The following is a 72,089-nucleotide window of genomic DNA, read 5'->3' as shown; positions in this document are numbered from 1 at the left end:
TTCAAAGTGTGTGTGTGTCATTTGAATATCCATCGTTATTCTAGCATTTACTTACTGATGATCAGGGCTAAAATGGGGAAGAGATGTGGCCTATACTCAAAACAACACCCTAAAGCCTTGCACACTTGTATAAATTTCTGCATATTTGTGTGATGCTTGTATATGCATATGTATTTGCATATGCTGATATGCAAATATCAGAAAGGAGGCTGTGAGCCAATTGGCTTGATCATCATGATAAACCTATCCACAGTTATAGGTATACATGTTTATGGGCCTCTCCCAGATTACTTGCAAAAGTTGCTAACAACCACATGGATTCACAAAAAACTGAAAATATCATTTGCATTCAACTTTCATCAATTGTAGCCACCTATATATAGTAGATACAGGTAGACAATTTAATCCAGAGTCCCGTCATTTAGATGAGGGGTTTCCAAACTTGGCAAGTTTTAAGACTTGTGCACACTTCAACTCCCAGAATTCCTCAGGTAGCCATGCTGGGAGTTGAAGTTCACAAATCTTAAAATTGCCAAGTTTGGAGATCCTTGATTTATAGTAACAATAGCAATAGCACTTAGACATATATACCACTTCATAAGGCTTTACAGCCCTCATTAAGCGGTTTACAGAATCAGCATATCCCCCCCCCAACAATCTAGGTCCTTATTTTACCCACCATAGAAGGATGGAATGCTGAGTCAACCTTGAGCCGGGTGAGATTTGAACTGCCAAATTTCAGGCAGCCGGCAGGCAGCAGAAGTAGCCTGCACTACTGCATTCTAACCACTGCACCACCATGACTCTTTGCTCTAGTAGCAAAGGTACAGGAGTAAGTAGCAGAGTAGCAGCCGTTGCACAGGGCAAAGAAAATGTAATGGCACACAGCCCCTAATAATTTCATACATCATAAGAAACAATTGAGTTTCTGACAACTCAGAAGAGGGATGCCAACATCTCTTTCCATTTACCCCACAACACGGGTGGGTTCTACTTACCTTTATCACCGTTTCGCAACAGGATCATGCGTGTGCATGCGCAGAAGCTTCTGCGCATGCACAGATCGCTGATGATGACATCTGGGGTGGTGGGCGGGGCCTCCCGCCTGTTTTACTACCGGTTCTTGCGAACCGGTCCAAATCGGGGGCAACGTACCACTGCCCCACAACTATATAGTTTTTGCAATTGTTGTTACAGGTACATAAACTTCTGAATGAACTCAAAAGAGAAATGTTCTATCCATTACCTCTTGCTTTTTTAGCTTTTTTAGCTTTCTATATTTAAGGCATCCATCTAAGCCATCCCAAATGCCTTGAAGACTCCTATACACCGTGAACTAGCCTGAGCAGCAGGGTTTGACTGCTGGGGGTTTGCAGGGGTTTTGGAGAACCTCTATCTAAGATTCTGTGCAGTTTGGAGAACCCCCAAATCCCTGGCTGGCCCCTCTCGCCCCACCCTGCCCCTCCCAGGAGTCCCCACGCAGCCCGTTTTGGATGCAGGTAAGTGCAGGGTGCACGTGGAGGCTCAGGGAGGGCAAAAATCAGACCTACTAGAAGTTTGGGAAGGCTGGAAATGGGCCCATTTTTGGCCTCCAGAGGGCCTCCAGAGCCTGGGGAGGCCGTTTTCACCATCCCGGAGGCTTGAGGAAAGCCTCCAGAGCCCAAGGAGGGCAAACACACACACACACACACACACACACACACACACACTGTCGCCATGATGCAGGAGGCCGACTAGGCTACGCCTACCCAGCAACTGGGCAGAGAACCCCTTGCTAAAATTTTTGAAGCCCACCCCTGCTGAGCAGTATCAGGGTATCAAACAAAGTCTGTCTTCAATTTCATTTTCATTTTAAGCAATGAGAATTTGGTCCCCACTTTTAGCAAGGCAAAAAAAGCCTTACGACATGAAGCCTTCCTGCAGATTTCAAAGATCAATTTCAATCAAAGAGCAGAAAGTGGGAAAACGGTTTGCAGCTCAAAGAATAGAGGCACATCCTGATAAGTTTATGCCCAGAAGGGGAATGCAGTTGCTTTTCTTCTGCTTTCACACACTTGGGTAATAAGCATGCCAGTATCAAGGTGGGGTGGGAGAAGCCATGCCATCTACCTCTCCTTCCAAAGATTCACATTTCTCCCTAGCTCTCTCCATTGATCAAAGCTTAATAATGGCTTTGTTCCTACTGTAGAGAAGCTGTTAAGTGAGCAATTTCCTTCTTCGTCCAGAAAATTCAGACTCTGCGTTCTCTATCTCTAGCCAACGACAACAGCCAATGAAAGATTCATAATAGACTGTTAAAGCCAGGAGTGCAAACCACTGTAATCAGTTAGCTTAGCTTGACTGGTAATATTCCATATTCTGTAAAATTATAGTTAAGCATTCATGCTCTGTGCCAGTAATATTCCTGAACAAGCATCCAATTAATTGCTCCAGAGATGAACGGACCTGGTATGTACAAGCTATGAGGAACATAATTCAAATAAATACTTTTTTTTACATGTGGTTCCAAAACAACTAAGAATTGGCTAGAAAAACCTAGAATTTCTCAAGAGAGACCTCCAATTTGAATCGATCATCACTCTTTCCTTGCTCACTGGAAAGATAAAAGAGAGGGAAGAGGATTGCTGGAAGCATAATAAAATCTAATGAGGTTTGATGGAGTAAACTCTTAGTGGGATTCTCATATGAGAATCCTCCCACGTTACCATTTTTTCTAATGACAATCACAAGCAATTGGTAAGAAAAAAAAACTATGTCTCATAGGAATCTGCTCATCCTCTGGATGGCAGAAAAGAGGCATCCCATGTGTCTCTGACTTCAGCTGCCTTGAGTCTATTAGATGAGCAACAGAAGCAGCTGCATACATTCACTTTCACATTGTTTTACACACTTTTGAAGCTAGGTGCCAAGATACTGATCCAATTGATGGTATTCTCCAGCCACTTTTGATCTGTCCAATACATACATGCTGAGAACACTTACTAGTGGCTTCCATTATCATAACGTGAGAAATCCTAGAGAAGTTGTACCTACACTTTGGAATAGGATTCACACACACACACACACACACACACACACACACACACCTAAATTTAGTAATTCCTTACACTTCTGTCTTTCTGCAATCTGTTAAAAATTGAGCCTTTGAGGGATAAATTGACATTTGGTAGTTGTAGAGTTCTGCTTGCAAAGTGGTTTGTGTTATGTTGTTGTCCCCATATATTTCCAATTGGAGATATTTTATTGCATTGTGGGTTTATTGTAAACCACCAAGACTCTCTTACTTTTTTTTTTTATTTGATTTATATGCCGCCCTTCTCTGGAGACTCAGGGCAGCTTACAATGCGTTAAGCAATAGCCTTCATACTTTTGTATATTTATACAAAGTCAGCTTATTGCCCCCACAAACTGAGTCCTCAATTTACCCACCTTAGAAAGAATGGAAGGCTGAGTCGACTTTGAGCCTGGGGAGAATTGAACTTTCAGTAATTGCAGGCAGCTGGATGTTAAATGCTGCCTTTAGGAGGCATTAGCCTCCTACGCCACTCAGGCTCCTAAGGAGAAATCCTGGATTTCTCCTTATGGGGAGAAATCCAACAAATAAATAAATAAGAGTTCAAACCTTTTTTCTTCTATTCCTAGAATAGCTCTCTTCTTTCAGTTTTAGAACCCCATTAATCCTTCCCTGCAAGAAGCCACAGGATGGATCAGAGCTTGATGGGAGAGACAGTCTTGTAAAAATCCAGTTCCAAAGTCAAAGTGACAATTTGAAGTATAGCTGGAAACAAACCAGGAATCAGTGCAATGACCATATATAGCAGTGGCATATCATTTTCCAATATAAATTTCATATGCTTTCTTGAACAAGAAGACGAAACAACAGCAAAAAAGCAGTTTCACTTTTTACGACCAGTAATTGTCTGTCTTCATCATACCAAGAAATTTTCTAAAAAGGTAAGTAACATGCCTGAGGTTCGCAAATATAATGCAGTTGAAAAAAAATGTTCATCACAGTGAATTCACAGTGCTTATTGGCTGTCATTCTACAGTGTTGTTATTGAATTTCTATTCCATCTTGTTGTTGTTGTTAGTTGCGAAGTCGTGTCTGACCCATCGTGACCCCATGGACAATGTTCCTCCAGGCCTTCCTGTCTTCTACCATCCTCTGGAGTCCATTTAAGCTCATGTCTATTGCTTCAGCGACTCCATCCAGCCACCCCATTCTCTGTCGTCCCATTCTTCTTTTGCCCTCAATCTTTCCCAGCATTAGGCTCTTCTCCAGTGAGTCCTTCCTTCTCATTAAGTAGCCAAAGTATTTGAGTTTCATCTTCAGATCTGGCCTTCTAAAGAGCAGTCAGGGTTGATGTCCTCTAGGACTGACCAGTTTGATCACCTTGCAGTCCAAGGGACTCGCAGGAGGACTTAGATTCCATCTTAGATTTATCCAAATTTGTCTCTTCACACCAACCAATATCCCCAATGAGAGACCTTTTTACTAGGGTAAGTGAAATGATGATATCCATCACTCACATCTAATACAGATTTAGTGAGACAACTCGTCTCCTTCTAGAATTTAGATGAATTCCTTCTGCTGACCTTTTCAGTCTTGTCACAAGAGGAGGACTGAGGACTAGTCCCTAATCTCACCATCCAGACTTTTACTATCCACCTTCTTTTCATCCATAAATGACAGTGATGATAGCCAAATGATGTCTCTCAAAGTCGCTCTCAACTGGGTTGCAATCACGTTAGCTCATCACTTGAAAAGACTGTGACCACAAACATGTTTTACTTGGTTAGCATTAACCTTAAATTTTATATTTGAAGTTTCATGTATTATTTGAAATTAGGCTATTTAGCTTATGGTAAGTAACAAGAATTACAACCTTGCTTATAAGGGGAGAAGTTCCTTTTCTTATGACCAGAACACTTAAAACAAGTTGAGTTTTGTTCTATATGGAATCCAGAAAACACAAGTCATGTTCAACTTTGTTCCAACAAATAGTCAACTTTAAATGCTTGGAGAGAACAAACAAGCGGGTTGTTTGTTCTGATCTCAAAACAAAAATATTTTTTCCATTTTATGTAGACTCTTAAATAGCTACTTCACTGAAATATTTTTGGAACTTTCTTAACATTTGCTGAAGCAAATCCGAGAGTGTAATTTTTGCGTATATCCTTGGACCTGCTCTAAATATGCATCAGAGTCTCTCACTCTTGCATAAAATTATTTCTGCGCTCATGAGGTTAACTGAATAGTATGCAAGCAAATCTCTTGGAAATATAATTGCCGTGCTACATCAAACATCAGTCTGCACTTTCTCTCTCATTAATTTCCACATCATTTTTGTCTTGCTATTCACTTCATCATCTAATGTGATTCCCCTAACACTACAAACTATGTTCCAGTCCAGCTAAGGCTTTCAGACTTTAAATGGAAGACGATTGAAGCAAATCAAACATATTATTGCAATTAAGAATCTCTTGGGATATTTCTCATGTTTTCTTGCTCTCTCAATGTTCAATGTGCTTAGCTGGAAAAATGAAGCTTATCTTGTAGAGGGGAAAGGTCTAGAATCAAAACTGGTTCACACATTATTTTTTGATGTTCCTTTTTTTTTGTACATGTAGCTTACATATAAAACCTATATTTAATATGCCAGCCCTACCACTAGACAGTGAGGCAGCTGTATTAGACTGCCTATTTGAGCTGTTATGAAAGAAGAGTGAAATATGATTTATTATAGCTATATTTTAGAAAGAGGAAATGGTGTCATATCTGCATTAAGGCCAAATTATGTGGCCTGCTTTAGTTACTATGTTTTGCTTTGGATGTCTTGGTTCATTCCTGTGTACGTCAGGATCTTGGGTCACAGAATTCATGGAAGTTACCTAATGGAACATGGAAAACAAAATGTTTTAAGTTCCCAAGTACCTCTTCATCCATTAGGTTTATGTCACCCAGAAGCAAATGATTTTAGCATTAAGAACTCGAACATTTCACAGTTTAAATCAGGAAAATATTTTTCTGCACTCTACTTGAAACATTATCTGGTAGGTCTCTGCTCTTAAAAACTGCCAACTAATTGTCACAATGTCCTCTTCCACCAAGGAATGAAATCCATAATAATGTAATATTATACTATTAGTTGTGGAGGGGTGTGTATATTTTGCTGTTCTATTTAAAAGCATTATAGAATTTCTCCCTCTTTTTCTATCTTTTTTCAGGTGCTTAAGAAATAATATTAGGGTAGGGGACAGGAGAGAAGGTGAGAAGGAGGAAAAGAAGAGAGGAGTGGGGGAAAGGAAGGGGAAGTAGGATGAGGTAGGAGAGGAGGAAGGAGAAAGTAGGAGAGGAGAGGAGGGAGAGAAGGGAAAGAAAGGAGGAGAAGAAGGTTTGTTGGGAAATGAGGGAAGAAAGGGTAGAAGAGCAACTCCGAATGTAATTAAAATGCCTTATTTTAATGCTTTAAGGAAAACATGTATATGTATGATTAATTATGTATAAGGAAATGTACATTTTATATTATGTGTATAAGAAATAAAAATGAAAAAACTTTTCCAAAAAAAAGAAAAGAAAAGAAATAATATTACATAAATTATATAAATGAAGATTTTCAAAGAGTTGGACGTTTATCTGATTCTTTAGCAACAGGCCTACATAAAACGTAGTGAAGAAAAAACAACAACCTGCGTTTTCTTTTCTTAAATTGACCATTTATCTAAAATCAGCTATGCTGTCCCCTTTTACCTACCAAGTTCCTATCAGAGTTGAACTTTATTCCAATCAGAGGTGGGATTCAGCCGGTTCGAACCAATTCGGGTGAACTGGTAGTTGTGACCAGGCCCACCCACCCGGGCGCAATCCTGTCCTATATTGCTGTATTTTTGAAATCACATGCATGCGCAGATGGCACGTGCAAGCAAATTGCCGTGTTTTGTGACACCACATGCATGTGTGGATGGCACGCACAAATGAATTGCCATGTTTTGTGATGCTGCACATGTGCGCGGATGCTCACATTTCTGGTGCTGGGAGAAATGGTAGCTACAGTATATGAATTCCACCTCTGATTCCAATGGCTATTCCTCTGGGAATATCCAAGGATAAATTACACTTATTTAAAGGAGGGAAACAATAGATGTCTTTTAGACAAGCCTATATACATAAACTGTAAATAAAGTACAAAATCTACAGCAGTAAAACTGATCAAAAGGCACATCAAGGCACTGTTGCAATTTAGGCCAAGACCAAATAATCTCTGATTATTTTCAGAAAACATTTTCATTCCCAGAAGGCAGAGATTGTATTCTATTCTCCACATTGTCAGGAAGTGCATGCTCTACTTCAGCAGGTTGGCTATTTGCTTCCTGTCCATTTTTCCCAATATGGCCATTCTGTTGTAGCCTAAAACACAGCTGCAAAGTTTAGGTCAGCTTCACCTCCGCCATTTCTGGGGAAGCATGGGGAGGAGCTTGCTAGCAACAAGGCAGAGGGGGAGAGAATAATTGGGAGAGCAGGTTTCCCTGTGTGTCCTTAACTTCAAGACATCCTCCACCCAGTCCAGCCAAAGGGGGATCCAACCAGGATGGCATTATTCAGGGCACAAGACAATATGGCCACTTTGGGAAAGAAAGGCACAGGCTGAAGGTGAGAGGCTTTAGGCTCTTGTAGCAGACCTTCCTGGCAAGGGAATGCACCTCTAGATGCAAAGGGTGTGGCACATATGTTTATGCAGATTCTCAATCATCTAGGTCATGGGTGTCAAACTCACGGTGCCACGGTGCCGTCATGTGATGTATCGTGACATTTTTCCCCTTCGCAGAACTGGGGTGGGCGTGGCCTGCGTGTGACACATCCGGCATGCAGGGCCCCAGTTTGACACCCCTTATCTAGGCCATGTTTGTCCCAAGGGTGCTTTTCCAAAAGGCAACTGGATTTTCTTGTTTTTCCTTGAAAACATTTCACTTCTCATCCAAGAAGCTCCTTCACTTCTTCAGAACCTTCTTGCATGAGAAGCAAAACATTTTCAAGGGGGAAAAAAACAAGAAAGCTCAGTTGCCTTTTGGAAAAGCACCTTTTAGGACATGTGACAGATATGTACTCCTGATGTCACCTGAAGCTTGAACTCTGGAGAGCTCCCCATCAAGGCTGTTGCTCAACCAGCACTCAGGACCTGCCCTCAGAAGCTGTCTTCAATCAGCATCAGCATTCCATACATTCTTACATCTCCTGCCCAGTCTGGCCATCTTCCACCAGAGACAGTGTTAAGAGTGATGAGTCTTAGCTCAAGTTTGACTTGAAGGCCCCAAATTGTCAGGCTTCTCAATTAATTTTAACTGGAAAACACCAAATGCCAATTCCTTTTTTCCCCCCTTATTCTTGTAGGGCAGAATGTATTTATTTAATCCATTTTAGCCTGCTTTCCATTAAAATCTGAAGCTGAACTAAATTTGCACTAATTGCAGCTTCTTATAAGAGGGTGGCCTGTGCCAAATTGAAGACAAAACATTTTTCCCCTTTGAGAACTGCCAATATACTGTATATTTTTTTTATTTCTTGCCAGAATTGGAAATAATTTTCAGGCATTGCTGCATCTTCTGAGGAGACAGATTCTGCCAAGTTTCAGATGATTAAATTCAAAGATTTTATGTTGTTATTCCACAACAATCAAACTAAATATTGGTGTTCTCATGAAATGAGAAATGCTGCCCTATTAGTTCTCTGCCACAGGGAAAGGGCAAAAAAATAGTTCTGTTTTATAATAAAATGTGTTTTTATTTCATAAATGTTATGCTTAGTTGCATAATCTAACGCTCTTCAGTTTCAACTCACTAAAGCAGGGGTGTCAAGCTTGATTTCATTGAGGGCTGCATCAGGGTTGTGTTTGAACTCAGTGGACTGGGATGGGCATGGACAGGGGGCATGGCTACCACAGGAGTGGGTTCTACTTACCTTTACTAACGGTTTGCAGCGGGGCCGCGCATGCGCTCTTCTGCGCATGCACAGAAGCATTTTGGTGATGTTGGGGTCGGTGGGCGGAGCCTCCCGCCGGTTTTACTACTGGTTCTATAGAACCGGTGCGAACCGGGGGCAACCCACCACTGGGCCACCATGACATCACTCATGTTGGGGGCGGCCTGTGGTAGCCTGAGTGCTTTACCAGCAAAAACGGGCTCCTGGGTCCCGTTTTCAGCCCCGACAGTCTCCTGCAGCCTCTGCCAGCGAAAACGAAGCTTGGGGGGCTTTGTGCCCCCCCCCACAGCTCTGTTTTTGCTGACAGAGGGCTGCAGGAGGCCATCACAGCTAAAAACAAAGCCTGAAAGGCAGCACGCAGCCCTCCTGAGCTCCATTTTCACTGACAGAGGCACCATGGGCCGGTCCTTTGCTGTATCCAGGGAGGTCCCGTGGGCCAGATCTAAGCACCCCGCAGGCTGGATTCAGACCACGGGCCTTGAGTTTGTTACCCCTGTACTAGAGGCTTTTGGATCAATGGAATGAAAAGATATCAGTGTTTCAGCCTTTGGGTTAATGAACTAGTGACAAGCTGAGTTAAGACCCTGGTCTAAATATGTGAAGGTAATCAGACACCAGATCAACTTCCCTCAAGTATAATGTCATTAAAGCCAAGTAGCAACATTCTTTTTGAAAATTGTTGTGCCACAGTCTACCAAGTATAGAAGAAGAGGAAGAAACAGAGGCAGAGTCAAGAGAGGAACAAGCCTAGAAAACTATGTTCCCACAAGTGGTCCAACTCCAGCCCCCTTGAATTCTGTTGACTCTTATCTAATTTAATGGTTGGCTAATTTAGTACTGACTATTACTTGTCTAGATTCTTGTGTATAGACTTAAGCAATAAATCTTCTTAACTGGGACTTAATATATAGTCCTAATTCTCTGCATCTGACATCAAGAGGTTTTTAATTCTGTATTTCACTTAGATTGACTATAACTACCACAGAAAGCCTAGAAATTTTATCTGGAAGCATTCATAAGCTCTGACATTACTGTGTTTAATAAGCCACAATCGGCTGGATTCAGATATCATACTAAACCGTCCATTATCATACCATAATTTTAAAACACAGTATATTGACCCAAACCAAACATACCATGTAATTGATTTAGCATGATGTCTTCCCATTTAATAGGTAGTATAAGATCAGGCCTCAGGTCAAGGTGAGTTCTTTCATAGATTATATTAAGATGATTTTCTTGGCAATAGTGTAATTCCTATCACCATGTTTCAGAGGTTTGTTTTTTTTTTCAGCTTCCCAGTCTAGTCTATATTTCAGAGATTTCCTAATGTTATCATATCCAGGTTTTTTTTTAAAAGAAATTGGTTGATTGAGTGCTTCCACTTGTTTATATAAGTTTATGAGGAGTAGCTACTGATAATTAGCCCCACAGTTAGGCCATTAGCATTATTCTCACATGATGGGGAATTAGGTGAATAATATATTGTTGACATATCTAAGGCCATTTCATAAGATCATGGTTAGGATATCATTTAAATTAGGTATTTAAAGAGACATTAAATGGATAATCCCAGTGCCATAAACCAAATAAAATTTTATTATAACCCCATTGCTTCTTCCTCATTAGTAGCCTCATAGCAAGAAACCGAAAAAAATATCTTTGTTTCCTGGTAAGGAGAAAAGTGCCTAGACTTCAACTTCAATCGTTCCCACACTCTTCTTTTATAATACAGGTAGTCATCGACTTACAACTGTTCACTTAGTGACCATTTGAAGTTACAACAGCACTGAAAAAAGTGACTTATGACCATTTTTTTACACTTATGACTGTTGCAGCATCCCCTTGGTCACATGATTTACATTCAGATGCTTGACCACTGACTCACATTTATGACGGGTGTAGTGTCCTGGGGTCATATAATCACCTTTTACAACCTTCTGACAGGCAACATCAGTGGGGAAAACCAGATTTACTTAACAACCATGTTACTAACTTAACAACTGAAGTGATTCACTTAACAAATGTGGCCAAAAAAAGTCATAAAATGGGGCAAAGGCCATTTAACAAATTGCTCACTTAGCAACATAAATATTGGGGTCAATTGTGGTCATACGTCGAGGACTACCTGTACAAAAGAAATTAAGGATAGGACATTCGTGCTAGATTCCCAGCCTGAAATAAAACCCTGATTTGGAACAATAACGCCAACTTCAACAGAGCAGAGCTGTGAATATTTGGCAACAGGCTTCGGTGTTACTCTTTGGCCTTCATTAATATCCTTCCTGATCATTAAGGCAGGATGGCCAGGCAATCACCGCATCTTATCAACGCAAAGGTTGCGCCTCACCTTAGAAGAAAAGCAGATGTCCCTCGCTTACAAACCCTGTTTGACAAAAGCCTTCACCCAGCCCACGTACCAACAACCAAAGAGGGGGCTCCTTTGAACAAAGAACCCAAATCGCCTCCGAAGCTGCAAAGCTCGTGAAATCCATCTTAAAATCGGGCAGGCAGGACTGAACCATTTTCTTCAAAAGAGGACGATCTGCTCTTTTGTGGGTCCCGTGGGGGGGGGGTGGTGTAAAGAGAGGGACGGAGGGAATCATGTAATTCACTAATGCCCAAAGCACCATCGCCTCCTCCCTCCTTTACAATAAGCCCGCTCGGAAAAGAAAACCAATCTATTCCCCCCCCGCCTCCCTTACCCCGTTCTTGGGGGGCGCGGCGTTATGGATAAACAGCCTTGGGCTACAATTTGCAGAGCGCTTCTTGCTCAGCCGAGGATGCTGCGGCTTTAAGAGAAGCCAGCAAGGCTGATTGGACCTAAAGGAGAGGAGGAGGGAGGGGGGGAGAAGGGGAGGAGTGAGCGGCGACCGCGGGGGAGAGAAAAATGGGCATCTTTTCTGGGCTTCTCCGGAGGGATGGATGCGATTTAGAAGAAAGAGGCGCCCGCTGGAGCTAGGCGGGGGCTCGTCCCTGGGACCGGCAAGCCAGCTTGGCCAAAGCGAGGGTGAGTAACACGCGCTGTGACATTAAAGAACTTCGCTCGCGTCCGTCCTGCTCGTGTAAACTGCCTTTCTGCTTCTCCCCTTGCACTTTGTTTCTTTTTTTTTTTTTTTCCTCTTCAACTCTGGTACGATCTTGAGAAATCTAAGAAAACCTACATTTCGCAACTCTTCCGCAACTTCTTTCGGAAATAAGTCTTCGAGCTTGCGAGTTGATCCTCTCTCCCCTCTCCCTCTCCCCCTCCCTCCCTCTCCCCATATCCCTCTTCCCCTCTCCCCCCTCTCATTCTCTCCCCCTCTCTGCCTCCCTCCCTCTCCCCCTTTTCCCCTCCCTCCCTCTCCCCAAATCCCTCTTTCTCTCCCCCTCTCTGCCTCCCTCCCTCTCCCCCTTTTCTCCTCCCTCCCTCTCCCCATATCCCTCTTCCCCTCCCCCTCTCTTTCTCTCCCTCTCTGCCTCCCTCCCTCTCCCCCTTTTCCCCTCCCTCCCTCTCCCCATATCCCTCTTCCCCTCCCCCTCTCTTTCTCTCCCTCTCTGCCTCTCTGCCTCCCTCCCTCTCCCCCTTTTCCCCTCCCTCCCTCTCCCCATATCCCTCTTCCCCTTCCCCTCTCTTTCTCTCCCCCCTCTTTATCTCCCTCCCTCCCTCTCCCCTCCTCTCTCTCCTTCCCCCTCTCTCTTTTCACGCGCATTCCTGCGCTTACTCTCCCGTAAGCGTGATGCCTTCGGCAGTATTCTCGAGGCAACCCATTTCGGCCACCGGTGCTGGGCAATGCCGATCTTTCGAGCTGCACTTTTTCGAGAAAAGGCATTTGTTTTGAGAGAGAGAGAGAGAGAGAGAGGGAGAGAGAGGGAGAGAGGGAGAGAGGGAGAGGGAGAGAGAGGGAGAGAGAGACCCCTATGCAATAGTGCCTCAGAGGACAAAGCCTCGGAGGGGAGCGCGCTGGCTGTAAAGGTGCAAAAAATAATAATAATAATAATCAGCCTTTCGAAACGGCGCTTTGTGGCATAAAAACAAATTCGAATTCAAGAACGGTCATTTTAATCCATGGTGGTTCGTATGACGACTAGGTTTGGAACTTGGACAGGAGACTGAAAATCTGAACCTGCTCAGGTGTGAAGGGAGAAGAATAGACTTATATGCCTAACAAGTGGCATGCCTAACAAGTGGCAAGCTGATGAGAGTAAGCTGGTCAAATCCTTACAAATTTAGTCAAATGAGGGGATTAGGATTTATGCAGGTAAAGAGTTGGTGGTAAAAGGTCAAGCCATTCGATTTCTTGCTGTAAATTTAAGGGAAAAGTTAATGCTGATAACAGACAATTGAAAAGTCAGATATTTCTATGATTATTCTATGAAATATCTATAGAATAGATATTTCTATTCTATTCTACTTCTATGGTTAATGATATATAAAAGAAGCAAAACTGATCCTCTGAAGATCCTCTGACATAGTGGAGCCCTAATCCTTACGCCACGGTTATCTGTTATTCCTGGAGTTACCGACATGATTCTTGTGCATTTGTGGACCAGTTGTGAACCTAGCATAGCCAGCCTAGCTGAACATTTTAAGAAATGAAAGCAAATCTTCTCGTCTCAGGATGAACTTTGCTTCTCCAGAGGTTGCCTGCAACTTGGCTCTTGAACATGATCATGTGATACCTTTGCCACATAGCTAGCTTGCAACACTGGGGGGGGGGGTGTTGCTTTACATGTGACAACTTTCCAGCACCAAGACAACTTTCATTTCACAAGGGAGAACGTCGTGTTCTGTCAAATCTGTGTGCTTTCGTCACCTGTGGGGCTGTTGGATCCAGAGTGGGCAAGTTGTCATCAGGCTGTTAAATGCATTTCAGCCTGTTTGTGATAGTGCAGCACAGTGTGAAGGGTGCTGCGCCTGGAAAGTGTGGTTAAAAAAATAAAAATAAAAAAAGCATGCAATTGCCATACACCATGTAATGAATTATGCAGGGATTTACACCCTCCAAATTCTCAGCAGATGTGTTCAACTTGCAAACTGTCACTGAATCCGTGTTGACATAATACTAAAAGAACGCTGGAAATGTTCTTTCTTCCTTGGCTCTTGGTGGTGCACAGTGTTGGGAACGACGAAAAGGAGATGAATTCTGTGTTTGTATTATGAAGAGATAAGATTCAGTATATTTTTCACGCTTCTTCATTAACTCATGCTGAGTACATCTTATTATGAATCTTAGTAAGCAAACTCGTAGGGAGTTGGAAGAAGGAAAGTTATTGATGCTATTGTTGTGTGTTTTGCGTTACATGCTTCCACCATGTAAAATATTGAATGTTATTCCAAGGGACAGGAAATAGATGGTGGAGTATACAAGTCACATACGGTAAAATGGCTTGCTTCATTCTAGTGTTTTTTCCCGAACGCCATCACTCTGCTAAACAAATAATTCTCTCAACACTGTCAAACTATTTACTAAGTCTGCATTACTATCAGTCTTCTCATCATTCCTATCACCCATCTCCTCCCACTTATGACTGTATGACTGTAACCTTATTGCTGGTATCCTTAAGATTTATATTGACTGTTTCCTAATATGATTTGATTGCTTATTTGTTCTCCATGACTATCATTAAGTGTTGTACCTTATGATTCTTGACAAATGTATCTTTTCTTTTATGTACACCAAGAGCATATGCACCAAGACAAATTCCTTGTGTGTCCAATCACACTTGGCCAATAAAGAACTATTCTATTCTATTCTATTCTATTCTATTCTAGTCTAGTCTAGTCTAGTCTAGTCTAGTCTAGTCTAGTCTAGTCTAGTCTAGTCTAGTGTAGCTGCTTCTGCAAACCCAGGCATTGTGATCTATAAACCAGGTTTGCATCTTACTATGTTTCAGACTAGCAAACTGGTTTTATTAATAACAATGATCAAAAAGCCATGGTTTAATAAAATGTGCAGATCTAGTCCTTGTGGGGCTCCAGGAGTATAAATTACTGCCATTATAACAATAACAGATTAAGTGTGTATTAAAGAATACAAGAGGAGAGGGTCCTAAATGAAACTTTGGATTCCCAAGACCTCTTAAATAGACTCAGAGAGAATGACTTCCGAAATACCATAGTAAGACTGCATATAAGCCCTTTTCTATGCAAATATTCTGTCATTGATTTAATGATTCTGTAATTTAATGATTCTGTAATTTATTTATAATTCTATAGTTATTCCTTCCTATTCATTATTTATATGTAAATGGGCAGAATTTTGGTTATGTTCTATAGTAGACCAGTTCTTAAACAGAGGAGATCAGTTCCCAAGGGGTAATTTGAGCATATCCTAGGGCTAATGGACTAATGTTTAATTGCTTGTCTGTGAGTTGAGGATCCAGTTTGGGACTGCTATGCTTGAATAAAACAACATTCTGGGTTTTGAGGCTCAGGGTCCTGATGATATTATTTGAGACTGAGGACAGGAGTAATTGAGTCAAACAGTTTAAGATAAGAACCACTGTTCTAAATTAAGCTTTGACTTTCCTGAATGGCACATTCAAATCATAATTCCTGTTCTATCCATTACTTTGTTGAGATACAAGAAATTCGAACCTGGTGCCTTTGTCAAAGAAATTCATGTTTCATTCAGACATTATTATTGTTATCTTTGGGGACATCTGACCCAGGAAGAGTCTGCCCCTCTATTCCACAGAAGCCAAGGTGGGCTGAGAATCTCTCCCCTGGGAGAGCTTAAGGGGGACCAAATCAAAATTCAAAGTTCAGAAAGCATGTTCTTTTAAAGGTATGGCGGGGGGGGTGGGGGCTGGGAATGCAATTTAGCAGCCAATCCATGAAAAAGAATTTACTTAGCTGAGAAGTCATGTGGTTGGTGTTAACTTTGTTGATTTTAATGTTTAACTGTTTATTGTGGTATGTGATTTTTACCATATTGTGAACAATCTAGAGTCATTCACTGGAGGTAGCATACATGTTCTGGTATGTATAAATAAACATTTATGCCTAAATCCAATCCAGCGTGAAAACCAGTATGTTTTAGGTAGCAATTGAGGTGGGAGACTGAGATCAGGGACACTCAGATTCAAGTCTGTACTCAATCACAAAGTCCATTGGATAATTTGGGCCAGTTATTTTCTCCAAACTTCCGTTTCAAACATCATTAGTAGTTCAATCATAAATAGCCAAAATAGTCAAGGCATGGCTAAATTGATAAGGCTGAATCTGAATTCCCTCCCATTCAAAAATAAGGGATTTTTTTCTGAGCTCCAGTTGCATTCTGTTACTGTATAAACCCTGTTTTAATTATGATTTGCTACATATTATTAGCTGGATTCACTCATAATGCTTAGGGTGTAAACTATGGTTTTCCAAATTGCAGCGGCTGGGATCATGCTAAGCCAAAACCAAAGAAACCTACACTAGGACTTACCAAGATGTTTCATTATCAAGTATGCAATATATTAGAAATTACTTAGAAGTACATCTCAATTTCATACCAGTATTATGGGTATTTCCTTAGAGAAGGAATATTTTGTCTTTTTTTTTTTTTTTGCTTTATTTCTTCTTAGCGGTAGGAGGGAGTTCTTTTTCACCTTATCTCCTCCCTTGGTTCTTCCCACCAAAAATAGAAGTCAGGTAGCCTAAGCGATTCAGCCTCTTTCCAAATAGAGATCCCTATTTTAGATCTCTATTTTAACTATGATCACTCCCTAAGTCTAAAATGATAAATCGATCTCTGTGGTCAAAGTTTCAGTGATTATTAGTACTTGAGCTTTGGGCTTTTGGAGAAGTCTTAGGTGGATATTGAAATCTTCTAAAGTAAGTGAGTCATATTTTTAGGAAGTCTCACCCATCTGAGTCTTAGTAAAATAGAGCTTTAATTCGGTGTAATGGGACTCTGCATTAATGTTCCAAATAAACAAGCTGTGTCCTAGACAGTACAAACAACAACTATCAGGTCCTGACCCTGAAATTGTACTTGTCTGAACTTCCTTGAAATCAATAAGCTGTTTGCAGGGTGCAAAGAACCCACGTGGGCATAATTGGGACTTCGGTTGAATGCTATTTAGAGGAACTGGCAAGAGGGGAGAATGAGAATGTGTGTGTAGCAGCTTCGTTTCGTTCACTGTCTTGATGCTCACTTTCAAAATCAAATCGGAAAGCAATGCTCTGTGTCCATTAAATTGTGTCTTGCACAACTGTGCCTCCTGCCTGGGGTCAGCAGGGTCAAATATTCCATAATACTGGTAAGTAGGAACAGTTTGCATTAAGGGTAGGCCAAAAAAGAAAAAAAAGTCAACCTTACTGAACAATGAGGCTGTGAACATTACACTGGACACTGTAAGGTGTCCATTATAAAGTCGCTAGAGGCCAGGACTCTGGAGAATAAAATTTGGAATGCAAATCAGGTTTGGAAGAAGCATACTTTATTTTGCAATTCTGAGTTGCATATTGCCTTGTCACCCCAGTATTAATTTGGGGGGGGGGGTGAGCCACCTATGCTTTGTCTGGCTATTTTGATACATTGTCTTAGATCAAGGAATGGATGCATCACGACAATTATAATGCGCACAAATCAAATCATGCTGCAGTGGAGAAATGAGCCAGACTTTTGGTCCATCTCTGCTTGTGCAGTCTGTTGTGATTAAAAATATTTGTCCCAAATCTTAGGTTAACAGTTCAATAATATAAGACTCTCTTCAATAAGTAGATTTAGGATCACCTGCATGTAACCCTCTTTCATCAAAGTAATGTATGCATATTGATGCTGCAAGCCTTTCACACATAACACGTGACATTACAACACATGTAGAACATAAGTTAGTTTTGCATCAACTAACCCCCATCTCCTCTGGTACACCACTGCATGCAACACATTCTCTTTTCCTGAGAAATCAGCACTGGAAATTTGGATTCCTCCCCAGGGGGAAAATGAGCAATATAAATAGGATAAGAGGATTCCAAAGCTGTGTGAATAATGCTGAAACCATGGAATTCTTCTACTTAATCATATTTTTTTACACAATGATTTATGGAGAAAGACTACTTCATCAAAGCTGATCCTCCTCACCCCCTCAAATATCTGGCAACTAAATAGTTTGCCAACTGTTCTTAAACCTTAATCTCTCCAATATGAGTAGGAGATTATGAAATTCCAAGATCTGAAGGCTTTCCAAACAGTAAATTCTTTAGATGTTTCCTTGTTTCTCAGCCTTCTGAACATTGGGTCTTTTATTTATATGTATTAATTCTAATAAAGTAGATGAAGTTGTTACATTCCCATGTATAAAGAAGAGATTACTTAGGGATGGTTTGAGTAAGGGATGGGTCAAAGACCAACTCGGATGAGAATGTTCAGACAGGAAGGGCTGGTAAAGCTTAAAGTCCCATGTGTGCATGTTTGAAGACTGAATGTTGACATGAACACCTGTGTGACCTGCATGTTAATCAGCTCCTTCGGATGCAGGTATAAGGTTTGATAAATGCAACGAGCAGAGTCTCCAGAGTGGGCATTCAGTATGCAGCCCTCACAATACTAAGTCAGTATTCTCCTAGTATCCCATATGATTGGCTGCCATGCTGGCTAGGACAGCTGGCAACTGAGGTTTCCGCAACATTTGAAGTATCGCACATTGTGTGCACTTCTTCCAGAATAAACCTTGTCTCATATTTGAGAATCCAAAGGAGCTACTCTGATTCCATAATCAACACTTTGTATTTTCTAACTGGTCATGATTTTATTCTGTATATTTTGTTAATACTTAAAACAGGAATCACATACAGGAAAAGTAACCTACTATATCAACAGTGGCTCTAATGATTCTCTACACATTATTCTCTCTCTCTCTCTCTCTCTCTCTCTCTCTCTCTCTCTCTCTCTCTCTCTCTCTCTCTCTCTCTCTCTCTCTCTCTTTCTCAGAGAGAGAGAGAATGATGACATTTAAGATTCTTCCCAACAAATAAAAACTGCATAAAGTTCTTTTTCTTGATTTATTTGTAACAAGATAGAACTACACAATTGCCCCTTTTCTCCCAATCTGCTCATGCACACCAAAAGAAGCTTCCTTCTAAAACTCTCAACCTAACAATGTTAACAATGCAAGGGTGGGGCTGCGAGAGAGGCACAACATAGACATTAGAAAATCAAAGCTGATGAGTTCCGTCTGCCCAAGCAGTTGGACGCTTGCCCCGTCACACGTAGACTTGCACTTTTATTTGGCAGTGAACCTTTGTGATGTAAGTGGATAGCATGATATGATGAATAATCATCTGAGCTGGCACGGTGCCTTGTGGATTTCCCTGCAGAAGATATGGCAAGAAGAGGGGGGAATGCTGTGGAACACAAATTGTTGAAAGTTTCTTTAGACCTTTCTAACATTCTCTGGGATATAAGCCACAAACGTGGGTGCTCGGATCACCCAATCTGTTTTTGAAGCTCAATCCAGAACTAGGGAAATAAACTGATTTGGTATTGATTATTCTTGGGCAGTGGGATCCCACTTCATGGTCAGATTTATTTTGAGGTTTGGAATAAAATAAAGAATAAGTCTATCACATTTCAGCATTCTTTATTTTTGTTTTATTTTCCATCAGAATAGGAAGAGATTTACAGTCAAACTAGAGCAAGGGTGTCAAACTCAAGGCCCAGGGGCCAGATCTGGTCCACGGGGTGCTTAGATCTGGCCCATGGGGCTGCAGAAACAGCAAAAGACTGGCCCACAGTGCTTCTGCCAGTGAAAGTGGAGTTCGGGAGGGCTGCGGGTGGCCCTCCCAAACTCCATCCTTGCTGGCAGAGGGTTGCAGGAGGCCATCACAGCTGAAAACAGAACTGGGAGCCTGTTTTCGCTGGCCAAGCACTCAGGTCACCCCAGGCGCCCCCAACACGAGTGACATCGAGCTGGCCATGGCCACCCTGGCCACACACAGCCCCCGCCACCCCCCGAGGTCAAACACAACCCTGATGCAGCCCTCAGTGAAATAGAGTTTGACACCCCTGAACTAGAGCATTTATTGGTGAGGCTGCAATAAAAGTCACTTTCTATATTCTGGCATAAATTTAAATTTAATGGGTGAGCTGCCACAAAACCACCATCATCAAATCCAGTAAAACCTCTGACCACATTTGAAAATCTCCAATGATAATCAGTCCACTGTCCTTGGCCAACTACATCTTGTCTTGTCTTTCTTTTAGTTGGGATATTTTTTTCTGCTATTCAATCTTAATTTCTCTCTCCCCCATATCTCCCCCCTTTTTATTTCAACCCATGGGTCTTCATTTCACCTTTGGCTTCTGCAAAGAGCAGATCATTCTATTCAGTTGTATAGATCATTTATAAATATATTGAATAGTATTGGGCCAAGGATGAAGCTCTTGGGAGCCCTCCGGGTCAGAGCAGAACCATTTCCTAGCATTCTTTGAGACATCTGGGCTACAGAACCCTCCAACCCACCTTTATCTTGTCTGCATAATTTTTATGAGGTGCTTTATCAAATACCTTACTAAGATTAAGATATGCTTCATCCAGTAGCATTCCCTTGCTCTACCGAATTAGTTACTTTGGTGTAAAAGAAGAGGTAAAAGTCTGACAAGTCCAGGCTGCTTCTTGATAATAGTAGCAATCCTTCTAACTATTTAAAGACAGTCCATTCCATTACTTTGCCCAGTTTTCTTTTCTCCTTTTCATATATTAGGGCCATGTTTGCTTTCGTCCAGTCTTCTAGCGTGTCATCTATTCTTCAGGAGTTTTGGGCAATTACAGTCAGAGGATCTGAGATCACTTCTGCCAGCTCTTAACACTTGCAGTAGTGGTGAATATCTGTAGCTCGAGTGTAGGATGAGGGTGAAGGTTCATTCTCCGAGTTTGTGGGTTGGTTTCCGAACGTTTCATTACCAGGCTAGGTAACACCTTCAGCAGAATTTAGGGGACGTCAGGGTTCTTCTGATTATAAGGGCTTCAAGTGTGAGTGTGTCAAGTATGGGTCTTGTGATGGGTCTTGTGATGGACCTGAAGCCCTAGAAGAAATTGACACTGACACCCCATAAACTCCGCTGAAGATGGGTTCTTTTTCAACTCTAAGCTATCAGACATATTAGGAAGGGCCTTCTTCTGAGAGAAGAGAGACACAGATCCTAAGCAATTCCATCTTCTCCCTATTCCCCATTATTATTTCCCCAAGCAACAGATCAACAGCATCTTTGATTTTCATTTTGAACATAACTCTCTACTCCTTCCCCATTCCTTGATCATCTTAATTTCATTCTGGTCTTTTATATTACCCCTGTGCTGCCCACCTTTCATCTGAATTCTTAAAAATTGCCTTCCTGAAGTCCAGGATACAGACTGATTTCCCTTTAAGCATCTTCTTCCTCTAGTCACCTTGTCCATCTACCAGTTCCAGAGTAGCTGATCACCTTGACCTTTCATCTACCTTCTGAAAAATGAAATTGCAAACAAGAGAGATGAGTAATCTATTAAGAGTCCTAGCTGAGGTAGTTTTCCAGGAGATATCAGGGTCAGTTGATGTCTCACTTTGTTGCTATTATCTGCTGTTTGAGAACTTAGTGATTTGATTTAGAAAGGCATTGTCTGCATCTTCTTAATGGGGGAGTGGCTTACGGTAAACTCCTACAATAATATCACTTTTGTTTCTAGCCTCTTTTAATTTTACTCTAATGCTTGCAACATAACTGTGGTATTTAGAGAAATTGTTTCAGAGGCACATAGCTTCTTTACATACAAAGCCACATTAGATCCTTTAAATATTATATCCTTCATTCTCATCCCATCAGGTTTATGTGATGCAAAGGCACAATCATGTTTGGCCTCCTCCTGTTTATTATCCATATTCTGGGCACAAACAATTGTACAAACAATTAGCCCTAAGGATGTCACAATTAATCTCCATGCTACATACACTGGACATTTCCATGTCCCCTTTCCTGCCTTAAAAGTTCCTTGACTGTCCTACCATGTTTCTAATGGCCAGGGCTTTTCTATCTGAGTCTAGGTCTCTTTTTATCTCTTCTTTCTGAGTTAGGTTAAAGCTCCCTTGATTAGATTTTTTAAAAAATCCTGCCAAACCTATTTTTCTAGCAGTGTTGTTTGTGCCTGGTTAAGCAGGAATGGAGAACGATCAGTCCATTTTATGTGCCTGATAATCTTTTCATTACAGCCTGGATACATGCATTAGGAAGAGAGCACACATCTACCTTATCTGTTCTTTCTGTCAGTGAGCTTCTCACCATTGCCTTTCTTATTTTGCATCTCAGAGGAGAACTTTGTTTTTGTGGGTCCTTGCAGAATTTGAGAATCTTTTCCATTGCTTTGGAAAGGTTGAGTTGATGTATTTTTGGGATGGTCTGAGCTTGCTTTCCTTGTTAGTTTTCCAAAACCTGACATCAGTTGGTCAATTTCAAGGATATAGACTTCATCTTGACTTGTGTGTTTTCTTGCCACTTAGCTCTCACCTCTCCCTTCCAAGTCTTTTCCCTACAGAATCTTCCTTTCACCACCTCTGTTCCTGTACAGCATCTTACATGCTATTCTTGCTTTAGGTTGGCCTTAATTGTGTGCCCTCTGTAACTTACTTTCACTTCTTCACTTTCTGTGATGAGTCCAAAAAAAAGAAAGATTGAGTGACTCCCACTCCTTTCCTCTCACAAAGCCACATTCTTATGCTTCCAGTATAATTAGTATACTTAGATACATGCCTATCTTTTTTTTTTCCCTCAAAAGTGCTGTCAGAAATTGACTTGCGAGCTGAGGGATATGAACAGTTCCATCTGTTCTCTGATCATCGGATTGGTCAGGTGCTACATAACCATCTTCTTTTCAGACCGTGCATTTAAGACCATTTGCTCAGTAAGTAAGAAAATGAATACATGCAGGGGAAAAAAACAGAGGCCGGTACAATCAGTTAAACAAAGTTCTCCCCAAATTCTGCAGATTATCTCCACAATTCACCAGCTCCCTCTCAAAGCTCTCCTGTCCCTATTGGCTTTCCTAGTCACATATTCTCAGCTGCCTGTCCTATTCTAAAACCAAAATGGTTTGATTCAAGTAGAGGAGGGGCGTCAAACTCAAGGCCCGGGTGACAGATCCAACCCATGGGGTGCTTAGATCTGGCCCATGGGGCTGCCCTGGAAACAGCGAATGACTGGCCCACAGTGCCTCTGCCAGCATAAACAGAGCATGTGGCCCTCCTGAGCTCATTTTTTGCTGGCCGAGGGTTGCAGGAGGCCGTTGCAGCCAAAAATGGAGCTCAGGGGCCCATTTTCTCTGGCAGAGCGCTGGGGCCACCACAGGCACCCTCGACACAAGTGACCTTGACCTGGCCACGCCCACCCCAGCCCCCTGAGGTAAAACACAACCCTGATGTGGCCCTCAATGAAATTGAGTGACACCCCTGAAGTAAAGTATAGGATAATTTAGGACATGAAGTCCACAAACATGAGGGAAGCTTCATGTGGCCAAGTGTACGCTACCAAACTGAATTTACTGGAGTCACTTCCCTGGAAAAGCATCTCCAAAAGTACCATGGCATGTACACAAACATAGAGATTTAGCACAGCTGGTCCTTGACTTAACAACAGTTCAGTTAGTGACCGTTCAAAATTACAACGGCACTGAAAAAAAGTTATTTTGGGCTTATTTTCAGCTTCCAACAGTTGCAGCATCCCCAAGGACACATGTTCAAAGTTTGAATGCTTGGCAACTGGCATGTATTTATGATGGTTGCAGTGTCCAGGGATCATCTGATCCCCTTTTGCGGCCTTCTGACAAGCAAACTCAATGGGGAAGCCAGATTCACTTAACAACCGTGTCACTAACTTGACAACTGCACTGATTCACTTAGCAGCTGTGGCAAGAAAGGTCATAAAATGGGGCAAAACTCACTTAACAAATGTCTCACTTAGCAACAGAAACGTTGGGCTCAAATGTGGTTGTAAGTCGAGGACTGCCTGTACTTAAAGCTACTTGAAAAAAAGTGTAACTTTTTTTAGGGTAAATGCTCGTGAACAGTGAACAGTTCTTATGTGAGACACAACTACTAGCAAACCATGAATGTAGAAGGGTGTTTATAGCTCCCTTCTTTGCCAATTGGTGCAATCCATTGCATTTTGTACTTTATTTTGACAAATTAATTTGAGCTTGGTGTAGGGGCTGGAGGTGGGAGAGACAGAAGTGTTTTTCCAATCTGCCTTATAACAACAAATGAGCAAGCCCAGCAGGAAAGCAAATCTGATGATGAATTCAGGTTCCAAGGCTGAAAGAGGAGTATATTATTAGCAAGAGCAATAACTTAAAAGGTTAAGGAAACACCCCTCAAAGTACTTCTTTAAAGATCAAAGAGTGCTCAGCATGGTGGTGGCCAACGTGAGGGATTGTATTCCAGTTTGAAATAGAAGTGGTGTCAACTCATGAGATGGGAGAAAAGCAGAGATGGAATGTTTGGGCCATGGCTTTGCTGCTGGGCTTCTTTCAGTGAGTGGCTCTACCTGTTCAAACTGTTTGAGGCTCATGGGAGATGGAGGTGGATAGGCACAGCACTCTTCTCTAGAATGATCAGTGGTGGGATTCAGCCGGTTCTGTCCGGATCGCGCGAACCAGTAGCGGCGACTGCGGGAGGCTCCGCCCACCCACCCGGACATAATGCACGACTACTGCGCATGCACAGAGGTGGCACACACGAGCGAAGAGAGCATGTGCGTGCGCTCACATTTGTGAACTGGTAGGGAAGGTAAGTGAATTTTATTTATATATATAAAAAGTGTTTTTCTGTCGAAGCACCTGGTCTATCCCAATATGGTGTTGGAAGAAACATCCTTTTAGGTTCTGCTCCAAGTGGGGAAAAAGACACTGGAAACATGGAGACTGCTTGGAAAGATGGTTTAATGGTGGACAGGATCACATGGTTTGAGTTCCTGAACAGAAAAGGGCAGATACAGTAAATCCTCGGGTTTTTATGCTCTCTCTGGCTCTGCATTTCTTGGGGCCCCAAAAGAGTATCCTGATTGGTTGTCAGACTCCCAGGGGGTTGGGGTCTTAGCTAGCCTTGCTGTCTGATGGTCACATGTGCTTCCCAGGTCACATGTGGTGAGTTTCTGCTGCTATTGTGTAGAGGGCTAATCCTATCTTTGTTGGATCTTTGGCAATTCCTACTATGGCTCTGCCTGAAGGAGGCAGATCTTTGTTATGTAGAATAGACTGGCCCAGGCCTTAATGGCCCATTGACAAAGGGTGGGGGGCAGGAAGGTGGGAGCTGCTTTGTCTGTAAAATATGCTTCTCCATTTCTCATCCAGGAAATATAATATTCTGCTTTTTTCATATTTCCTAAAATATTTCACTCTTCCAGGAAAGGGTGGGTGCTAACTTCCTACAATGGGAGGGAGCATATTGCTTCCCTTTTCGCCTTTCAGCTCCAATCCAGGAGCCCTCAAGCAGTTGCATTCACGACAAACCATTTTATACCAAATTTATATTTGCTGATAAAGAAATAAAGGGAGACTAGTATAGTTCAATTTCAAGCTATTTAGCTCTCATCAGCTAGCCATACCCTTACTCGGATTCGAACTTGGTCTGCCTGCATACCAAGGCAGTTGTTTCTTTATCAGCAAATATCCTTTTATTTCTTTATCAGCAAATATGAATTTGGTATAAAATGGTTTGTTGTGAATGCGACTGCTTGAGGGTTCCTGGATTGGAGCTGAAAGGTGAAAAGGGAAGCAGTATGCTCCCTCCCATATTGGGGTAGACCAGGTGCTTCGACAGAAAAACTCTCCCCTAGCTCAAGATGATAAAGGGAGGAGAACTTGTGGCTCAGAGGTTAATACAAATTGCCTAATATGCAGGCAGCCCAAGTTCAAATCCGAGTAAGGATATGGCTGGTGTGGCATCCTCTGAGAGTAGGAGGAGATGGGAGGTAAATAACCTGAAGTAAAAAAAAAAAAGACTAAGCACCCTTCCCGTAGTTTTCCTGTAGCAAATTGCCAACCTCAGCCAAAGTTCATGGTGTATGCATATACAGTGTAATTTCTTTTTCAATCTGATATCTGTTACACATGTAATACTGGATGTATTCTGGAGCTGAGGAAAGCTCCCAGATGGAAATGATCTCTTATCCATAAAATAGGTGGACCTGAACATCATCTCCCACAAGGCTCAACTTTCCTATCATAATAGTGACTCAGGAATGGCACAGTAAAAAATCAACTTTATTTATAGGATTTATCCTTCCTTTTTTGCCCTAAATTATATCCCGGAACACCTTAGCAGGGTCTTTAAAATAGAAGAAATAAAATGTCTAATGGTGCCTTTTAAAAAATGGTGTTTTGCAGGCACAGAGGGAAAGCTAAACCATTAGGAGGAGGTGAAGTACCCAAATTTCACCAAACTCAATCCAGGAAATTTCAGATCACATGGTCTTTTGATGGCAACAACCAGATACTTCAGTTGTTTCTGCAACGTTCCCTAGAAATCAGTTTACAGCTCACAAGAGTACTTATTTATTTATAGCAATTTATATGACTGCTCAACTCACAACTGTGAGAATGCCATATCAAATAGAGCCTGAGATCACTTCAGATTCCTGGACAACAATAAGGTATTGTTGAAGCCAAAGCAGTCCACATACCATCTTGCTCACCACATAAAACACTCTCCCTTGGCACCTGATTGTGTGGGATCATTCTGATTGGACCATGGCTTTGTCAATCCCTAAATCCACTACTTCCCCCATACACACACATGCCCACGCCCGAAACAATCTGTACAGTGAGCATTTGTTGGTTTTGGTTTGGTTAAATAACATACACCTGACTATGGGAGAAATCGTCCCAAACAAATATTGCTCTATCTGATTGTACAAAATGCTATGTTCAGTGTAAATCTTGGTAACATATTACAGGAAGTTCTCAAATAACATTTCAACTGCAAAGGGACACAACTATATTTTTTTCTTAGAGCGAAGATTGGCTGTATGTTTTATACAGCACTTTTAATCATCTGAAATATTTAGATTTTTTTCCCCTTATGTTTTGACATCATGTATGAGGACAGTGATAAGTGGCTATTAATCTGAATAGTTCATTATTAATTATGACAAAGTACAGATTATAGATGTTGGGGAAAACCAGGAAAATAAAAGAGAGGAGAATTATAAATGAAAGTCCAGTTGTCAGTTTATATATCTAATGATTATCTCATTCATTTTGTGCTTTTTAAAACTAGATGAAAATGTTGGCCAAACATGAAATTAGTTTATTTTTATTTTGGCAAACAAAGTATGTTGATTCTGCCTGCACTTAATGATTTACAGTCAACACCAACAGGAAAGTTATTCCTTGCAGTATAAGCATAACCCTAACTTGGAACAGTGAAATGTTTTATTTTATTTAAAGTTAACATCCGAGGGTGGTATTTTAGATCTCACATGAACTACTTTCCTTGTTAGGAGCTGAAGCTGGCTTGTTGATGTCTTTAGTATGTGGTGGGCTGATAGTTTATTGGAGCTAGCTATTATATGGAAATTGTCAAAATCTTACAAAGCTTTAATATCCCACACAATGTGTGGGTTTAATTATTCACCAAGGTGATAGCCTTGATAGAGTTTTTGTCTGTTTTTCTTAAGTCAAGGAAGAAATAAAATCCCATGATGAATAAGCGCATTGTGGATTTAGATTTTCATGACTTGTTGGGCGACATCATTAGACGGGCATTGTGTCCTTTTCTACTAAGTATCAGAAGCTCCCTTCTGTAATGACCCTTCCCCTCTGTGATTACTTTTGGATTGTTCAGAGTGCTTTCCTGGCAGAGTAATGGGTGTTTGTGGATGGTTGCAATTAAAACTCAGGAATATACTTTTTTTTTTAATAGGCAGAGGTTTACAGCAATGTGGATAGGGAATAAAAAGGACTGAATTGCAAAAAGTAGCATTGCTCTTTCTTCTGATGAATCAGATCCACATAAATAAGTCAGTCACTTATGCCCAGGTTGCCTAACGGCTTGACTATTGCAATATGCTCTAAATGGGGCTGCCCTTGAAAATCAGAAGTTTCAGCTGGACCAGTATGAGTGGTACAGGAAATGATAGGTATGCCTATAATAATACTTCGGTTTTGCCAGCTGCACCGGTTGCCAGTTTGCTTCCATGTACAATTCAAAGTGTAGCTGTCATCTACAAAACCCTACATCGCGTAGAACCTGGTTCCTTGTGGGACCTCCTGTCTCCTATAATCGCTGCTTGGCCAATTTGATCTGGCAGGATTTGTACAATTCACTTCCTTCAGTTTAATGATGCCATTTATCAGGGTCCTGGAAGCATGTCTTTTCAGTAGCAGCACCTGTCCTCTGCAATGAGATGCCCTGCAAGATACAAATGACTTCAACCTACTTAGTGTTTTAAAGGACTTGGATGACCTGGCTCTTCATCCAGGTTTTGCCAAGGGAGAATGAAGCCTTCTTTGGATTATGTGGGTTTGTTCCAGGGGTGAAATCCAGCAGGTTCTGACAGGTTCTGGAGAACCAGTAGCAGAAATTTTGAGCAGTTCGGAGAACTGGTAAGCGGAAATTTTGAGTAGTTCGGAGAACCGGCAAATACCACCTCTAGCTGGCCCCAGAGTGGGGTGGGAATGGGGATTTTGCAGTATCCTTCCCCCACGAGTGGGGAGGGAATGGGGATTTTGCAGTATCCTTCCCCTGGAGTGGGATGGGAATGGGGATTTTGCAGTATCTTTCCCCTGGAGTGGAGTGGGAATGGGGATTTTGCAGTATCCTTCCCCTGCCATGCCCACCAGGCCACACCACACCCATTAAGCCATGCCCACAGAACCAGTAGTAAAAAAAATTGAATTTCACCACTGGTTTGTTCCTTTTCATTCCTGTCCATTTTTGATTTGTTAAGCTTGTCGTATGTACTCTTCTTTTTTGCCCATCATTCTATTTTATTCCTGGTTTTAACTTTTTTTATTTTATTTTTATTCCCAGGTTCATTGGGAATCAGAGGATATATATTATCATAACATTAATCAATAATGTTAATAATCCACCTCAATTTCTAGTTGGCTTTCTGATTATGAAATCTGGTCTGTTGCCCTATCAATATGATTAAAGATAGTGAGTGAGGGTGGGGAATACTGTGAAGTTATAAATTTGTATAATGATTTATAATTAAATCATATTTAATTATTTTTATATTAATATAAATCATCTTGGACACTACAATACATTACAAATATTTGAATTATATTTCAAATAGCATATTTTTCCTCATTTGCACTTTTCTGTTACTTGCCTGGTCTTTGCTAAAACAGAACAGATGTGAGGATTTAATTTGCATTAGATGAAGATGGCAGCTAAATACCTTTTTATTTTAGAAATTGGTAGCATTCTTTTGCCTCATTCTTTTTTGAGGAAAATAATGGGCCTGGAGGTGATTGAATTAAGATTGCTGCCTTAATGTGAACAATATGTGGCAAAGCGATATCTATTTAGACTATCTCTTTATGAGAAAAAAATGGATAATGCTTTTAAGATACAATATTTTATTAATGAACTTCTTGAATTTTTAGAAAAAAACTCAATGTGTGAAAAAGAGAGATGGGGAGGCAGATAAGGTGAAGCATATTTATTGAGGGAAAAAGAAAATAAGAGCCAAAGCCAAGCTAAATTATGTAATGCTTGAATTTCATTGACTTCAATTGCTGATAATCTACAATCAGAAAAGAAAGCAATTTTCATTAAGGTTGAGACTTAATTCTGCTAGTTCCTGCTATGATCCCAATGAAAAACTCTTCTCCCAAGGCCCTAATTCATATTAACAAGACTTTAAAGTGATGAGCTTCAAGTGATGCATTTAGTATGCCACATACGTTGTTGCTAAAAAATAAAATTCACTGATTAGAATCTACTTTAAGATCAGGCAACATGCTTAGGATTATAACTGATAAAATTACACATACTTTGTAACTAGCAGCATTGTTTACTCTTTAAGGAAGCATTTCTCAGCCTTGGCAAATTTAAGATGTGTGGACTTTAGCTCTGCCTTGTTCTGTTGGCTTGCCTGTTCCTCCCTTCTACAAGTATTCCAGTGGTGAAATCCATTTTTTTTTTTACTACCGGTTCTGTGGGCGTGGCAGGGGAAGGATACTGCAAAATCTCCATTCCCATCCCACTCCAGGGGAAGGATACTGCAAAATCCCCATTCCCTCCCCACTCCTGGGGAAAGGATACTGCAAAATCTCCATTCCCTCCCTACTCCTGGGAGAAGGATATTGAAAAATCTCCACTCCCTCCTCACTCTGGGGCCAGCCAGAGGTGGTATTTGCCGGTTCTCCAAACTACTCAAAATTTCCGCTACTGGTTCTCCAAAACCTGTCAGAACATGCTGGATTTCACCCCTGAAGTATTCGCTTTATCTTCAAAACAGTCCCAAGAATTAAATTACGCTAACAGAATAAGTATGATGGTTCAAAATTCATGGCTGCAGAAGAGATTGTACAGGTTTACCTTTTGCAGTCACTGAAACAGGTAAACTACAATGGAAAGCAATCCTACCTTGTTCTCCCAGATCTTCACTCTTGTCACTACAGTAACCAACTCCTGGATAACCTTGATTCTCCATTCCTTAATTTTTCATTCCTCTTTGCCTTCTTTCCTATTGATTGTCATGTCCTTTGAAGGACCAGACAGTCCCTTGATTTCTCTGGAAATACCAAAGAACATTAGTCGGGTTGGAGTTACCTTTTAGGGCTCAGTCTTGCACACAGCATTTTCTAGAGGACATGCAACTACCCATTTAAATAGCTCCTCCTACTCATGATAATGATTATCTTCATTCAAATACCAATGTTCCTGTACTTGAGTACTCCATAAATTTTTTAAAAAGCTAAAAGTAAGTATTTCTCCTGTCCAAGACAATTCCATGGTCATGTGGCCAGCATATGCCAAGGTGCACAGAATGTTGTTACATGCTTTCAAACTGCTAGGTGGGCAGGAGCTGGGACAAGTAACAGGAGCTCACCCCATCGCACGTTGTCAGGTCTCTAACATAGGTTTATGTTAGAGCTTTCCAGCTGACAAGCTCGAAGTCTTTAAATGCTAAGCCATCACGCCCCCTTCGCATAAATAAAAGCACCTTCATTACAATGGGGAGCAGAAAAATAGCTACATGCCAGTTGGAATTAGTATATGCACCTCTCCTTTTCTGGTTAAATTAGGTCGATAGGAAGAACCATAGTTCTTCATTCTGGAATTAGCAGTCATTTATTATCAAGACTGGCTGCATTGATACTCCCAATCTTAACTGTTCACCATTTGTATCTTTACAATGGTTTAAATTCTCTGCCTGCTTCAGGTATTCAGCAGCTGTGGAATTATTTTCTTCCACACTGCTCTTAAGATAATAAAACCCTTACTTCTCCACCAAATTTCATTCTTGAAAGTCTGAGAAGTTGGTTCTGAAAATTCTTTCCTAATAGTTGAGGTGTAATTCAATACAACAGTGTCATATCTATTTTTTTTCTTCGCGAAACTAGCGGGGTTTGCTGTAAATTTTGCACAGATGGCCGTATGTGGGAGGACATGCATTTCCAAATATGTTCATGTTCATGCTGGTTTTCGTTTTTTTAAAAAAGAACTAGAAAAATGTTTTATTCTCCTTAAAAAATAGATCTTAGAAAAAGAACCCACAGCTGTTTCTCTTTTTCTTCCATGTTACAATTAAAGGCCTGAATCTCTTTTTTCTCTTTGTTCAGCAATTACAGTATATGTAATATATACTGCAACCCCTCCTACAGCTTGCATGAGATGTCACTTCTTGATTGACTCAAAGTGAATAATCTGGACAATTCAGTTTCTCACAAGCCATTCCTTCTTTCAGATATCTAAGCAGTTCACAAATGTCACATTTTAGCAAGAGAAACATCTATGACCACCAACCAGAGTCCCTAGGAATTAGGCTGCATATAAATTTAAACATTTAATAAATTGTTATGATCCTCTACCTGCATCTCAGCAAAATTTGCCAAAACAAAGATTGGAAGAAGGGGTTCTCTCTGCTGTTGAACTTTGTGTGAATAACCATTAGAAAAAGCACAATCAATTTTCCTTCTTCCCTCCAAAACAATTTGGATTTCTCCATGACTATGGAGTTTTTCACAACTATGGTGGTCAAACCCTTGAAAGCAAACAATTGGATATTGGTACATGGGTAGGAGCTTATTTTGATCATTGTGGAACAAATGTGGAATGGAATCACTTTAGTGTAAAGAAATTATATGGCGAGCGGGCTGAGAGGAGCTCAAAACGAGGCTATATAATTTCACTTTTGTCTTAGAAGCAGGGATCTTCAAGATTTCATGAAACAGCTTCAGGGGAGTGTTTTGTTTCAATTTTCATTGATGTGACACAGCTCTGCTTCAGAGCTTTACACAGCTCTCATGTGCATTGTCAGTTTTATCTCCAAAAGCACAGGATCAGTATACATTTGCCTGGATTTCATTCTTCCTGTTTTTTTCTTTGAGAAACCAGAGGAAAGTGTTAATTTCTTTGGGAGAAAGGGTAGGTTCCTTGTTGCACAGCATGTTCCTTGGTATTGCATAGCTCTGTATTCAGAGATTCCAGGGTGTTTTGCTTCTGTTGAAATCAGTTTGATTAGTTTTGCTGTGGCTTAATCAGTGAAAAAATAATTAGCTTACCATGTGTCTTCAGCTAAAGGGACCCATGGTGCAGACAGTCAATAATGTGGAGTGTTCTCTGGAACAGAGAAAGGTCTTCATTTCCCTCTCCCTAACTGCAGATATTTTTCTCCAAAGGCCACCTAGACTCTATCCAGGTGACTTCCAACTGGGCAAATCTCAACTCCCAGACAGAGATTGCCCTCAGTGGGAATCTAGTCCTTTGTTGATTCCTCTTCTAGTAGGAGATATGAGTCCAGGAGTACCCCCAAATTACACACCAAGTCTGCCTGGGGCAATGCCACATCATCCAGGACCTGAGGTAGAGGAACCTTGTCACTGGAAGACCCAAATACCACTCAGCCACGCAAGCCACTCAGAGTTGCTTGGGTTGAGTCAAAGCCCATTGCACCCCATCAAGGCTCCTTCAGCTTCCAGGTACTCTGACAGGACATCCATGGCATCACTCAGGTGGCTGAGAGTGGAGACATAAAGATGAGTACCATCAATATATTGAGGATAACTCACTTGAAATCATTGGATCACCTAATCCTAATTTCTTTTTTAATGTAAATTTTAATGTAAATTTTAATTTGCTCTTAACCTGGGGTTTTAAATTTGTCTTGGGCTAAATTGATTTAATTCGATTTTACTTTTGTTCTTAATTTTTGTATTTTACGTGTTTTATTCTGTGCCTGTTCACCGCCTTGAGTCCTTCGGGAGTAGGGCGGTATACAAATTAAATAAAATAAAATGAAATGAAATGAAATGAAATAATTCAGCAGCTTCATGTAGGTGTTAAATAGGAAAGGAGAGAGAACTTAGTCCTGGGCACCTTACAAAGTAAGGGTCATGGACCAGATCTTCCCCCTAGGGAAGTCAAGGAGAGACCGAGTCACCCAAAGCAGGACTATGGGCAACTATTTGTGGATGCAATCAGGGTGGAGAAATTGTTATATTTTGTTGCCCTTACTGCCACAAGGTAGGCTCTAACAGAGGCTCTAGCTCACCTTCGATCACCTTCACTCCCTGTTTCTTGCCAATGGTACTTTTGGCATATCTGTTAGTATATATTTCAGAGATTTTTAACCTCACTGACTATGCTATGACAACTTATTGGCTTTCTGACTATGAGTCATATTGGTACAATCTGCCCTCCATTCCATAGGAAATGTTTCTGAAATGTCACTTTTTTCATATTAGACACAGTTTTCTATTCTTAAATCATGCTTATTGTTTCCATACATTTTTTTTCAAGATACTTGACTGCATGGTACATATAGATAATCAATTAGCAATAACATAGAGATCTACACTCACCATAAAATAAACATGAAGTAGAAATAAAGGAGAAAAATGATGTTCCTCATCATCACCAACCCAGAATTAGTCCTTTGTAAAAGAAGGTTAACTAAGGTATTTGAACTATAAATACCTCACTACCTTGTTTACTGAAACATAAATTAAAGGCACAGAGAGGTGCCACAAGAATACTGAATGAGGATTAAGCAGTGTAGACTAACCTATTTTGCACCCAATTTACTCAGAGAACATTTATTTTCTCTCAATCAAATTCTACATTGCAGAGGGTGAGAAGCCAAACCTGGCTGCCAATCTGTGGAAGCTGTAAAGCAAAATGTGATTTATTTACTTTTTCTTTTTGCTCCATTTTACAAAACTGTTTCTAATTAAGCATTTGGGGTTAGAATGCCAAAATTACAGCACAGTTTCTGTCCATTGCTGATCTCCTACTAATGTGCCTGCCAGGCTAGTTCTGACCTGTTTTTAAGAGAATCAATACCTCAATCAAAATGGGGATTCATTTCAGTTATGGGCAAAATCCTTCCCAGATCCTAAAACAGTGCATAGGGCAGTGACTCCAATCAGACTTCTCCAATTATCTCATTTTCCATGGAAAATTCATAGTGAAGTTTCAGTTGCTGAAATCATTTGCCATTTTAACTATTGGTAAGTTGTATTTGATTACTATTCTTCATTTAGATTTGTGAGCTGGAGATTTATTATCTCTGTGACAAAGTCTCACAGAATTGATATTGCTGCATCAATGTTATTGCTGCCTGTACTATTAATGTGGAAGACAACTGTTAGGGCAGGGAAGTTTTTAGTGGAATTCTTCAGTTTTCTTTGTGACTTTTCTTCCCATTCTACATAATGTGGTTTGTTAAAGTTTTAACTTTCCCCAAATTGTAGAACAACTTCTGGAGAAGAAATGATATATAGATGAATATCAAGGATGATAATTTAATTGAAATGTTGTGTTATTTGCATTTCCTTTCATTGTAAAGGGGAGTGATGGCTCAGCACAAGGGTGAAATGGTACTGGTTCAGACCGGTTCAGGTGAACCGGTAGCGGAGATTGGGGCTGGTTCGCCAAACCAGTAGCAACCACTGGCTGGCCACGCCCCCAAACCGGTCCACAGCCCGCAGTTCTGCCATGCTTCTCTGCCTTCCATAAGGCCTTCCCAGCATCCCCGTGGCCAGCTTGCAAAGGCAGGCAAGCGGAAGGCCATGTAGAAGGCAGGCAAGCATGGCAGGGCTGTGGGGAAGGGAGCTAGCAGCCTACTCCATTCCCCGCAGCCCTGCCATGCTTGCCTGCCTTCCATGCTGCCTTCCCGGCATCCCCGTGGCCAGCTTGTGAAGGCAGGCAAGTGGAAGACCACATGGAAGGCAGGCAAGGAGGCAGGGCTGTGGGGAAGGGAGCTAGTAGCCTACTCCCTTCCCCGCAGCACTGCCATGCTTGTCAGCCTTCCATGCTGCCTTCCCGGAGGTCCCCCTCACCTGCTTGCCTTCCAAGGTTGGTGTCCAGCTAACCTTAACCCCCCCTCCCCCCACGCCCTTGGGGGAGATGCAGCAGCTGCACTGGGGCTGAGAGGGGCGGCAGCACCGGAGTGGAGTGGGCTTAACAAAAAGGGACCAGACATGGCAGGGGCAAACAAATAAAGAAGGGGAGGGGGATCCTCCCTTATTTGCAGCAAAGAAAGTTTTCTACCCACAAACATGTCAAGAATATGAGCAACCCTTCTTGGATTGGTGGTCAAGCTAAACTATGAAATTGATAATACTGTCTACAACCATTATAGGCAAACAAATCTCTGGTGGCAAAACTTTGTTGCCTTCTGGAAACTTAGAAAGCTTGGTTGATATGGGAATTGCTTGGCGAGAGGCGGATGTTAATAAGCAGGATGAAATAAATGATACATCACTGCACACTATTGGTGCTACTAATCTTGAATAAAAAATTGTGTCTAAATGTAAAAAGGGATAAAAATGTTCAACCTTTAATGAAATAATTGGACAATATAAACATAAATCATCCTATAAATTTTTTTAAAACTGTGGTATTAATCATGGAGAACCAAAAATAATTATTACTACACCAACAGCAAAACAATTACTAATGTAATCTTGAGACCAATTGTTAACTCACAGTCATCATCCTAAAGTGGATTTTTTTTCTTTTAATTTATAGCCAATTTGCATTTTTGTTAGAAAACATGGTCTTTAGAACTTCAAAGCAGAATTTCCCCCAAAGCCCCCCAAGAAAGAGGATTTTACAGTCTTTAAATCTAGGATATGACCATATTTTTATTTGGGAACTTCCACACAATGCCTATCCCTTGTTTATAAAGCAGTTTCATGACGCTTTCTGGCATTTAAAGATTCATCCGGCTGAACAGAAGAAAAATTGTCAAGACAACTTTTTTTAAAATTGTATTTGTTTGTTTGTATTCTGCCTTTCTTATTTTTACAAATAACTCAAGGCAGCGAACATATCCAATATACACCTTCCTCCTATTTTCCCCACAACAACCTTGCAAGATGAGTTGGGCTTTGAAAGAGAGTTATTGGCCCAAAGTCAGCCAGCTGGCTTTCCATGGCTAAAGGATGACTAGAACAATGAAATTGGTCTATAGTTTTTGACTTGTTGTAAATCTGTATCTTCTTGAGGTATAAGTGTGACATATGCCTCCGTCCAAGAATCTGGTATCTTTGCCTTCACCAAAAGTTCATTAAATAATTCCAACATTATATTGCTTAACATCTCTTGAAATGATTTATATAGTTCTGGACTGGGGCGCTAACCGCTTTTGGGATAAGATCTTCGTCAGCGCATTAGAAAGCAGACCTTGTAACGGTCACAAAGCAGCCGTTGGAGCCGCGAGCGGGGAGCTGGTTAACCGGCACGCCGGCATAACCGCCCTCGCTCTTACAACCCTCCACATCATTAATTAATTTAATTTATTTGTAAGCGGCTTGGGAGTCCCTGCGCTGTAGCAAACTCCGATTATCAGGAGAGTTAACGGCAATAGAATTGGCAGAAGATAAAGAGGCTGCGGTGAGGGGCGGTCCATCCATCTGGGCCTGGTGTTTTCCCGTTCTTTTGTTTTTTAATTGCTTCTGTCAATTCCATCATCGATATTCTTTCTTCTATTGCTTCCTTGTATTATTCAGATATTTTAGTAGGTCAGATTTCTCTAAAAATTGTTTTATCTTTCCATCAGGTATCATCTCTTGGTTATATAGTCTTTCATAATAATTTTGAATTACTTTTTTCTTTTCTTCATTTCTATAACATATACTGTACTTCCTTCTTCATCTTGTAATTGATTAATTAATTTCTTCTCTTTTTCTTTTTTCATTTTATATGCCAACCATTCACCTGGCTTCTTTGCATTTTCAAAGAAATTCTGTTTGGCTGACCTTAATTTACATGCCAAAAATGTTTGTTCAATTAAATTTATTTCATGTTTTTTCTATTCCATTTGTTTTTTAGTTTTTCCGTTTTGTGGATTTTTTTGTAATTCTTTCTCCATATATTCCTCTTCTCATTTCTTCTTTGTTTGTGTTTTCTTTTTATTCTTTTTTCCCAAATATGTTATTGCCAGGCCGGATGACTAGAACTCATGGTCTCCCACTTTCTAGCGTGGTGCCTTAACCACTGGACCAGGCGTGAAATGCTCCTGGTTCGGACCGGATCGCCCGATCCAGTAGCGATGGAGGCGGTTTGTTCGGAGAACTGGTAGTAAAAATCCCTGCCCCCCCCTCCATGCCCAGCTGAGTCGTGCGATCATCAGAGGCTTTTTTATTTTTATTTTTATTTTTAAAAGCATTTTTTCTACAACCTCTTTGGCAGAAAAAATGCTTTTAAAAGTAAAAAAAAAAAGCCTCTGATTATCGCGTGGCTCAGATGGGATCGTCAGAGACTTTTAAAAGCATTTTTTCTACAACCTCTTCAGCCAAAGAGACAACCTCTGCCGATCAGGCAACTCATCTGGGATCGTCAGAGGCTTTTAAAAGAAAAAAAGCCTCTGCCGATCAGGCAACTCAGCTGGGATCGTCAGAGGCTTTTAAAAGCATTTTTTTACAACCTCTTTGCCGAAGAGGTTGTGGAAAAAATGGTTTTAAAAGTAAAAAAAAAAAGTTGGCCACGCCTACCCAGTCATATTACCACCACCACCACCAAGCCACGCCCAAAGAACCAGTAGTAACAAATTTTAGATTTCACCACTGCACTGGACCAAATTGTATATAAATAACTCAAGGCAACAAACAAATATATATAATATACTTCTTCCTCATGCTATTTTCCCTACAACATCAGCCCTGTGATGTAAGGGAGAGGGATTGATCCAAGGACTGATGATTAGTCTGATGATTTTCACATGTATGGCACTTCAGTTGTGAGGCCAAGGTTATCCTCGTGACTAAAGACTATGCTGTAAACTTCGTCAGAATCCTCCCTTTGGATTCCACAGCAGACCTGATCTTTATCTCTTTCTCATCCAAAATAAATATAAAAGGAGAATTATAACACTAATCAAAGGAAATAAAGAATTTCCCCTTTGATTTGCCATGCCTTGAGAAGTTTGATCTGTGGTGGCCTGATTAATAATCTGAAGGCATTATTAATTAGGGTATCAGAGGGCTGTGATTTTTAAGAGAGACTTGCCCATTTCCAGGGATTGTCTTAATCGGAAGGGACACATTTTGAGAATTCCAAATCATTTCCTCTTCGGTGGGATGAGAGTCCTTTTTCTATTATATCTACATGGGCAGGCATCTGAACTTATGGACTATCTGATTTCTTTCTGCTGTATAGTTAATTCAGATTCATTGTTTCTATGCTGCTCTACAATAAGGAAAGCATTCTTCTCTTGAGCGTTAAAAAAAATTAAAGCAATGCTCATAGCTTCTTTTTTTAAAAAAAATCCTTGAAGGAAATCATCAAGGAATAGTATCTTCTATTTAAAAAAACGAGGGTTCTCAACTCATGCTGAGCAATTTGTCTATAACCTTATTGCAGCTGGAGAAATGGAAACATAAGTATGTTTATGTTTATGGAATTTAAAGGAGCTTCATTAGAGAACCGGTATTGTTTAATAATTAGAAGACACATGCACAATCTTTTATAGGTGGATGGCTTTATTGCAGAGGTGGGTTTCAGCAGATTCTGACCAGTTCTGGAGAACCGGTAGCGGAAATTTTGAGTAATTTGGAGAACTGGTAGTAAAAATTCTGACTGGCTCCGCTCCCATCTATTCTCTGCCTCCCAGCTGATCGGGAGGGAATGGAGATTTTACAGTATCCTTCCTCTGCCATGCCCACCAAGCTACACCCACCAAGCCATGCCACGCCCACCAAGCCACACCCACAGAACCGGTAGTAAAAAAATTTGAAACCCACCACTGCTTTATTGGGCCTTTGAGTGGCATATTACACATTTAATTAGAAGTAAATTCAAATTTAAATTCATTAAACATTACAGATTGATGCAATATTTGGAGAGTGGAAGAAGTACCAATAAAGGAGAATGTTTGTAGTTCAGGGTTGATTAGCACTGATGAAGTTACCTAATTTGGGTAACGAAACATCTGCAAGAAAATAACCAAGCTCAGAAAGCACCAAAGACCCCTCCCTCACTGGAAGAAATAACATATTCATCTGTGACACCTTCAAGATTAACCAGCTTTATTGGGACAGAGGCTTTTTATCAGCAGCAAATTTCTTCATCAGATGCAACATTTCACTAAATTTTAGAAAGTATCTGGAGGCTGAACCAAAGACTTTGAAGGCTGCAGAATTTATACTCTTGAGCCATACCATTCAACAGGCACTAGAGAGCCATCAGGTGGAATTAAATAAGTCATTGTTTTATCAGTAACCAACCTCATAGATATTTTATAAGAATAAAATAGGAAGTCCCTAAGTGAAATAAAAGTGATAGAGTAGCAGAAACAGCCCAAGTCAACATTAATTTGTTCAACATCGTTGCACCAAGCTAAAAAATCCAACAGTGGAAAAGAGAGTTGTGTTTCTCCCAGTTTACTATTTGCACATGATGATATGCAATTACTAGACACTTCCATTCCAATATGCATCTTGGAGAAAGGTATTAAACCTGTTGCCTTACACTGCACTATTATATTTAAACATGAGTGGAGCTGAAGGATAAAGGCAGTGTTTAAGTGTTTCTATGTACAGGTAGTCCTCAATTTACAACAGTTCATTTAGCATCCATTCAAAGTTACAACAGTGCTGGAAAAAATGACTTAAGACCATTTTTCACACCTTTACGACCATTGCAGCATCCCTGGGATCACATGATGAAAATTTAGATGCTCGGCATAACTGACTCATATTTGTGACAGTTGCAGTGCCCTGGAGTCATGTGATAGCTTTTTGTGACTTTCTGACAAGCAAAGTCAATGGGGAAGCCAGATTCACTTAACAACCATGGTACTAAATTAACAACTGCAGTGATTCACTTAACAACTGTGGGAAGAAAGGTCATAAAATGGAGTAAAGCCATTCAAAAACTGTTTTGCTTAGCAACAGAAATGTTGGGCTCAATTGTAAGTCAAGGTTGTAAGCCAAGGACTACCTATATACCACTGCAGAGCCAACTATCAGTGTAAAGATATTGGATCCTTAGAAGGATATGTTTTTTTTTTTTTCCTTTTTGCTCTTGTTTCTCTAGTTATTCCCTTCCCAAGGATCAATTATCTAATTCTGTCTTCTCGCTATGGGTCCTGAAATCTACTGATGGTTGTTAATCTTTCCAATGAACTTCAGATCGTGAGCGAGAGGTACTCTCTGCTCATCCCTTTAGCTTCAGGATTGCTGAAAGATTGCAGCTCAGCAACATTCTGCTTCTGTCTACCCGAGTAATTGACAGTGATGTGAGTTTTATTTGCTGAGGTTATAATTTTGAGACTCCTGACATTACAGCTCAGTGTTCATCAGCTCCTGGCTGCCTTTTTTGTGCAATTCAAGCGCTTTAAGTATATAATGTGAATCATATGGCTTTCCTTTCAGCAGAGATTGAGAAGAGCGGGAATGTAGTTTCACTGCCTTCCCTTGAGGTGAAAATACCTGGCGAGCATCAAACGAAGCTCAGAATTGTAGAAAGGCTCTCTCAAAAGCTTCTTGTTGCTTACAGAAGCAGTTATAGAGAGCATTCGTGTTTGCTGCCAGGTTTACAATAGGACTTTTAGATGGTGTTCGTCAGAGTTGAGTTTCACATAATTTTACCACCAGTTCGCCGCACACCAAAAATGTGAGCATGTGCGCTTTGCTCGTGCGTGCAGCTTGCACGCATGCGAGCGGCTTAGAAACCGTGGCTAAATAGGGTAGCATAGCGCCAGGGCAAGTGGGCAGGCCCACCCACAGGTCGCCACTACCGGTTTGCCCGAACCAGTCCGAACTGGCTTAATACCACCACCAGTGTTCATATTGAGGGACAGATCTGAGATTTTACTTGGAAAAAATGCAGGCCCTATATCAGGAGTGTCAAACTCAATTTCATTGGGGGCTGCATCAGCATTATGGTTGCCCTCATAGTTTTGCAACTGGCCCTTTGAGGGCAACCATAATGCTGATGCAGCCCTCAATGAAACTGAGTTTGACACCCCTGTTTTAGAGAGTCATTGAGGCCACCTAGAGGTTGATCTACATCAGGGGTTCTCAAACTTTTTAAACGGGGCCAATTCACGGTCCCTCTGGGACCTGTAGTTTGAGGATCCCTGATCTACATGAATAAAGTCCTATGGGCCAAGGCCTAGGTGGTGGGGGCCAGCCCCTCAGCATTTCCAGGGTGGCCCCGTGGGCCAGATCTAATCACATTGTGGCCCGCATCTGGCCCGCGGGCCTTGAGTTTGACAAGTCTGCCCTACATAGTCTTCCTCAGTTCTTGGCGCTCTGCAAAAGGCTGTAGCCAGCATGGCCATTGTTGAGACAAGAACTTTGATGGTCATACAGGTAGTTCTCAACCTATGACCACAACTGAGCTCAAAATTTATGTTGCTAAGCAAGACATGTGTTAATTTGTGAATAAGTGAATTTGGCCCCATTTTACAACCTTTCTTGTCACAGTTGTTAAGTGAATCACTGCAGTTGTTAAGTTAGTAGCATGGTTGTTAAGTCTGGAATCTGGTTTCCCCATTGCTTTCGCTTGTCAGAAGGTTGCTAAAGGGATTCACATGATCCCAGGACACTGCAACGGTCATAAATACGAATCAGTTGCCAAGAGTCTGAATTTTGATCACATGACCATGGGGAAGCTGCAGTGGTCGTAAGTGTGAAAAACGGTCCTAAGTCACATTTTTTCAATGCTGTTATAACTTTGAACTAAATGAACTGTTGTAAGGCGAGGACTACCTTTCTCACTGTCCCATGGGTTTTCTGTGGGGCAAATTAAGGCAAGGACAGACTTTGTTCAGTGTAAGCTAAACACGCTTCACAATCTGAAGGGGCCTCCCAAAATTTCAGATTTCTTTTTTTTTTTAAATCAGATACAGTTTTATTATTTCGTACATGAAAATCTCCACAAAAGTAAGCACTCCTCTATAGCTCACATGACCCCCATTACTAGATAAAGATAGGCTTTATTTCTACTTCCATGCATTCAAAATGAGACCTTCCTAATCCTATCATGGCTCTCTTAGGTTTTTCTGGTGGCATTGTTGCCAAATTCAGTTGTTACACAGTCTTATTCTCTGTTAGTGCTTGTCAAGTAGGCTCTCTACAATTTCCCATGGGTTGGGGTCTCACTATGTCTAAATCCTCCACTGGTTTAGGTGTGGTAGTTGGTGGATTTCTCAGTCAGTAGAAAAATCATCAACAAATTGCTGTAAAGTAAATGGTAAAATATCTAACAGATGACTAAACCTGTCATTCTAGCAGTTAATGTTTGCTTCTTCCCCCAGCCCATGTTTGGAGGTGCAGTTGGTGGATGCGGGTTTTTTTCTTCCACTGAGTGGAAAATTCACTAATTTCTACACCTTAATTTGGCCTAAATTCTGTAGACCATGGGTGTCAAACTCAAGGCCTGTGGGCCGAATCCGGCCCACAAGTTTTTTAGATCTGGTCCACAAGGCCACCCTGGAAACAGCGAAGGACTGGCCCGTGGTGCCTCTGCGCCCCCCCGAGCCCATTTTCTGTGGCAGAGTGCTTGGGCCACCACAGGTATCCCCAACACAAGCTGGCCACACCCACCCTGGCCACAGCCCCCTGAGGTCAAACACAACCCTGATGTGACCCTCAATAAAAGGGTTTGAGTTTGACACCCATGCTGTAGACCAATCTTTCTCAACAATTTTATGATGGGGGGGGGACTTCAACTTGAAGTTTCCCCATCTTAAAGTTACTGAGGTTGAGAAACATTGCTGTACTGTCTCGCTTGCCTTGACATACTGTCATGATAAAGCAGACACTGGAAAACGTTGACTGACATACTTGCGTTGCCTCACAGACTGAAGTATGCCACCTTATAAATAGGTTCTCTGGATGTGTCCAGTATTTAGGTCCTCAGAAAAACCATAAGCAGAGAAGGCACAACCAATGCAGACATCAGTATATCATATGCAACTTTAACTGCTATAATGGTATGTGGAAATGACCTTGAGGGATGAGAGAAGGAGATACTGCCTAGGAAACAATCAGACAAGAGAGGGAGAAGCCCCCAGAGGCTTAATAGCCAAAAGAAGAAATTTAGGAAGGACCTCCCCTTAATTGACCAGGCAGTTAAAAGTGGCTGCGGGAGATTTGTTCCTTCACACTTGCTAGATTCTTTTAATATAGTCTTACAATAAAGTAGATTTTGCTCATCTTGTTGCCTTTCCTATCTGGTTTACCTGGAAGGGTTGACAGCTGCATTTCTGAACACTCTACAAGGGTGGCTTATTGTAAAATTTAGTAGGGGTATTTGATGTAAACGTACATAAGGTTGCACTGTCTTTCTAAGACATCAATGAATGGGATGGATATATATAGGTATATCTAGATATATATATTTTCTGTGTGAGGGTCCTACTGATTGTTTTTAAGCTGACTAGGAGACAGAAGAGGGCTATACTAAGACAACTCAGCATCTGTTGTTGTGTATGAGTTGTGTTTTTTTCTGAAGGTTTCATAACAGGATTTAGCCATTTGAACGTCACACATGTTACCATGGCTACAGTAAATCATTATCATGCACAGCTTCTGAGTCAGGAAGTTTCTCTCCAAAAAGTCTCCTTTTTTCCATAGAACTTTCTCTCTGTTTTTTTCCATGACTGGATTCTGTACTTCATAATCCCTTTCAAACTGTGAGGATTAATTACTGCTCAGAATGGGAAGCAAAATCACACAACTTTTCCTTCCTTCCTTCCTTCCTTCCTTCCTTCCTTCCTTCCTTCCTTCCTTCCTTCCTCTTGAATTAATCTAGTGTTTGGAAGTCCAACCAGAAAAAACTAGTAGTTCTTTCTGGCTGAACTAGTATTAATGGGCGCTTTTAGGAAATTTAATGCTCACAGAAAATAAAACTGATACTTTTAGTGAGTGGTCTGAGTTGAATGTCTCTGCTCAAAGTACTGTATTTTTGAAGACCTTGCCTAAGTTTAGGGAGGCCTGTCTAATGGGGGCAATAATTAATTTTAACCCAAGCTTTGAAAGTTATATTTGAATGATTGGCTTCAACTTCAGCTAAGGAAACATTCTTGTTTGTGTCTATGGTGGAAATTCAAGCCACATCTTCCTGGTCCTTGGGCCTTTGCAGATCTTGTGAAAAGACCACACTCACAAATCTGCAGGTCTTGGCAAAGTGGCAAACAATATATTTATTACTTCCTGACCAAATCATTCCTACCTTTACTGTATATTTTTCTTAATACAACACAAACAAAGAAGACAGTAGAACAAATTTCCCAATAACAGAATAGCTAACAGATGGAGATATTTTTAACTCTTCTTTGTGCCTGACTGGTTATTTTGGAGAGCTCCTGATTACTTTTTTTGACTTCTCCTTGATACATGGGCTAGAAAATGATAAGCAAAATGAAACAACATCCAGAGAAGATCATGGTCAGAAGGAAATTGGACTTTGAGTCTTAGTGTTAAGTCTGTTCAGGAAGGGCTGTGTCTTCCTGAAATGGTAGGTGTGGGTAATACTTGATTCTCCAGTGAGAACAAGAAGCACATTTTTACAACTTGGTCTGCCAACCATAACCATGAATGAGCTGGTAGCAGGGTGTGCAACAGTTGTTCAAGTCCTGACTGCAGCAATCTAAGCTGAGTATAATGTGTTCCAGAAGAAAGAAAGAGAGCTTCTCCTGTTTTACTCCCAAGAGACAAAATTCGCATATTATGATCCCTGGTCTTTCCACTTTAGCAATAGCAATAGCACTTAGACTTATATACCTCTTCACAGGGCTTTACAGCCCTCTCTAAGTGGTTTACAGAGTCAGCATATTCCCCCAACAATTTGGGTCCTCATTTTATCCACCTTGGAAGGATGGAAGGCTGAGTCAACCTTGAGTCTGGTGAGATTTGAACTGCCAAATTGCAGTCAGCGGCAGTCAGCAGAAGTAGCCTGCAGTAGTGCACTCTAACCACTGCGCCACCACGGCTCAGTAGGCTAATCCAGCTGGTTAGCATTAAGAGCCACCTTGGCTCTTAAGTTGGACTTTTGAAGTATTTTTAAAATAATGTGTCTATGCATTTTTTTAAAGTTTGCTTTGATATTTTATTTCAATTGGATTTGAATGGATGACAGGTTATACATCTTAAAATAGCAGTCAACATGCTGTTGCCAATCCACACTGTTTCAAACATGCTGTTTCTGTTCTAGATTTGGCCCATTGGACACCATGGCTACCAGTGCTGTGCCAAGTGAAAACCTGCCCACTTACAAATTAGTGGTGGTTGGAGATGGGGGTGTCGGGAAAAGTGCCCTCACCATTCAGTTTTTCCAGAAAATCTTCGTGCCAGATTATGACCCAACGATTGAAGATTCCTATCTGAAGCACACAGAGATAGATGGGCAGTGGGCAATTCTGGATGGTAAGTTACCTTTTCTGGATTTGACTGACTTTTCAATGAAAGTCCCCAGTGTTTTCAGATATAAATTTGTGCTATAGCTTGATATCAAGGAAGCTAAGAGAACTTAACTAGCTCCGTTCAGATTATTTTATCCAAAGCAACCTTTTAAAGAAGTCTGCAAATAATTTACCAGCAAATATTAGTATCACTGTGGCTAGTTCATGGAGGATAGTGCGTTTTGATCTTTGGCTCTGTCAGGAGCAGACCAAGAGAGACCCTTCCTCTTCTCACAATTCACTTATATAGGTAGTCCTCAACTTGCGACAATCTGTTTAGTGACCATTCAAAGATACAACAGCACTGAAAAAAGTGACTTATGACCATTTTTCACACTTACAACAATTGCAGCATCCCCAGGTGATCAAAATTCAGTCGCTTGACCATTGACTCATATTTACGACAGTTGCAGTGTTTCGGGGATCGTGTGATCTGATAAGCCAAGTCGATGGGAAGCCAGATTCACTTAACACTTAGTAAGACTTCACAGCCACGTTACTAACTTAACGACTGTAGTGATTCATTTAATAGTTGTGCCAAGAAAGTTCATAAGATGAGTAAAATTCACTTAACAACTGTTTTGCATAGCAGCAGAAATTTTGGGCTCAGTTATGGTTGTAAATTGAGGACTACTGTACTGTGTTGAGCCATAAAGGAGATCAAGATGTTCTGTTTCTCTTCAACTACCAGCCATCCTGTGCACTGTTTCTTACATGATAAGCTTAATGGATTGGGGACATAAGGTAGGATCTTAACATTTTTGGAACGTTCTGGCCAGCCACTACACAACTTCAATGGCCAAAACTGATAATTGGGTATAGAAAAGAAATGGGATTAATAATCTTGGGTCATTTTGTTTGTTTGTTTATTATATTTATATAGCCACCATCTTTCAACCAATTCTGGGCTATTTCCAACATAAATTGAATAATGCAGAAACTTTTCTCCTTATGGTGTTCCTGGAAGCCTACCCACAGTAATATTAAGAAATGCTCTTGTGCTGGTTCTGGGGATACAAGATGACACAAAGAGATGAAGAATGTTCCTTTACTTGCAATATTATTTTATGGCAGTGCGTCAGTTCTAGCCAATATCCAAGGATGAATGGCAGATAAGACTTTCCTTTTCATTAGAACTGGTGAGATAGAGAGTATGAAATTTTCTGAATGATCTCACAACTGTTATAGCCAAACAGGTATTGAGACCTAGGCCTGATTTAAGATTTTTCATCGCAAAAATGAATGTATTTCTTTTTCCAGTCAAAGTTTTTGTAGCAATGGTTAAATAAATATAAGACATCTCTGAACTCAGCTCAGCCGTGGGCTGTCTTTCTGAAATTTCTTTTTCACATTTTTTTTAAAGAACAAGTCCATCTGAAAAAGAAAAAAAAAAGTGTAAAAAGCTATGAAAATGTATAAACAATGGGATGCTTTCTGACAATTACAGCCATTTTGCCTCAAAGTGTTATTTTCATTCTTTCTCCCTTGGAATCAGCATATGCAGTTGCTGGTGGCTTAATATATATGCATATTTAGTGAATTTGCATATACCGCAGCAATCTAAGAATGACAGTTGCTTGACCAATTAGTTTCATTTCAGCATCATCAAATACTCTCCCCCAAAACCTTTAATTTTTCAAAAATTATTAACAGGTAGCTGTGAATTGTTTTGACCCCTGAAGGCAAAGTGAATGGTTTTAATACAGAGTTAAAAAATAAAAGTTTTTTTTCAACTGAGAAGATTTATTAACCCTAGACAGAAGGGCCAATTTTTTTTACCTTTTTTTCCCCCAATAAATGCTAAAACTTAACTATAGAATGTATGCTCATTATCAATTAAAAATTTTTATAACTCGGATGTTACAGATGTACATCTAAAATTCCAACAAAAACAATGGCTTAAGGCTAGGTGCTACTTTAGGAAACCACATTTATGAAAGATATGTTCAAGCAGTCTTCAGTTAACGAGAGTAATTGGACTGAAACTACATTAAGTAACCCAGCTATAAAATGAAAAATTATGTGACTGCGCCAACTTATGATGGAAATTTTGGTGATCTCAGTTGCAGTCATTAAGCCTGCAATGTGCAGTTATTCACTATAACATCACATGACCACAACTTGCAAGTTACTGCCCACTTCCAACAAGCAAAATCACTGGGGAAGCTGGCAGGAAGTCAAAAGTCATGCTCATGGCAAGCTTTCCTTTTTAGGCAAGCATGCTTTGTTCAGGTCCCTCTCTTCAGAGGTGGGTTTCAGCAGGTTCTGACCAGTTCTGGTGAACCAGTAGCGGAAATTTTGAGTAGTTCAGAGAACCGGTAAATAACACCTCTGACTGGCCCCGCCTCCATCTATTCTCTGCCTCCCAAGTCCCAGCTGATCGAGAGGAAATAGGGATTTTGCAGTATCCTTCCCCTGGAGTGGGGAGAGAATGGAAATCCTTCTTCTACCATGCCCACCAAGCCACGCCAACCAAGCCACACTACGCCCACCAAGCCATGCCCACAGAACCAGTAGTAAAAATATTTGAATCCCACCACTGCCTTTCTTGCATTGAAATGTAACCTCATGGAATCCAATTAGATCAGGAAAAAAGCATATTCCCCAAGCTTCATCCCATGCTCAGTGGCCTGAAATTCTTGGAAACCTTCTGGCACTCCGGAGGAGAAATAGGAAAGGGACAACCTGAGCAAGTTTAGTCACCATCTCCTACTCGAAGTCTCAGGCACTGGTTTTCTCTTTGGGAAGAGGGATGAACCCAGAAAATCTTGCTTGCACCACTGAAACCATGTATCAGGCAAACAAGCAGGCAAGACATCTCTCATTGTAGGTGCAAGATCTTATATTTGCTGGCCTGTTTCAGGGGTGAAATCCAGCAGGTTCTGACAGGTTCTGGAGAACCAGTAGCGGAAAATTTGAGCAGTTTGGAGAACCGGCAAATACCACCTCTGTCTGGCCCCAGAGTGGGGTGGGAATGGAGATTTTGCAATATCCTTCCTCCAGGAGTGGGGAGGGAATGGGGATTTTGCAGTATCCTTCTCCTGGAGTGGGGTGGGAATGGAGATTTTGCAATATCCTTCCTCCAGGAGTGGGGAGGGAATGGGGATTTTGCAGTATCCTCTTCCTTGAGTGGGGTGGGAATGGAGATTTTGCAGTATCCTTCCCCTGGAGTGGGGTGGGAATGTAGATTTTGTAGTATCCTTCCCCTGCCATGCACACCAAGCACGCCCACCAAGCTACACCACGCCCACAAGCCACGCCCACAGAACCGGTAGTAAAAAAAATTGGATTTCACCACTGGCCTGTTTGTTTCATGGCTTCAGAAGTTACAGGGCTGTCACACCATGTGATACTGCTGCTGCTTTTCCTGGTGGCATTAGAGTGCCTGCAGATCTCTTGGTACACAGCCTGGATGAGCATGGTGTACACCAAGCCGGACACCAACTGCACAGTTGAGACAGCACTGAAAACAGATCAGGTGTGAAAGGCTCCCAGTTCGGACCAGATCACCCGAACCGGTAGCGATGGAGGCGGGTGGTTCGGAGCACCAGTAGCAAAAATCCCTGCCCCCCCCCCCATGCCCAGCTCAGCCGCACAATCATCAGAGGCTTTTTTCTTTTAATTTTTAAAAGCATTTTTTCTACAACCTCTTCGGCCGAAAAAATGCTTTTAAAAGTAAAAAAAAAAAAGCCTCTGATGATCGTGCAGCTCAGCTGGGATCGTCAAAGGGATCGTCAGCTGATGATCCCAGCTGAGTTGCCTGATCAGCAGAGGCTTTTTTTCTTTTAAAAGCCTCTGACGATCCAAGCTGAGTTGCCTGATTGGCAGAGGGTTTTTTCTTTTAAATGCCTCTGATGATCCAAGCTGAGTTGTCTAATCGGCAGAGGCTTTTAAAAGAAAAAAAGCCTCTGCCGATCAGGCAACTCAGCTGGGTTCGCTGAAGAGGTTGTAGAAAAAAATGGTTTTAAAAGAAAAAAAAGCCTCTGCCGATCAGGCAACTCAGCTGGGATCGTCAGAGCCTTTTGAAAACATTTTTTTACAACCTCTTCGCTGAAGAGGTTGTAGAAAAAAATGGTTTTAAAAGAAAAAAAAGTTGGCCATGGCCACCCAGTCACATTACCACCACCACCAAGCCACGCCCACAGAACCGGTAGTAACAAATTTTAGATTTCACCACTGAAACAGACACTATGGGAACAGCTTACCCACGAACAATTCGCAGGGCCCAGTAGGCAATCTCTGTGGTGGAACAGCCCCCCACATAGAAGGCTGCAACCCAAAGGTGGAGTAGAAGTTCCCCACGTCACCCACCCAGAGGCTCTTTGGCAGAAAAAGCAGCAGGAGTGAGTTGTGACTTCCTGCCGGCTTTCCCATTGACTTCGCCTGTGGGAATTTGGCAGTGAAGGTTGCAAATGATTGCCATAAAAAGGATTGAGGGACACTGCAACCATCATAATTACAATCTAGTTGCCAAATGCCCAAATTGTGATCATGGAGATGCTTTGTTGGCCACCACTTCAAAGACTGGTTGTAAGTCCCCTTCACTGTTATATGGTTGCTAAATGAGGTGGTCACTAAACCAGGACTACTTGCATTGTCTTCTTCCATCCAGCATGTTGAGGGCTAGCCATGGAAGAGTAGAATTGAGATACTTGTAATCTTGTTTGTTCCGAAGCAACATCCATTTTCTTCAGTGGCAAGCAACTGTATTTCAAGTTTTAGCTTAAAAATCTTCCCACAAGCTTTTTAGCCATTGCTCGCAATGTTTTGTTTGGACCACTACTAGATGCATTATTACTTCATTTAAAAAAGCATATTTTTTTCAGCTGTCTGCTTCTTGCATGGAGAGCCAAAGTAGCTTGAGAGTGAATTGACCAGATGCAAGTGTCAATGGTGATTTTGAAAAGCACAGGAAGTCCTTGACTTATGACCACAATTGAGCTGAAAATTTATGTTGCTCAATGAAGTATTTGTTAAGTGAGTTTTACCCCATTTTACAACCTTCCTTGCCACAGTTGTTAAGCGAATCATTTCAGTTAACTTAGTAACACAGTTGTTAAGCAGATCTGGCTTCCCTGTTGACATTGCTTGTCAAAAGGTCTCAAACGCTGATCACAGGACCTCAGAACTGCAACCCTCATAAATATGAACCAATTGCCAAGTAGCTGAATTTTGATCACGTGACCATCGGGATGGTACAATGGTCGTGAGTGTGAAATATGGCCATAAGTCTCTTTTTTCAATGCCGTTGTAACTTTGAATGGTCACTAAATGAACTGTTGTAACTTGAGGACTGCCTGTATTCAGTCTTGCGTGGTTGGTTAAGGCGCTTATTGTTTCCTTTAAATAATAAGGTGGGTTTTTTTAGTAAGCATTATTTCCAGTTACCATTATGTTACAGGAAGGACTAGGGGAGACATGATAGCAGTGTTCCAATATCTCAGGGGTTGCCACAAAAAAGAGGGAGTCAAACTATTCTCCAAAGCACCTGAGGGCAGGACAAGAAGCAATGGGTGGAAATTAATCAAGGAGAGAAGCAACTTAGAACTAAGGAGAAATTTCCTGAGAGTTAGAACAATTAATCAGTGGAACAACTTGTCTCCAGAAGTTGTGAATGCTCCAACACTGGAAATTTTTAAGAAGATGTTGGATAACCATTTGTCTGAAGTGGTGTAGGGTTTCCTGCCTGGGCAGGGGGTTGGACTAGAAGACCTCCAAGGTCCCTTCTAACTCTGTTATTCTATTCTATTCTATTCTTCTATTTTAAAAAAATAGAAGTTTCTTCTATTTCTATGGTTGTGAAAAGTAACTATCCTTTTAAAACAAAAAAGTTAGAAAAGAGAATGGAATGAATATCAAAGCAAGATTAAAGTTGGATACCTAGAAGCCTACATCGGAAAATGCAGTGTTACCTCAGTCCTAATATTCATGAAGCAATATGGAATATGCAGTGAATTTGAATTTGTACCCCAGGTCTAAGCATAACCTGGGATCATGCTTAATGATTATTAAGCATAATCCCAGGTTATGCTTAGACTCAGAGTAAGCATAACCAGTGCTGAAGAAAACTCCTGTTCGGCAAGATCCAGGAGAACTCATTCTGGTTTTATCATTTGAACTTCATTAACATGAGTTGCCCTGCTCACTTCAAAAGCCTTTGGCAGGAGAATATCCCAGCAATAGGAGTCTTCTTACCCCATTGCCTTTTGGATTGGCTGATTGCTGATCTTGAGCCAGTCGTTAAATGTTTCTCTCTCCTCACAGAACAAGAGGGGCTGTTTTGAATGCCGACTTTTACTTTGGTAGAAGGACAGATGTTCTTTCCACCCTCTTTCCACCCTTCAAAGCAGTGGGTGGTTTCTCTCTTTGTATTTCTTTCCCAAGTCATCCTTTAAAGCTACAAGCCCCTCATTCACGACTTCTTAACTCTGTTTGTTTCCTATGAAGAAAAGATTACAGCATATTTATTTACACAAGCAAATGTTATGCCAGAATATGCTATAATATACCACAACGTGTTAATGTAACAGTATATAACATAGAGAGAGAGAGAGAGAGAGAGAGAGAGAGAGAGGGAGGGAGGGAGGGAGAGTGGGAACGAACGTGTGTGTGTGTGTGTTACATAACCAGATAACAAGTAGTCCTTGAGTTATGACCACAATTGAGCCCATAATTTATGTTGCTAAGTGAAACATTTGTTAAATGAGCTTTGCCCCGTGTTATGACTTTTTTTGCCGCCGTTTTTAAGTGTATCACTGCAGCTGTTAAGTTAGTAACATGCTTGTTAAGTGAATCTTGCTTCCCCCTCCCCCCCTCCCGTTGACTTTGCTTGTCAGAAGGTCACAAAAGGGACTCATATGACCCCCGGGACACTGCAATCATCATAAATATGAACCAGTTGTCAAACATCCACGTGCAAATCACGTGACCGTGGGGATGCTGTGGCAGTCATCAGTGTGAAAGACAATCGTGTCACTTTTTCCAATGCTGTTGTAACTTTGAACGGTCACTAAATGAATTGTTGTAAGTTGAGGACTACCTGTACATGAAGAGCCAGTTTGGTGGGGTGATTAAGGAGCTGAGCTAGAAAGTGGGAGATTGTGAGCTCTAGAGCTGCCTTAGCATGAAGCCGGCAGGGTGACTCTGGCCCTATCCCTCTCTTTTCAACCCCATTCAAAGAGATGTTTGTTGTTGTGGGGAAAAAATAGATGAAGGGAGCCTTGAAGGGAACCTTGAACCAATAAACCAGTGATGGTGAACCTTTTAGAACACCGAGTGCTCAAACTGTGGGCATGCACATGTCCAAACTAAAAGGTTTGCATGGTGGCACAGACACACGCATGCACAGGTACGCGTGAACATGTGCATGAGTGGACATGTGCACATGCATGTGCGGACATGCGCATGAATGGGTATGCGTGCATGTGCAGCAGAAACCTGGAGACCAGCTGGCTGGCTGGAGGCTGGGCATCCCAACACCAGCAGCGCGGCAAGAGGTAAGATCTTTTTCTTTTGTGAGCTTCAGTTTTGTCATTTGAAGGGAAACAGAAGAAAAACAAAAGAAACGCCACGGAGATCTGACCTGGGGCGATGGTGCGCGTGCCAGCAGAGAGGTCTCTGCGTGCCACTTCTGGCATGCATGCCATAGGTTCGCCATCACGGCAATAGACGATATTGGTGGAATGATATAAGCATCCCCACCATTGTACAATATTGTATTAGGAGCATGCTCCTGTTTGCTAAGCAAAGCACATGAGAAGCAGGAGCATGAGAAGCATTCTTTTCTGATATTTATTTATTTATTTATTTATTTATTTATTTATTTATTTATTTATTTATTTATTAGTTCGATTTATATGCCACCCTTTTTTGGAGACTCAGGGTGGCTTACAATGCTTTTAAGCAATAGCCTTCATACTTTTGTATATACCTGCTTAGTAAGGCTTTCGCCCCCCTCCCCCAAGTGGTGTTCTTTTTTATACAAAGTCAGCTTATTGCCCCCACAATCCAGGTCCTCATTTTACCTACTTCGAAAGGATGGAAAGCTGAGTCAACCTTGAGCCTGGTGAGATTTGAACTTGCAGTAATTGCAGGCAGCTGGCAGCTAAGTACTACTCTAATAGCCCTTAGTCACTGCGCCACCAAGCTCCTTGTTCTTTCTGGATGCAAAGAAAGGAATGGGCCCCGTGTTATGAGTCACGTAATTTTGGGGTACCTACCCGGGGATGGGATCTTACCGGTTGAACAACCGGTTCGCTGAGCGCACACAGTTTCCATAAAATTGAACCTCCACGTTGCAAACAAGGAAAGGAGCAAGGAAAATAGCTGAGGAGGGCCAATTCAATCTGCCGCCCCCTGATCAGCTGGGCTTCAGAAGCAGAAATAAAAGTCAATATAATCCGGGGACAGGCGGGCAGGCGCACTTTTACAGCAACAAAGAACCAGTTTGCTCTCGGCAGGAGAGAACCGGTCCGAATCGGTAGAATCCCACCCCTGTACCTACCTTAGTGGTTGACGCTTTCTACCTAGAGTTGCCATCTGTGAGTGCACAAGTGACATAAGATATGTGATAGTTACCGGTGTTGCAGCTGCTTTTTTTTTTCTTCTGTCTGTCACTGTTGTGCGGCTGAATTGCTGCTTTCTAGATATAGGAATCTTCTGTTACTTTTGTCATCAGGAGCGATCTTCAAGCAGCCTGATTCCCAGGAGCACTGTAATGGTTACACTGCTATGCAGTTGAGTGATGTCAGAAGAGAGTAATTGCAGCTTTTTGTGGTAGCCGCGCTGCCACTGCTGGTTTTCGTTACTTCCCACTATTCCCAGTAAGAGAAAATTCAGTGGTTTTAGATGCAGTATACAGAAATGCTGGAAGAGGAGAGAATAGTAATTAACTTTCAAAACCAGAGGTGTGTCCTTGCCACAGTTTTTGATCATGCTGGTTGTGGATATCCAGTGGAGAAGGACAATTTTTTTCTGTAAATGCTTTGAGACATTCCTGTCTTTATTTGTCACATCCTTAAACCAAGTCCTACTCTTGCAGACAAAACCCAGGATGGGTGGGAGAGTAGCCTTCATTCAGATTGAAAACTGCCCTCAGCCTGTCCTATCTTAGACTGCAAGTGGTGAGTCATTCATTTGAAACCATAAGTCACATCAGACATTTCAGTGATGAGACAAGATTTGGACTAGCCCTTTCCAAGCAGTCATCCTCATATAAGCCATGCTTTGATGTGAGAGACTATCCAGAATGGTCAACGTTCCATGGGATCTTCTTGTGGCTTTGTTTATTCCCCTTCCATTCAATTGTGTCCAATTCTCAGGGACAACCTGGACAAATCCCTGCAGCTTTCCTGGTAAGATTTTCAGAAATGGTTTGCCATGGCCGCCTTCTTCCTAGGGCTAAGACTAGCTCAGGGTCAACCAGCAGGGTTTGTGCCTAAGGTGGGACTAGAACTCACGGTCTCCTGGTTTCTAGCCTGATGCCTTAACCACTACACCAAAGTGGCTCTCAAAGCTTAAACCCCCTCAACAGGAGGTCTTAACAGAGGTAGTCTTTGACTTAACAACCATTCATTTATTGACCAAAGTTACAACGGTTACAAAGTTACAAGTTACAAAGTTACAACGAAAAAAGTGACTTATGACTGTTTTTCACACTTACAACCATTGCAGCATTCCCATGATCATGTAATCAAAATTCAGACATTTGGCAACTGACATATATTTATGGTGGTTGCAATGTCCTGGAGTTATGTGATCCCCTTTTGAAACCTTCTGACAAGCAAAGTCAATGGAGAAGCCATAGTCACTTAATAATCATATTACTTACCATAGTAATAATCATATTACTTACCTAACAACTGCAGCAATTCACTTAACAACTCTGGCAAGAAAAGTGGTAAAATGAGGCAAAACTCACTTAACAATTGTCTTAACCTAGCAACATAAATTGTGGTTGTAGATCAAGGACTACCTGTACTAAAAGAAAAAAATAAATAACCGTACCACCAATATCTCTGCTTACTAGAACATAGTACGAACATATGTCTCTTTTTCTGAGATCTTTCTTTTCTTAATGGCCTTAAAATAATTATTTAACAATGGCTGTGTGGTTGAGCTTCCCCCATCAGGTAGTGGAAAGGTCTGCAAAATAATTTCCTTTATAATACAAAGAGAAAGGCTCTTTCTGTGAAGAAAAGTACAAACCTAAAAAGGCCATTATTACACAGCAGGCTTTTATCTGATCACATGGAAACTACAAAACACATGGAGATTTAAGGATAAGAGCAGCCTCCTTTAGACCAGATTGCTGGCTAGGAATTTTTGAACAGGCAACCCAAATGCATCTGGAGTCACCAAACCCAAACCGCTTGCAGTCTGAATCACCAAATTATATGTGCTCACATCTGAAATGCTCATTCTTCTGACGAGCATTTGAAGGAGGGATGGGAGAAAACATTTCATGAATGATTCAAGGGCATTGAATCAATCCACTTAATGCATACCTACACACGCATAATAAACACCTGAGGCAAGGGGGAGTGCTGCTCCCAAGGCACTCTTTTGGAAAGTTTACTACTACTTTACTCATCTCATGTAAAACCTCCTTCATGTTGAGCTTGTCTCCTGGCTGCAGGGCCCCATCTATGCCACTTACTAGGCAGCAGAATGGAAACAATTTGCCCTTGCCTTATTGTGGGATTATTACTTCATTTTTTATTTGCTTTGTTACGGGACCATATAGCAATAGCAATAGCAATAGCACTTAGACTTATATACCACTTCACAGTGCTTTACAGCTCTCTCTAAGCGGTTTACAGAGTCAGCATATTGCCCCCAACAATTTTGGGTCCTCATTTTAACCACCTCAGAAGGATGGAAGGTTGAGTCAATCTTCAGCCTGGTGAGATTTGAACTGCCAAATTGCAGTCAGTGGCAGTCAGCAGAAGTAGCCTGCAGTAGTGCACTCTAACCACTGGGCCACCATGGCTCAGTGGGCTAATCCAGCTGGTTATCATTTGCCTAAGACAAAAAGAGACCTATAGCATATCTACCATTGTGTTTAGGCTGCCTTTGCATGTATCTTCCTCCAAATGTGAACGGTACGGAGAGAGAGCAAGAAAAAGGCCCATCTCCTTTTACATATTTACTATCTGCATAGTGGCGCATCTTTGGATGTAACAGGTCTGATGTAGTTTGGAGAAGTAACTTAAGTGGGCAAGTGATTTCTTTCAATCATTTTCTTTTTTTCCCCTCTCTCTTCTCACTAGTCCTGGACACTGCTGGTCAAGAAGAATTCAGTGCAATGAGAGAGCAGTACATGAGGACGGGAGATGGCTTCCTTATAGTTTATTCGGTCACAGATAAAGCCAGCTTTGAACATGTGGATAGGTTCCATCAACTCATTCTCCGAGTTAAGGATAGGTAGGTGCCCTCCAGCCTCTAGATCAAATGTTTGTTTTTTTTTTTTTTGTATGGCCAGTCCATGGATTCAACTGGCAGTCAATCTATAGAAAATTAGAGGTGTAAAATGTTGTTGAAGTACATTACCTACTAACATATACTAGATTATGTTATTTGAGCGAACATCAGCTATTGTTGATGTATGGAAGGATTTAAAATTGATAATTCCTCTACCCGCTGCAAAGATAAATGTGTACTGATATTTCTCATTCTTCTTTTTGTCTTTCAGAGAATCTTTTCCAATGATTTTAGTGGCCAACAAAGTTGATCTAATGCATTTGAGAAAAATCACCCAGGACCAAGGGAAGGAAATGGCAGCCAAGCACAATGTATGTCCTCTTGGTTTCTTCCCATCCTGTTCTGTGGCTGTGACTTGGAAATGGTCCAAGGGTGGAATAAAAAAATATTTCACAAGGCGGAATAAAAAAATAGTCAGGATGGCGACCACCAGATTGACAAATCACTTAAATCACATGTCACAGCTGCCATCTTGGCTTTTTTCACAATACCCTGCATATATCCCTGATGTGGTCCCTGGCTCAAACTGTCCCCAGGACACCCTTTTAGAATAAAATTGTTCTCAGAGCTGCTCAATTGGGGGATGCCATCAGTGGAATTAGAAAACAAATTATGAAGTGGATTTGGGATAAGCAAGTTGATGGTGGCCAAGTTAAGGCAGACAGAGTAAGTGCTTTTTTCCTTTTCAAAATTGTAAATTCATTTTACTTCCACTGCAAAGAAAAATTCCTCAGGGGTTGCATGCCATGGAGTAGATCTGGAATAGGAACTACTGAGGATATTCTGGGTCCTAATCCCCTTTGACCCCTCTTCCACTACTCCCTTTAACCTGAGGTGGGTTTAGAATCCAGAAAATCCTCAGCTCCATGCTAATACTCTGTAGGAGGATTGTTTGATCAGGCAACTCATATCTGTCAGCCCCATAAAGAAAAGGATCAGAGACCAGTGGAGAAGGAGTAGGATTTGATGTTGGATTCTCCTTCTAATATCAAATGTCTTACTTGGCTCTTTTCCTATATCCATCAGTCCTCTGATCCCTGGGATCATGCGATGATGTTAAATTCCATTGCTGGCCTAGAATCATTTATGTATTGTTCTTACCCACAATCCTGTTCATTTTTCAAATTAAGTTGCAAATATTTGTTTTTTTAAAAAAAACGAGTCAACGATGCATTTAATGTCATTATTTAAATGGCATTTTGAGTATGTCAAATCTATTAGAAAAGTACAGCAACACTCGGAGATACTGCACTGGTTTACGAAAACCCCTCAGACATTCATATACTGAGTTCATTAGTTAAAAAGCAAAATGTGAACCGACTATTTAGATGTTGGGCGATTGAAATACTTCCCACTCACGTTTGAAGCTAGCTTGACAACGCTGCAAGTTTTCAGTGTGCAGTTATTGTGGAGAAAGTCTGAGATTTATTAGGCTCTAAAGAACCATTTGAAGGGAGGGGAAGGTCGGCGACATTTCAATCAGACAGAAAGGCTCCATTTTAACAGTACCGTCTCTTAGCATTTGCTATCTTAGTGCCAATATGCAGGATCATAAAACCTCATTTAGAATACCATATATAGTTACGCCTGTCCCTTCTTCATCCCCTCCACCAATCAGAAGAAAAAAATTGAGCAGAACTGGATACAGAACACAAAATATCCTTATAAATGGCCAACCGAAAGAATTGTCTTTAAAATGAGGCATTTCAGCTTGGAAAAGACCATTGAGAGCATATGCACACTGCATCCTTAAACTAGTGCCCTTTTGTGAGGAGACAGGCTTAACTGTAAACCAGTTTAAGAAAATCCTGTCTGGACACTTTGTCAGAGGCAGAGGCAGAGAAATTCAGTCTGGACTGGAAGCTAGCAATGGGCACCCCTTGGTCAATTCTACTGCAGCTGTGCCTTCCCTTTTTCTGTTCCAGGAAAGTAATGGCTAGTTGCTTTCCTTTCCGTGTGCTTTGTTTTACTGGAAATCTATGCTTTTTTTTCTTTTAAAAGCCTCTGCCGATCAGGCAACTCAGCTGGGATCGTCAGAGCCTTTTAAAAGCATTTTTTACAACCTCTTCGGCTGAAGAGGTTGTAGACAAAATGGTTTTAAAAGTAAAAAAAAAAGTTGGCCACGCCCACCCAGTCACATTACCCACCACCACCAAGCCACACCCACAGAACCGGTAGTAACAAATTTTAGATTTCACCAGTGACCGAGTGGTTATTATACTTGTTTGACATGTGGAATTGATATATAGAATTCTACAGGTCAGAGCCCAATAAAAACATATTTTAATGACTACTGTTCTTCCCCTGAGCAAACTACCGGTACTTTTCTTACTGTGATTTGGTTGGTTGGTTGGTTGGTTGGTTGGTTGGTTGGTTGGTTAGTTGGTTGGTAAGTACTCCCCCTCCCTTTTAGAGGGTACAACATTTGATTTTTTTTTTTTAACAGTCATTTAAAGTAGAAATGGAAGAATACCCTCCGGCTCTCAGTATTCAAATAGCACTATTTCTGTTACTCGAGTTCTCAAATCTGGGTATATAAAGGCAGTGGGTAGATATCAACTGCTTTCACTCAACAGCTATTCTTGTATTTTAATTGTGGAGGGAAATCCATGAAAGCAAGACCATTATGAAAGCTTGCAATGCAACTGTGCCACTAAAAACCACTTCTGCTCTATAAGAACACATACAAGACTGTAAAGAAACTTTTGAACAATTGTCCATACTTCTTTCCTTGTTAATTTTTCTATAGCAGTGTAAATGATGACCTCTCTGAATAATTTTATTTTTCTACATCCCAGGAATTCAGAACTAGGGGAGAAAAAAAATAATACCCTAACTTAGCTTACAAAACAATCTTTCTTCCTATTTTAATGACGTTTGCATTTTGCTTTCCCATATTTCTTATACTCTAAATGTGCATAGTATATATGTAAACATTACTGGGCCTTTGTTTTCCAGATTCCATATATAGAAACTAGTGCTAAGGATCCTCCACTGAATGTTGACAAAGCCTTCCATGATCTTGTTCGAGTAATCAGGTGAGCCATCCCGCTATTAAATCGGTCCGCAACTGATTTGGCTTCCACTCACATATCATGAATCAAACTTACTTTCGAAAAAAATGTTTATGAATCATTCACTAAGCATTAGTTTTCAGTCTCAGCCTTAGAACCTATTTATTTAAATATTTGTTGATATATTTTTGGCTTACCAGGAAATCTGTAACGATCGTTATTTTTAACCCATATTTATCTGGAACAAATAAAACTTTCAAAGAATGACATCAAAACTTATTTTAAAATCTTAATAGTTTAAGAAAGTTGAACTAAATAATTCATAAATAATTTAGACATAAGGCAAAACACTTTTGGGGAAGGCGACAAAAACCTCTTTTGAATGAAGGCGAATATATGTGTACCAGGATAATGTTGCAGGATTATCTGGATTGGCCACCAGAGCCAGAGGTTCTGTTTACCAAGCTTTTGGACTCTTACACTAGAGCTCATCCTCATGGAATCTCTCTAACAGAGAGAAGTTCCCTGAAGATGGGCTCCAGCACAAGACTAAAAGTTCAGAAGACAGAACCTCTGGCACTGGTGACTGATCCAGATTGGGATCCTGCAAAAAACCTCTTTGTCCATGTCTGAATAGGTTGAATCAATGAAGAAATGTCATAGGTTTGAGTCCTTCCAGACATTAAAAGAAGCCATTCCACTGAAAACCAAATAAAATTTGTCTCCTTTTGTGTATGTAAAAAAAGAAAAATAAAATCTAGGAGAACTGATTGACCTATCACTGTTTCACGGCTTAGTGCTAAACCAAGCTTTTGAAGCCATGATTTTTAGAATAAGAATTCTTCTGTTCCTCTCATCTGGACTGGATATGAGAATTTCAGGTTCATGTTTCTGGCCACACTAAACCCAACCTACACACACACACACGCCCCCCAAAAAAGGAAGAAATAGTATTACAGATGAATGTGGTGTACAAAGGAAGCCTGTTTGTTTTCAAAATATTTTGATATTTCTAAAAAGCAAGCAGAAGCTCTAAGAAGCAAGCAAACATTCTGAAAAACAAGCAAAACCACCATAGAAAGCCCAGACAAATTATGAAGTGAGACTGGTTGGAATTTTTTTTTAAAAAAAAGGAAAGGTGAATATAAGCACTTCCCCCCAAGAGAAGTCTTTTCAGCAGGCTTTTTAAAACCTGTTTGTTGCTGACCTTAGCAGTAAAGGCAAAATTGCCTCTCTCGTCATGACAGCTAGCAATTTCATTTTGCTAGATCTCAAGCCACCTCTGATGATCAGCTAGCAAAGATCACATATCTTCTGGCAAACGTAACCCTTCATTGTTCTAAGCAGTTTTGCAGCAACCTCCACCCTGAAATGGGACAGGATGCCCCAGCAATCATGCCCTGACCCATTGCTCTTATTATATAACAAAGAAACTAGTTACCTTTTTCCAAAGGATCACTGTGCTGCTTTCCAAGCTTTATTAATCAAAGACTTTTAGCTAAAATGGGACATCTGGCATTAGATGCTTTGCATATATACATTCTTCTTTTTTGAAAAATGGGCTGAGGGTGGGGGGAAACATGCTAATTGTTTGAGCCAGGAAAGTTACACACCCTTGCCTTGCAGTTGTGTTCTCAGCAAGTTTTCCTAGAATAGAAGCTCTCTTGACTGCCACATTAGCTACAGAAAATAAGATAGTGTAGCCTTGATTTCTGCAGGATACAGGTTTTTTAGTCATTGCAAATTCTTCAGGCTGTTCCTAGTTGGCAGTGAAGGGATGCAAGGGAAGAGAGGTTTAGAGGTCAAGAAAGCTTAATAAACGGTGCTTGGTTTAGCCTGACGCTTAATTGTGGTTAAAAAGAATAATCACTATTGTAGTTGCATTTTATTGTTGTACAGTTTTGTGTTGTTTTTTTCAAGAAAAAGAAAACACAGTAAAGTCCCTACGTGCCTCTTAAACAGCTTTGAGGCACTCTCTTGTTTCTTATGTTCACCAATTTCAAACAGGACTTGCCCATTGAAGTTAGCAGAGATTCGGAGGGGCGGGGGCAGTTAGTGAATGGATGAGAACAGAAGATTAACTTTACTGTAGTTTCTTTGGTTTGAGGTTGTGGGTAATTAAGCTGGCAATGAAAACCATCTGCCTGAAACTGGAAAGTACCTCATATGGGCTACAGTTGGTTTCAACAATTTGCAGGATTTTGGGAAAGTTGGAAAAAGCTGCTAGAGATTTCTCGATCAGCGGTCCCCAACTTTTTGGGCACCAGGGACCGGTTCCAGGGGTGAAATCCAACAGGTTCTGACAGGTTCTGGAGAACTGGTAGCGGAAATTTTGAGCAGTTCGGAGAACCGGCAAATCTGGCTGGCCCCAGAGTGGGGTAGGAATGGAGATTTTACAATATCCTTCTCCCAGGAATAGGGAGGGAATGGAGATTTTGCAGTATCCTTCCCCAGGAATGGGGAGGGAATGGGGATTTTGTAGTATCCTTCCCCTGGACTGGGGTGGAAATGGAGATTTTGCAGTATTCTTCCCCCAGGAGTGGGGTGGAAATGAAGATTTTGCAGTATCCTTCCCACAGGAGTGGGGAGGAAATAGGGATTTTGCAGTATCCTTCCCCTGGAGTGGGGTGGAAATGGAGATTTTGCAGTATCCTTCCCCTGGAGTGGGGTGGGAATGGAGATTTTGCAGTATCCTTCCCCCAGGAGTGGGGAGGGAATGGAGATTTTGCAATATCCTTCCCCCAGGAGTGGGGAGGGAATGGAGATTTTGCAGTACCCTTCACCTGGAGTGGGGTGGGAATGGAGATTTTGCAGTATCCTTCCCCCAGGAGTGGTGAGGGAATCGGGATTTTGCAGTACCCTTCACCTGGAGTGGGGTGGGAATGGAGATTTTGCAGTATCCTTCCCCCCAGGAGTGGGGAGAAAATGGGGATTTTGCAGTATCCTTCCCACAGGAGTGGGGAGGGAATGGGGATTTTGAAGTACCCTTCCCCTGGAGTGGGGTGGGAATGGAGATTTTGCAAACCAGAGAGGGAGTGGTTTTGCATGCCTACATCCTGTTGGATGGGGCTCCACTTCTGTGTGTGGCCCGGTTGCTGGCATGCTCTGGACTGGTGTCAATCCACAGACCAGGGGTTGGGGACCCCTGCTTTAGATCTGTACAGACCACATGGTGTTTTTCAAATCCAAAAATGTAGGTAGTCCTCAACTGACAACAGTTTGTTTAGTGACCATTAAAACGATACCGAAAAAAATGATTGACAATCATTTTTCACACTTATGACCATTGCAGCATCCCGATGGTCATGTGATGGAAATTCAGACACATGGCAACTAATTCATATTTATGACAGTTGCAGGGATCATGGTGTCACCTTTTGTGACCTTCTGACAAGCGAAGTCAATGGGGAAATCAGATTCACTTAACAAACAACCCTGTTACTAACTTAATAACTGAAGTGATTTACTCTACAACTGTGGCAAGAAATAAAATGGCAAAATGCACTTAACAAATGTCTCACTTAGCAACAGAGGTTTTGGGCTCAATTGAGGCCATAAGTCAGGGTATATCTGTAGTCCCATTCATACTCAAGATGAATGAAAAAGCACGGAAATCTCATGTAGTTTGAACGATCTTGAGTAATAATGCAAAACGTATACGAAATACTTTGCAATCGCAATATAAAGATTCTACAAGACTACGCATTGTTGCATGTAATTTTGGTGATCTCAATCTAAGTTCTCATGAAATATTAGGAGAGCTAATGAATGGTATTCAGGCTTGAAAATAGTGCTGACTATTAAATGAGTCAGATTGGTCTTTATAAATCATATCAGAGGAAATTGTGCACAAATTTATCTGGATTTTGTTGAGGTCCATTGAAATTAACACAGTGGAACAGGGGGTTCAAAATATATCTTTATAGCTTAAAGTTTAGGTGTTTTAAATAGATAGCATACATACATTGCCTAACTGCCCAGAAAACTGTAAAAAATAAATACTGTATCTTTGTTTTTGAAGCAGCCACTATTTCAAAACTGCAGAAATAAATTTGTTTGTCCATCTGTCCATCCATTCATCCATATTGATTCTGCATAATCTGAAAATGGCATATTGCCTGTATTTATTTTTCCTTTGGAATATTCATATCAAAATTTTCTTTTGTCTTTCCAAAGTTTTTGCTTAAGAAAATTCATGTTTTAGGCTTTAGAATTCATACAGAAACTTTGGCTCAAACGAGATAGGACATTCAGTCACTTGAGACTAAGTAGAATTATGAGATTCATATTGCACTAAGCCATGTTTACTCTTATCTTTGTATGATATGAACCTTAGGTCAGAGGGAAAAAAAGTGGTTTATTTTAAGACAAGGAACCATAATGTGAATAATGGTTCTTCATTGGTTTATTGGTTCGAACTATTAGCATGAAGCATAAAGAGCAGCAAAAATAATATTAGGGGAAAACGGGGAGTGCTAATCAAACCCATGATAACTTTGACTTAGCTTGATGTGTGAATACAGGGTTTTTCTTTAATCTTTCATCTCCAATTCTTTTGGAGATGCATAATTTTTCCTCACAACTCCTTTTAGTTTTCTGCATGCAAAGGCTGTCACAATTACTGCTTTTAACTTTGAAATCAAAACAGTCAGTTAATGTAGCAACAGTAAGGTCCTTGATTCAGCTGGCTTCTCCGTTCTCTGTTACTCTGAACAAGTTACTCTGTTCCCTCTGCAGGCCTCAAGGATGCCATCTGCTTCATTGTATGATACTGTGCTTTTATTCTGTTTTCTTTCTGATTTTGTGAGCTGCCCAGTCTTGTTTTGGAGTCAAGTGGCATCTAAATCTAATAAATGAAAAATAATAAATAAATAATTTATGTGCAAGCTGTTCAGGATAATAGTTTATTCAACTTCAAAGGCTTTCCAATGATAAAGACAGAAATCTTAAAGGCAGAACTTGGGACTTGCCTGCAGAGTCAAGACTCCTGGGGTAGATAGACCACAGGTGTCAAACTCGATCACGTCACTTGACGTATCGCGACGTTTTTTGCCTTTGCGGAGCCAGGGTGGGCGCGGCTACCATTACTAGTCTGGAAATGAAAAGCCTGCAAGAAGAGAGCAAGCTCAGGAACACGAAAAGCCCAACAGCCTAATGATCTGGCTCTGTAGATGACAATTTTCAGTGTAGTCAATGTCTATATTTCTAGCTTAGTGGACTTATTTAGCACCATTACAACGAGGCATCGTATTTTAGCCTCAACTGTACTGGGTCCCCTTATTGCACCCACTGCTGTATTTTGAGTATAGTTTGTTGAATAAGCCACAGTTGGAAGGTTCACACACCCTGCTGTCATGTAAACATTAGTTGATAAACCATTGTCTGTAGAGATTCTCAGTCATCCAGGTCATGGTTGTCCCAAAGGTGCTTTTTAAGGAGGCAATTGGACTTTCTTGTTTTTTTCTTTGAAGTCGTTTCGCTTCTCATCCAAGAAGTTTCTTCAGTTCTGATAGGATAGTGGGGAATGGAAGGGTTTATATTCCTTGCAGACAGCTGGTCATTTGCATTCTTTTAGAGGGACTTGGAGGTTCATCTGTGTCCTCACCTGAGTAGTGCTCCTGGTTCCCCTAGTCTGCAATTTTTCCTCTGGAAATCCATTCCTACTCCTACACCATTCAAAGGGTGTTCATCCCAAATTGTACAGCTAAAGGTCTGTAGAGATTCTCAGTCACACTGATCATGCCATTGACAAACCATTGTTAAGACAAAAGCAAACAAAGCACATTTTGGCTCCGCATGCAAAATCAGTCTAAATCATCAGACAAGCATGATATGATTGAAACTTTTCTCACTGGAGGAAAAATGCTCCTTCAAGGAGGGAGGGAGACTGTTCGATTCATTCACCACTTTTGTAATGGAAATCACTCACCGTCACAACTATTGTGTGAATTCTGTGCCTAGGAATTCTTAGCTCCTGATTCTAGTTCTAGCTATAGATAGAACCAAGAACTAAGATGTCCTGGGCAGATGTCTACTTCTAGTCTATAATATAATAATGTATAACATATTATATATTTTAGTATACCGGTATATAATATTATACATTATAATGTATAAAGCCATGGTGGCACAGTGGTTAGAATGCAGTATCGCAGGCTAACTCACTGCTCACTGCCAAGAATTTGATTCTGATTGGTTCAAGGTTGACTCAGCCTTCCATCCTTCCGAAGTTAGTAAAATGAGGACCCAGATTGTTTGGGGCAATATGCTGACTTTGTAAATCATTTAGAGAGGGCTGTAAAGCACTGTGAAGCAGTATATATAATAAGATGTCTAGTTCTGGTTCTAGAACTAGAGTTTCTGATTCTAACTAATCCTTCCATTTTAAAAGCTGTACTGATATTTCTTCTATGTTCCCAAACAGGCAACAAGTTCCGGAAAAGAACCAGAAGAAGAAAAAGACCAAGTGGCGAGGAGACAGAGCAACTGGTTCCCACAAACTGCATTGTGTGATTTTGTGACTGTCTCTTCCTGTGTTTTTCATTTTTTTTCCCATTCCAACTTGAACCAATTGTACAACCTAACTGCAACTTGACTTTTCAAGAAAACAGTTCCTGCCCAAAAGAACTCAAAGGGAAAAGTTCTGGGTATTCTTGAGATTCAGTCAGATAATGATTTGGAAATCATGCAGAATTGGTTTACCTTAAAAAAAAGAAAGAAAGAAAAAGAAACAAGTTATTCCAAAGCAGGGGCAAAAAAAAAAAAAATCCAAGTTTTATTACTGTCGGCCATCTCAATAGTCTTTATTTTAAAATTACTTGGGTGACTAAAAATGTTTTATCTGCAAGCGTTCCCAAAGGGAGCTTACTTCTAAACAGTCATTAATGGCTTTACTTAGTACTGAGCGTGTTGTCAATCAGGGTCAATATTTCCTTTCTTGGCAGAATTTCCTTTTGCACTGGATTCCCCGATATGTCTTCAGAGGTGCAAAACGTTTGTCTGCTTGTGCGTGCATGCGTGCAAAAGAAACTGGTGTGTAACCAGATCTTTATAAGGCAGTGCCAGCAAAAAGGATGAAGGAACGTGAGGGGTGGGTTGTCAGTCCCCATCTGAGTTGTTCATCCTATGTGCCAGGTTGTGTTTTGTCAGTAAAAGGCTACCCTGAAAGAGTGGGAGGGCAGCCATTTTGCTAGTCTGAGGAATATTTAAATTAAATGGTTATTTACAAATAATAAATAGTACTTTTCTTTTGCTTTTGTTATTTTGAAGAAAAGAAACATGAATAAATGTTGATGTAGATATAAACTGAACCCATATGATGCCCGGCTATGAATAATATCAGAAAATGTGCTGATTCTTTGCTGGTTGATAACTTTTGGCTTTTTTGTCTAAGCCTCATAATGTAACACCAGTTTTCCTATTATAGTACTTCTAGGTAGCTTGAATTTCTATTTGGAAACAGAAAATGTCTTCTTCAGTAAAGCAGTTACTGTTCTCATGCCATTAATACATTCCTATATTCGGAAGTTCTTGCCTCTACTTCTAAAACTCAAGGATTACTGTATTTAATGCTCGGAGTTTATGTGAATGTGCAATACAACTGCATGTATTTTTCATATAGGTTCCATCTGAGTCATAATCTTTTTAAAATGGAAAAGATTCCATGTTATTCTATATTCAGGAAGCCATTTCATAAACATACTGTCAGGTATCAAGTATACGTGGAGAGTAATGGAATTAATGATGTATATCAATCTATATCAAAAGGCAAATAGCTTTGAGTAGATCTGATTTTTACTTGAGCCTTCACGTCTTTGTTGATTCCTGACAACTGTCGGAAGAAATCCCTGCAGTTTTTTTTGGCAAGTGTTTTTGGAAGTAGTTTGCCTTTGCCTGCTTCCCAGGACTGAGAGAGAGTGGCTGGCCCAAGGTCACCCAACTGGCTTCATGTCTAATGTGGGGCTAGAACTCATGGCCTCCTAGTTTCCAGCCTGCAGCCTTAACCACTATATCAAACTAGCTGAACATGATCAGTGGTATTCAAACATGATGCACATATCTTTGTGTTCGAAAATGAGAGAACAGAAGGACCACAATGTGCTTGAAAGCAAAGGAACTAGGAAACAGCTTCCAAGGATTGGCAATCATTCTATCAGATGTTTCAGAGACTTAGTTTTATCCAAGAGGCTAAACAGCACTGCATTTTATCCTTTACCAGACTGCATCATAAGGAAATGGGATGCAAATTATAGCAAGGTACGATACCTTAAGCAGTATAGCATAATTAAGATGTCAAGCGGAAACTGGAAAGGTTCAAATTCAGGTCCCCTGTTGAACATAACCTTCACGGCATAATCTTGGGCCAGACAGCCTTTCTGCGTACTCCATATCTCTACTAAAGCAATGGGAATTATTGGCATGTATGTTCTGTTTCAAACCCAGCCTGCTTCATGCCTTCCAGTTATCAGTTGAATTATATCTGCCATACCTCTAGCCTTTGCTAGTGGGAATGATTCTGTGTCTGGCTTTAGACACAAAAAGTTAGCGTACCTTGTTGGGTCAGGCTGAAGCCCATCTTAACCCAGTATTTGGTGCTTCACAATGGCTTACCAGACACTTCTGAGCTACATGCAAAAGAGTTGGAAACATACCTCTCTTCCACATACTCTACAACAGGTCTGTCAAACTCACGGCCTGCGGGCCAGATGCGTCATGCGCTGGCCACACCCATGCCCGGTTTAGCGAAGGGGGGAGTCCTGATACGTCACGTGACGCCACCGTGATAACACAAGTTTGACACCCCTGCTCTACAACAAATATTTGGGAAGTAATTATTACCCAGAGGTAATAACGAGTCTTCAACAATCAATAGCCTTGCATAGAACTGTCCTACATGAATGGTTTTTTTTTTCAATCTTCTTTTAAAGCCATCCAAATTAGTGGCCATCACCCTGTTTTATGATAATGAATAGATGCTGTGTGGAGGCTACTTTAAAACTGCTTGCACAATACAGCTCTGGGGAGTCAACTGCTGCTCTAATAATAAGTGTTGTGTGAATTATCCCCGTACATATATAGACTTTGGATAAAGTACATAATAGCAGAGGGAAAATTCCAAATCTATGCCAAGAGAGGATACAAATATAAGCAGAATTCAGAGTAGAGCTGATGGTCCAGAGAGAAGAATTGTTTCTATGAACTGCAACTCTGGGCTTAGCTGAAGCTGTATTATGAAGAGAGCTTTCAGTATACATGTGAAGAGAGAGGTTCACCCATTCCATGCTGGCTTTTCCTCCTTTAAAACAACTGTTCTGCCAGACGAGAGTAATGAATATGCAGCAGTTCATGGGAATAGCCTCTCTGGCACTTAGGACAAGGGCTAATGTGGAAAGAGGGCAGGCAGACAGACCCTCTTTGCATCTCAACAACGGAAGCACCTCTGCTGTTGTCCCGGCCCCAGTAGCTGAGTGGTGGAAACCAGCCAGGAAGTCTGGCACACACTTCTGATACAAACACAGACTCTTGTATGCCTGTTTCCCAATGAAAGCTGGAGTGGGTGTGGGCATGTGTGTAAAATACAAATGCAAAGCACCGAAACAACTGCAGGAAATTCAGAAAGAGGACTGATACCCCAATCCTTCTCACGCCATTGTGGAGAAGGAACAAAACACAATGATGTGATTTGGAGAACCAGCAGCTCCTTTCTTTCTTTTTTTTGACCTTCCTGTTCTTGGTCACTTGGATTGAGTTGAATTCCCACCACTTCTACATGTTCAAGAAATATAGGGGGGGGGGGTGTTTTTTGCTTCGGTCTTCTCATAAGTTCAGCTATTATAATGAGGGGAGAGTGAAGGAAAGGAAAAGTTCCTTCTCTTTTCTATGTCTCATCATTCCTTTGATTAAATATAAACCATGTGTGAGGAAATAATGTATAAGAAAAATTATGGAAAAAATGGAAAAGGAAGGGGCTCACTTAAGTTTCTGGAGGAAAGGTGGAGCATCCATTTAGGATAAAATATATTTTCCTGCTGACACAAGACTCAGGATTTAGCAAACCTTGTGTTGTTTTTGCCTATGGGGAAGGTTTAATGAGAAATCCCCTTATAAAGCCAAGAAAATCAACATAATTATAAGCAGAATTCAGAGTAGAGCTGGTAGTCCAGAGAGAACAATCAGGATCAGTAAAAAAAGAAGTTTATTGGGGGAGAGGAAATAAGGAAACAAGGAAAAGTGGCAATCACATGTACAGAATTACAAATAATTTAGCACAGCCATCTAATTTGTTTGTTCCATGGAATTTGGGTTTCAGGGCATCCTCAGTTCCTCATACAGAAGACGGTTTGAGAGGATGTTGGGACTTCCTATAGTGTAAGTTAAGCAGGATCTCACCACTACTGCTTCTTCCTACTTCAATCCTACTGATTGAAAATGGATGCCACATGAAGAAGCAGCTTTTTTCCAAAATCAAAACTGAATTCTGTTTATTCAGGCTTCTTGATCTTCAGTCAACCAATCAGATATTTCAGGAGATGATGCTAAAAACTAGAGATTGTCACATCATCTCATGTTCCAATATCAGGGTGGTTTGCCGCGAAGCATGAATTATGTTTTTGCCCAAAATGACCTTTAAACAAGCCATCATCCACCAAAGAAAATCTCTTCTAGTGTGCACAACAGAACCTTTGTGCCCTGGCCACTGCTCTGCCATTCAGTGCTTTGAGACTCTGTGGACCAGGGTACCCATAATACAGGGAAGGGTGAGAAAGGATAGGCTACATCTCCATTGTGAAGCCATCAGAAGGTAGCATCTCCATTTGTGAAGCCATCAGAAGGTAGCACTGTTACTGCTCACTCAAGTTTATTAATTGCTATTCACAAATCAGCATGTTTTTGTGTTTTCTTTGTCCCTCAATACATATTAAGAGAAGCCACAAGACATTATCAAGCCTGTTTTTAATATGATTCATGGGTGGATGTCTTTATATATGCTCCACTAATTTTATTCCTTTCTAAAATGCTTTAACCACCTTATTCTTAAAAGCAGTATGAAAACAGAAACAACCCAATGCAAAAATAAATACATAGAAATAGCAGATATGCTCTGTTTCAGAATGGGGAAATCCACTGTGGCCAATTTGCCATGACCACCTCACCACAGCCAATTCACTGCAGCCAACTTACCATGGCCAACTTGCCACGGGTCAGCTTGCCCCAGCCAACTTGCTATGGGACAACTCGCTGCATGACAATTTAACAATTCAATTTAATTATTTAAAATAAATAAAATATTTTAATTTTTGTCATTCCCATTTTATTCTGTCTCTCCTTTTGCATCCTTTCTTTAATGATTCTATTCCATTATTTGTTTGATATTAATATAACTCTTGTTCTGCAACAAATTGTCCCACAACGAATTGGCAATGGCGAATTGTCCCATGGTGAGTTGGCCATGGTGAGTTATTGGTGGTGACTTGGCTATGGCGAGTTGTCGTAGACACGCTCTGTTTACTTGGATTGGGTGGGCAGAATCTGTTGGGAGAGTCTTTTAGATATGCAGCCCTTGAGCCATATTGGATTTTATAG

The 72,089-nt window shown here is 40.9% G+C and overlaps 1 protein-coding gene across 1 annotated transcript; it reads left to right on the top strand.

Annotated features, from left to right (window-relative positions):
- Positions 1 to 11,856: 11,856 nt before the first annotated feature.
- On the top strand, positions 11,857 to 67,875 carry MRAS (muscle RAS oncogene homolog). The gene is made up of 6 exons (XM_070957104.1): positions 11,857 to 11,987; positions 45,765 to 45,976; positions 57,282 to 57,435; positions 57,704 to 57,803; positions 60,451 to 60,530; positions 66,931 to 67,875. The coding sequence occupies exons 2-6, from the start codon at positions 45,784 to 45,786 to the stop codon at positions 67,025 to 67,027; spliced, it is 624 nt and encodes a 207-aa protein (XP_070813205.1). The 5' UTR covers positions 11,857 to 11,987; positions 45,765 to 45,783; the 3' UTR covers positions 67,028 to 67,875.
- Positions 67,876 to 72,089: the final 4,214 nt, after the last annotated feature.

This window comes from Pituophis catenifer, unplaced genomic scaffold (genome assembly GCF_029215685.1).
Source record: "Pituophis catenifer annectens isolate HBS135680 unplaced genomic scaffold, rPitCat1.0.hap2 SCAF_1, whole genome shotgun sequence".
Taxonomy (NCBI): domain Eukaryota; kingdom Metazoa; phylum Chordata; class Lepidosauria; order Squamata; family Colubridae; genus Pituophis; species Pituophis catenifer.
This window is presented reverse-complemented; position numbering and strand designations above follow the sequence as displayed.

Bases quoted from the DNA above. Each gene is read 5' to 3' on its own strand.
- MRAS (XM_070957104.1), top strand. From the start codon at position 45,784: ATGGCTACCAGTGCTGTGCCAAGTGAAAACCTGCCCACTTACAAATTA. The intron at 57,804-60,450 runs GTATGTCCTCTT...TTTGTTTTCCAG, and splicing joins AAATGGCAGCCAAGCACAAT to ATTCCATATATAGAAACTAG. The intron at 60,531-66,930 runs GTGAGCCATCCC...GTTCCCAAACAG, and splicing joins GATCTTGTTCGAGTAATCAG to GCAACAAGTTCCGGAAAAGA.